The 71,302-nt window shown below is 43.1% G+C and overlaps 3 protein-coding genes across 6 annotated transcripts; 2 read left to right on the top strand and 1 right to left on the bottom strand.

Moving 5' to 3' along the window:
* Positions 1–35,783: 35,783 nt before the first annotated feature.
* On the bottom strand, positions 35,784–44,680 carry GNL1 (G protein nucleolar 1 (putative)). Its single transcript, XM_036875437.2, has 12 exons — positions 44,398–44,680; positions 43,809–43,974; positions 43,299–43,435; positions 42,989–43,140; positions 42,813–42,884; positions 41,687–41,894; positions 41,458–41,553; positions 40,841–41,035; positions 37,136–37,314; positions 36,895–37,057; positions 36,507–36,647; positions 35,784–36,133 (listed from the first exon to the last, which is right to left on the bottom strand). Exons 1-12 carry the CDS (start codon positions 44,468–44,470, stop codon positions 35,892–35,894), a joined length of 1,824 nt encoding a protein of 607 aa, XP_036731332.1. The 5' UTR covers positions 44,471–44,680; the 3' UTR covers positions 35,784–35,891.
* A 184-nt stretch (positions 44,681–44,864) lies between these two features.
* On the top strand, positions 44,865–50,153 carry PRR3 (proline rich 3). 2 transcript variants are annotated; one of them, XM_036875438.2, is made up of 4 exons: positions 44,865–45,680; positions 46,404–46,466; positions 48,855–49,142; positions 49,406–50,153. In XM_036875438.2, exons 1-4 carry the CDS (start codon positions 45,578–45,580, stop codon positions 49,510–49,512), a joined length of 561 nt encoding a protein of 186 aa, XP_036731333.2. In that variant the 5' UTR covers positions 44,865–45,577; the 3' UTR covers positions 49,513–50,153. The 2 variants fall into 2 exon arrangements, with proteins under 2 accessions (XP_036731333.2, XP_036731334.2); XM_036875439.2 differs by lacking the exon at positions 46,404–46,466.
* A 5,714-nt stretch (positions 50,154–55,867) lies between these two features.
* Positions 55,868–70,790, top strand: ABCF1 (ATP binding cassette subfamily F member 1). Of its 3 annotated transcripts, none has more exons than XM_057494175.1 (25): positions 55,868–56,018; positions 59,156–59,202; positions 59,417–59,506; positions 59,649–59,775; positions 59,921–59,958; positions 60,041–60,148; positions 63,572–63,640; positions 63,722–63,835; positions 64,676–64,771; positions 65,011–65,133; positions 65,561–65,661; positions 65,756–65,841; positions 66,159–66,298; positions 66,384–66,532; positions 66,808–66,891; positions 67,072–67,196; positions 67,397–67,509; positions 67,649–67,820; positions 67,945–68,019; positions 68,110–68,180; positions 69,163–69,195; positions 69,280–69,448; positions 69,647–69,711; positions 69,800–69,872; positions 70,015–70,790. In XM_057494175.1, exons 1-25 carry the CDS (start codon positions 55,946–55,948, stop codon positions 70,179–70,181), a joined length of 2,508 nt encoding a protein of 835 aa, XP_057350158.1. In that variant the 5' UTR covers positions 55,868–55,945; the 3' UTR covers positions 70,182–70,790. The 3 variants fall into 3 exon arrangements, with proteins under 3 accessions (XP_057350158.1, XP_057350157.1, XP_057350159.1); XM_057494174.1 differs by having other exon boundaries at positions 59,646–59,775; XM_057494176.1 differs by having other exon boundaries at positions 59,646–59,775; positions 59,921–59,959; positions 60,045–60,148.
* The last annotated feature ends 512 nt before the right edge of the window (positions 70,791–71,302 follow it).

Raw genomic sequence — 71,302 nt, 5'->3', positions numbered from 1 at the left:
TTGTCTGATTTCTCTAAGACTGTTCAGGTTCAGTTGGTCAATATCCACCATATCATAGATAAGTTTTCACAAATGCCTAAGGTGCCTAACTGGTTTTCTTGGTTTCACTGGAGATGGCTGGTAATTACAGATATGCTTTGGTTATGTAACTATACTCCCATTATGTTAATGTGTGTGTGCAATTTAAGTAGTAGCTTAAAACCTATACATGCTGAAGTTATTCTACAAGAAGATATGTCAAAGAAATAATCAATCTTCCCATGTTTTCTGCCGCCTGCTACTTCTATAGCTTTCCTTCTTCCTTCCTAATTACAACCCTTAAATAGAATTCATGCCTCATATCAAATTTACCGAGTATCATAATTCTTCCAAGTGGTAAAGATACCTCAAGACAAATGCTGGGCAAAGAAGCTACAGGGCATAATTATGCAAAGAAATAAAAAGCTAACCATTTCAAACAATAAGGCTTCTCTCTCACTTACCAACTTTACATCTCCCTGTATGGCCCCGGAAGATGACTGGTTAGCCAGAGACGGGTAAGATTCCTCAAGGGAGGAACAACCTAAGACAGGCACAGTCGCAGGGAGGTCATCAGGTGAGAAATTGGGGATCAACAGAGATGAGGCTTAGAACCTCACCCCCCCGTTCTGAGAGAAATCTTCTGCATACGTGGATGTTTTATTGCCCTTGTCTAGCTTGGATTAACACATAGTCTACAGGCACACACCTGATCATCTACATTTGCTCTCTTACAACACTAAACTATGTTTTCTACGTTTATCTTGTATCTACCTACCACTTCAGCATTTTATTAAAAATAATAATATTAAAGAGAGAAATGTGGTATCCACATATAAATCAAGTATAAAAACCAAATGAGTATTCATATTTGAACTGACTGTTTAGAGTTCATAATGCATGAGCAAAACCGAAGGTTTCTGTGATGACTGCCCTTTTACTGTTCACCATGTAACTTATTCACTATGTAAGAATTTGTTCTTCATGTAAGAACTTGTTTGTTATGCCTCAGAAGATTGGAGACTGACGAAAATTAGGCTTGGGGTGGATTAATGATTGTGCATTGAGCATTGACTCCCCTATACAGAATTTTATTGTCGTTAACAACCATTTGATCAATAAATATGAGAGATGCCCTCACAAAAAAAAAAAAAAAAAGGACAGACTTCCAATGGTAAAATAAATAAGTAACTGGGATGTAATGTATAGCATAAGGAATATAGTCAAGATATTGTAACAGCTTGGTAGGGTGATAGCTGGAACCTAGAATTATGTACATAAATGTTTTATCACTGTGTTGTACACCTGAAACTAATGTAATGTAATACTGTGCGTCAACTACCCTTCAATAAAAAATAATTATCTAAAAAAAAAAAAATGGGCAGAGAAAAAAAATGGGTAGAGGAGCTGAACAGATAGTTCTCCAAAGAAGAAATTCAGATGGCCAACAAACACATGAAAAGATGTATTGCTAGTCATCAGAGAAATGCAAATTAAAACCACAATGAGATATCACCTCACACCACTAAGGATCGCCACCATACAAAAGACAAACAACAACAAATGTTGGTGAGGTTGTGGAGAAAGGGCAACCCTCCTACACTGCTTGTGGGAATGTAAATTGCTCAACCATTGTGGAAAGCATTATGGAGGTTCCTCACAAAGCTCAAAATAGAAATACCATTTGACCCAGGAATTCCACTCCTAGGAATTTACCCTAATAATGCAGCAGCCCAGTTTCGAAAAGACAGATTCACCCCTATGTTTATCACAGCACTATTTACAATAGCCAAGAAATGAAAGCAACCCAAATGTCCATCAGTAGATGAATGGATAAAGAAGATGTGGTACATGTACAAAATGGAATATTATTCAGCCATAAGAAGAAAACAAATCCTACAATTTGCCACAACATGAATGGAACTAGAAGGTATTATGCTCTGTGAAATACGCCAGGTGGAGAAAGACAAGTACCAAATTATTTCACTCATATGTGGAGTATAAGAACAAAGAAAAAGTGAAGGAATGAAACAGCGGTGGACTCACAGAACCCAAGAATAGCCTAACAGTTACTAACGGGAAAGGGACTGGGGAGGATTGGTGGTAAAGGAGGGATAAGGGGGGGTGCGAAAAGGGGCATTACGATTAGCATGTAATGTGGGGGGAGCCACGGGGGGGCTGTGCAAAACAGAGAAGACAAGTAGTGATTCTACAGCATCTTACTACACTGATGGACAGTGACTGTAATGGGGGTTGTGGGGGGAACTTGGTGAAGTGGGGAACCTAGTAAACATAATGTTCCTCATGTAATTGTAGATTAATGATAGCAAAATAAAAGAAATTTTCCAAAAAAAAAGTGTTTCGATGGTGTGAATGACTGCTATCCTAGTAATTTAAGGAGCATTTGTTCTGTACTAAACAGTAGTTGGGTATAGTGGTAAAGGGGCTATAGTCTATCCTCAGGGAATTTATGTAGCTGGGGAGGGTGACAACCAAATAGACAATTTCAACTCCATGGGAAAAATTATGATTATATTTCTATATTCTAAAATATATATGTAGACACAGACATATGTACACAAAAGAATAAAAACAGGAACACACACAAAAAAAGAAACTAAAAAGCTTCACAGCAAAAGAAACCATCAACAAAATGAAAAGGCAACCTAATGAATGAGAGAGCATTTGCAAATCATTTACTGATAAGGGGTTAATATCCAGATTACATAAAGAATTCATACAACTCAACAACAAAAAACAAAAAATCCAATGAAAAAAGGACATAGGATCTGAATAAGTATTTTTCCTAAGAAGACATACAGATGGCCAACAGGAACATGAAAAGGTATTCAACATCACCAGTTATTGGGGAAATAAAAATCAAAACCACAATGAGATATCACCTCACACCTATTAGAAGGGCGTTATCAGAACACAAGAAATAACAAGTGTTGGCAAGGATGTGGAGAAAAGGGAACACTCTTGAACTGTTGGTGGGAATTTGAATTGGTTCAGCCACCGTGAAGGACAGTATGGAGGTAGCCTCAAAAAATTATAGGCATATCATATGATCCAGTAATGCCACTTCTAGGTATTTACCCAAAGAAAACAGAAACACTAACTTGAAAAGATATATGAACACCCCATGTTCACTGAAGCATTATTTACAATAGCTAAGATATGGGAACAAAGTACCCATTGATGGATGAATGGATAAAGAAAATATTTACATACCAAATTATTTCCCTCATTTGTGGAGTATAACAATGAAGTAAAACTGAAGGAACAAAACAGCAGCAGACTCACAGACTCCAAGAAGGGACTAGCGGTTACCAAAGGGGAGGAGTGAGGGAGTGTGGGTGGGGAGAGAGGGAGAAGGGGATTGAGGCGTATTATGATTAGTACGCATGGTGTGGAGAATCCTGGGAAAAACAGTGTAGCACAGAGAAGACAAGTAGTGACTCTGTGGCATCTTACTACACTGATGGACAGTGACTGCAATGGGGTATGGGGGTGACTCGATAATATGGGTGAATATAGTAACCACATTGTTTTTCATATGAAACCTTCATAAGAATGTATATCAGTGATACCTTGATTTAAAAAAAAGAAAATATTTACACACACACACACACACACACACACACACACACACACACAGGAATGTTATTTAGCCATAAAAAAGAAGGAAATCTTGCCATATGCAACAACATGGATGGACCTTGAAGGCATTATGCTAAATGAAATAACTCAGATGGAGAAAGACAAATACTATATAATTTCCCTTGTAAATGCAATTTTTAAAAGGCTCATAGATACACAAAACAAATTAGTGGTTGTCAAAGGCAGAATGTAGGAGTGGGAAAATAGGGTGAAGATGGCTAAATGCTACAAACTTTCAGTTATAAAACAAACACATCATGTAATGGGGATGTAATGTACAGCATGATGACTATAGTTAATAATACTGTAGTACATACTTAAAGTTATGGGAGTAGATCTTAGAAGTTCTTATCAGAAGAAAAAACTTATGTAACTCTATATGGTGATGGATGTTAACTAGACTTATTGTAGTGATCATTTTGCAATGTAAATAAATATTGAATCATTGTGTTGTACACTTGAAACTAATGTTATTTGTCAATTATATTTCAATCTTTCTCAAAAAGGAAGATAAAATATACATATATATGTATCTCCTATTCTGTTTCTTTGGAAAACAATGACTCATAGAGGTTAGGATACCATGAGTGGTCCTAGAGGAAGAGAATCTTAAGGATGAGTTTTCTGAACTGGTTCTGTGGTTTCTAGAATTGGCTGTCCATTCTGAGTAGATGTAAAGACACTAATCAGTATTTTTAGTAATAAAGGGAACACTGATAGTCCATGGCATGATGTGGCAACAGAGATACTCAGAATATCATCATTGGATACTCCTAATCAAACACTTGTAAGAAGCATGGATCTGGTGACCATGCATATGATACGATACCTTTGAAAATGTTTGTCAAACTAATGAGTATAGTGAGATTACCTGGTTGCACCTAATGTCCCTGGGCAAAGTGGGGAAAGAAAAGGATGAACTCGGGGATTTGAATTCATGGTTCAATTGCTGCATAAATGATCTGAAAGTTTCTGTGTCTGCCCTGAAAGAGACTGTAATAGCCTATAACCTTAATGGTGAGACTGCTGAAAATTAAATCCAGAATCCTATGCTGTGAGTGGCTGAATTACAATGCAAAATGAATTCCCAGCCTCACAGGTGTCTGGAGAACATTAATGGGGAAGACATGGGATCCTGAATGTTGGACTGTGGGTGTGTGGGAAGATTCTGAAGCTGGGAGCATGGAGTGCCTAAATTTGGATGAATTTTCTCTGCCTTCAGAAGCAGCCTCTCTGTGCCCATATGAGAAAATTAAACCTACATTGCCTGAGGAAACTTTACAGCATCCCCTGAGTTAGGTGCCCTGTAGGAGATGGCTGAATTTCCTCAGGACCCACCAGCATGGTCCTTCTTTAGTTCTAGACCTATAACTAGACTCAAGTCTCAGCAGACCCTGAAAGGCAAAGTGCAAAGTGTGACCCAAGAAGAGATACACCACAGTCCAAAAGAAGTACTTGGCTTTTCCAATTTATGCAGACAGAAATCCAGGGAATGAGAGTGTGGGATACTGGTGGAGGGAACATAAGGCTGGATCAAGCTACATTTATTAATATGGGTCCACTAAGCAGAGATTTTGCATTTAATGTTGCAGCTCAGAGAGTAAAAAAAGTCTCCAATAGTTTGGTTGGTTGGCTAAAACATGGAACAAAATATGACCCACTGTGAATTAACTTGAAATCCTAGACCTGACTTGATTTGCTATGGAGGAAAGAATTCAAAGATTTTAGGTAGATTGGAGTATCAGAGTAGGTTAGTCTTTGAAGACCTACCCATCTGCCCCAGAAAGGTCAAGACACACCTTTCATCATGACTATAAGAAATAAATATATGAGGGTGCTCTGGCATGCTTGAAGAGCTCTGTGATTGCTCTTCTCTGTAAACAAGACCTCACAGTGGGATGATCATTGTATCATGTTAGGTGAAAGTATCACCTTGTTATTGTCTTTATTTGGAGGTTAATATGGCTTAAGGGAATGTGGATGGGCACCAAGCTTACAAGAGGTGGACTAATTATGGTTAATTTTAAGTGTCAACTTCACTGAGCCACTGGGCCCAGAGAGTTGGTCAAACATTATTCTGGATGTTTCTGTAAGGGGTTTTTTGGATGAGATTTACATTACAATAGGTGGACTTTGAGTAAAGCTGAGTATGCCCTCCATAGTGTGGCTGGGCCTTCAATTGAAGGACTGAATACAACAAAAGACTTATCTCCCCTGAGTACAGGAAGTTTTGCCCAGCAACCATCCTTCAGATGTGAAGTGCAACATCAGCTCACCCCTGGATGCCAACCTGCCAGCCTACCCTGCAGATTTTGGACTTGCCATCCTCCATAATCACACAAGGCAATTCCTTAAAACACATACACACATACACACACTCCATGCCTCTCTGGAGAACCCTGATACACTTGCCAGAATCCTCCCTGTACTGTCCCAGCTAGTTTGCATCACCATGTCCTGAGTCAGTTTGGCCTGTGGTCCTCTCACGGGTGGAACCTAAGCCTCCTTCCTTGTCTAACTGCAAAGATGTTTAGGAAATATCTTCCTCTTTTAAGGAAGGAGGTAGTCTCTGTCTCCTACCAGGATTATTTAAATGTGGAATTACCCTAACATAGGAAGATAGTTCAGGTGCTTGGAGTCAGAGATAAGGGAGTGGAAAAAGAATGACAAATTTCAATTCCTGGAGAAATTATCTGAGATTACAGCTTTATATGGTATACTGTAGGCACTTGGGTTTGTTGGACGAAATGAATGACTAATAAGTGACATCTTTCAACTTATTTCCTTAATAGTGTGCTTTGGCATCCAGACTTTGTCTACTCCAATTTATACTCAAAAATATGTGGAGTGGCATTGTGGAATGGTGAGATGATTACTCAAATATCTTCACCCTGTTTTTGTCTTTTACTAGGATTGTGAAACCCAGGTCTACTATAAGAAACCCACTTTAGATCTAAAGACCCAAGTGAAAGCAAAAGAATAGATAAATATGTTCTGTGGAAATAATAATCAAAAGAGTTGGAGTAGCTATGTTAACATCAAAGAAGACTTCAAGTCAAAACTTTTATAAGACACAAAGAAGATCATTATATATTGTAAAAGGGACATTTCACCTAGAATATGTAACAGTTATAAAGGCATCAAACATCAGTGCACCAAATATATGAAGTAAACATTGACAGACTTGAAGAGAGAAACAGACAATTGTACAATAATTGTTAAAGATGTCAATATCTGCTTTCAATAATTATAGTACAACCAGAGAGACATAAGAAAATAGAGGACTTGGGGATTAAAGATGGTGGCATGAGAGGAGAGACAGAGGCTTCCTCCTAAAACTGGACACAATTAGAAATTTTAATTGGCGCAACTAATCCTGAGAGAGCAACAGGAAAGAAGACGGCATCAGACTGCACACATCTGGAGAAAAGAGCAGACCTCAGCGAATGGTGTAATGTACCAGAGCTGTGGCTCTGCAGGACTCGAGACTCTTGCCCACCCCAACTCACCTGTGGGAGGAAGAGAAATGGAGCAGGGAGGGAGTGGAAGGCTTGGGACTGCTGAATACCTAGCTCTGGAGATCTGCACTGGGAGCACAAATCTACATTTCATGAGACTCACATGACTACCAGTTTGGAAAGTTAATACAGGCAGAGTTCCTGGGGAGACTGGGATTCTGGCTGCTTGTGGAAAGCAGAGATCCATATCCAGCTGCTCTGGGACAAAAACATACCTGTGTGACTGGCCCTCTGGCTCAGGCAGTGGAGACAGGCACAGCAGCCGGGAGGCGGGGAACAGCTCTTTCCTCCCCCCAGTCACCAGTACCGCTCCCCTGAGATCCCCAACATTGCTTCAGGGGCTGAGCAGCTACAGAATAGAGCTTCTGGACACTAGAGGGCGCCATATACAAACATGAAACGCCAAAGGAACCTCGTCCAGAGTAAAATTATTAATACAACTCCTGAGAAAGATTTAAATGATATGGACCTCTAGACTCTTCCTGAAAGGGAGTTCAAAATAAAAATCATCAATATTCTAATGGAGGTACCGAGACATCCAAGAACTCAGGAATGAATTCAGGTCAGAGATCCAATCGTTGAAGAGCACAATGGAGGGTATTAAAAGCAGGTTGGATATGGTGGAGGAGATGATAAATGAAATAGAAACTAGAGAAGAGGAATACAAAGAAACTGAGGCACAGAGAAAAAATGATCTCTAAAAATGAAAGAATATTGAGAGAACTGTGTGACCAATCCAAGCGGAACAATATTCTCATTATAGGGGTACCAGAAGAAGAAAAGAGAGAGAGAAAGGGATAGAAAGTGTCTTTGAGGAGGTAGTTGCTGAAAACGTCCCCAATCTGGGGAAGGAGATAGTCTCTCAGGCCATGGAGATCCACAGATCTCCCAACACAAGGGACCCAAGGAAGACAACACCAAGACACATAGTAATTAAAATGAGAAAGATCAAGGATAAGGACAGACTGTTAAAAGCAGCCAGAGGCAGAAATAAGATCACATGCAAAGGAAAGCCCATCAGACTAACATCTGACTTCTCAGCAGAAACCTTACAGGCCAGAAGGGAGTGGCGTGATGTATTTAATGCCATGAAGCAGAAGGACCTGGAACCAAGATTACTTTATCTGGCAAGACTATCATTTAAATTTAAAGGAGGGATTAAACAATTTCCAGATAAGCAAAAGCTGAGAGAGCTTACCTCCCACAAACCATCTCTGCAGTCTATTTTGGAGAGACTGCTATAAATGGAAGTGTTCCTAGGGTTGAACAGCTGTCACCAGAGGTAGTAAAACCACAGTAGAGAGGGTGGAGCAGCTGATTGCGAAGCAAATGCAAAATTAAATTGACTCTCCCCAATGTCAATCAAGGGATAGACAAAAAAGTACAGAATTTGATACCGAATACATAAAGAATGAAGGAGGAGAAATAGAAAAGAACCTTTAGATTGTGTTTGTAACAGCATACTAAGTGAGATAAGTTAGACTCTTAGATAGTAAGGAAAGTAACCTGGAACCTTTCGTAACCACTAATCTAAAGCCTGAAATGGCAATAAGAACATACCTATCGATAATCACAATAAATGTAAATGGACTGAATGCACCAATCAAAAGACATAGAGTCACTGAACGGATAAAAAAGCAAGACCCATCTACGTGCTGCTTACAAGAGACTCACCTCAAACCCAAAGACATACACAGACTAAAAGTCAAGGGTTGGAAAAATATATTTCATGCAAACAATAGGGAGAAAAGAGCAGGTATTGCAGTACTAGTATCAGACAAAATAGACTTCAAAACAAAGAAAGTAACAAGAGATAAAGAAGGACATTACATAATGATAAAGGGCTCAGTCCAACAAGAAGATATAACCATTATAAATATAGATGCACCCAACATAGGAGCACCAGCATATGTGAAAAAAATACTAACAGAATTAAAGGAGGAAATAGAATGCAATGCATTCATTTTAGGAGACATCAACACACCATTCACTCCAAAGGACAGATCCACCAGACAGAAAATAAGTAAGGACACAGAGGCACTGAACAACACACTAGAACAGATGGACCTAATAGACATCTATAGAACTCTACACCGAAAAGCAACAGGATACACATTCTTCTCAAGTGCACATGGAACATTCTCCAGAATAGACCACATACTAGGCCACAAAAAGAGCCTCAGTAAATTCCAAAAGATTGAAATTCTACCAACCAACCTTTCAGACCACAAAGGTATAAAACTAGAAATAAATTGTACAAAGAAAGCAAAGAGGCTCACAAACACATGGAGGCTTAACAACACGCTCCTAAATAGTCAACGGATCAATGATCAAATTAAAATGGAGATCCAGCAATATATGGAAATAAATGACAACAACAACTCAAACCCCAAACTTCTGTGGGACGCAGCGAAAGCAGTTTAAGAGGAAAGTATATAGCAATCCAGGCATATTTAAAGAAGGAAGAACAAACCCAAATGAATAGTTTAATGCCACAATTATCAAAATTGGGAAAAGAAGAACAAATGAGGCCTAAAGTCAGCAGAAGAAGGGACATAATAAAGATCAGAGAAGAAATAAACAGAAGAATAAAACAATAGAAAAAAATCAATGAAACCAAGAGCTGGTTCTTTGAGAAAGTAAACTAAACAGATAAGCCTCTAGCCAGACTTATTAAGAGAAAAAGAGAATCTACACACATCAACAGAATCAGAAATGAGAATGGAAAAATCACGACACACTCCACAGAAATACAAAGAATTATTAGAGAATACTATGAAAACCTATATGCTAAGAAGCTGGAAAACCTAGAAGAAATGGACAACTTCCTAGAAAAATACAACTTTCCAAGACTGACCAAAGAAGAACACAAAATCTAATCAAACCAATTAGCAGCAAAGAAATTGAAGCGGTAATCAAAAAACTACCGAAGAAAAAAAAACCCAGGCCAGATGGATTTACCTCAGAATTTTATCAGACATACAGAGAAGATATAATACCCATTCTCCTTAGAGTTTTCCAAAAAATAGAAGAAAAGAGAATACTCCCAAACTCATTCTATGAAGCTAACATCACCCTAATACTAAAACCAGGCAAAGACCCCACCAAAAAAGAAAATTACAGGCCAATATCCCTGATGAACGTAGATGCAAAAATACTCAACAAAATATTAGCAAACCGAATTCAAAAATACATCAAAAGGATCATACACCACGACAAAGTGGGATTCATCTAAGGGATGCAAGGATGGTACAACATTCGAAAATCCATCAACATCATCCACCACATCAACAAAAAGAAAGACAAAAACCACATGATCATCTCTGTAGATGCTGAAAAAGCATTCGACAAAATTCAACAACCATTCATGATAAAAACTCTCAGCAAAATGGGAATAGAGGGCGAGTACCTCAACATAATAAAGGCCATCTATGATAAACCCACAGCCAACATCACACTGAACAGTGAGAAGCTGAAAGCATTTCCTCTGAGATCGAGAACAATACAGGGATGCCCACCCTCCCCACTGTTATTTAACATAGTACTGGAGGTCCTAGCCACAGCAATTAGACAAAACAAAGAAATGCAAGGAATCCAGATTGGTAAAGAAGAAGTTAAACTGTCACTATTTGCAGATGACATAATAATGTACATAAAAAACCCTAAAGACTCCACTCCAAAACTACTAGAACTGATATCAGAATACAGCAAAGTTGCAGGATACAAAAATTAACACACAGAAATCTGTGGCTTCTCTGTACACTAATAATGAACCAATAGAAAGAGAAATCAGAAAAACACTTCCATTCACAATTGCATCAAAAAGAACAAAATACCTAGGAATAAACCTAACCAAAGAAGTGAAAGACCTATACCCTGAAAACTACAAGACACTCTTAAGAGAAATTAAAGAGGACACTAACAAATGAAAACTCATCCCATGGTCTTGGCTAGGAAGAATTAATATAGTCAAAATGGCCATCCTGCCCAAAGCAATATACAGATTCAATGCAATCCCTATCAAATTACCAACAACATTCTTCAACGAACTGGAACAAATAGTTCAAAAATTCATATGGAAACACCAAAGACACCAAATAGCCAAAGCAATCCTGAGAAAGAAGAATAAAGTGGCGGGGATCTCACTCCCCAACTTCAAGCTCTACTACAAAGCCATAGTAATCAAGACAATTTGGTACTGGCACAAGAACAGAGCCACAGACCAGTGGAACAGATTAATGACTCCAGACATTAACCCAAACATATATGTTCAATTTATATTTGATAAAGGAACCATGGATATACAATGGGGAAATGACAGTCTCTTCAACAGATGGTGCTGGCAAAACTGGACAGATACATGTAAGAGAATGAAACTGGATCACTGTCTAATCCCATACACAAAAGTAAATTCGAAATGGATCAAAGACCTGAATGTAAGTCATGAAACCATAAAACTTAGAAAAAAACATAGGCAAAAATCTCTTGAACATAAACATTAGCAACTTCTTCATGAACATATCTCCCCAGGCAAGGAAAACAAAAGCAAAAATGAACAAGTGTGACTATATCAAGCTGAAAAGGACACAGCAAAGGACACCATCAATAGAACAAAAAGGTACCCTACAGTATGGGAGAATATATTCATAAATGACAGATCTGATAAAGGCTTGACATCCAAAATATATAAAGAGCTCACACACCTCAACAAACAAAAAACAAATTAGCCAATTAAAAAATGGGCAGAGGAGCTGAACAGACACTTCTCCAAAGAAGAAATTCAGGTGGCCAATGGATACATGAAAAGATGCTCCACATCACTAGTCATCAGAGAAATGCAAATTAAAACCAGAATGAGGTATCACCTCACACCAGTAAGGACGGCTACCATCCAAAAGACAAACAACAACAAATGTTGGCGAGGTTGTGGAGAAAGGGGAACCCTCCTACACTACTGATGGGAATGTAAATTAGTTTAACCATTGTGGAAAGCAGTATGGAGGTTCCTAAGAATGCTCAAAATAGAAATACCATTTGACCCAGGAATTCCACTTCTAGGAATTTAACCTAAGAATGCAGCACTCCAGTTTGAAAAAGACATATGCACCTCTATGTTTATCGCAGCACTATTTACAATAGCCAAGAAATGGAAGTAACCTAAGTGTCCATCAGTAGATGAATGGATAAAGATGTGGTACATATACACAATGGAATATTATTCAGCCATAAGAAGAAAACAAATCCTACAATTTGCAACAACATGGATGGAGCTAGAGGGTATTATGCTCAATGAAATAAGCCAAGCGGAGAAAGACAAATACCAAATGATTCCACTCACCTGTGGAGTATAAGAACAAAGGAAAAACTGAAGGAACAAAACAGCAGCAGAATCACAGAACCCAAGAATGGGCTAACAGTTACCAAAGGGAAAGAGACTGGGGAGGATGGGAGGGAAGGGAGGGATAAGGGCGGGGAAGAAGAAAGGGGGTATTATGGTTAGCATGTATAATGTGGGGGGTGGGGGAATGGAGGGCTGTGCAACACAGAGAAGACAAGTAGTGATTCTACAACATCTTACTATGCTGTTCGACAGTGACTGTAATGGGGTTTGTGAGGGGGACTTGGGGTAGGGGAGAGCCTAGTAAACATAATGTTCGTCATGTAATTGTAGATTAATGATAACAACAAAAAAATATATAGAAAACTTGAACATTATAAACCAATTGGACCTAACAGACACATACAGAATACTCTGTCCAACAACAGTAGAAACATTTTCTCAGGTGCACATGGAACATTCTGTTAGACCACAAAACAAATCTTAATAAACTTAAAAAGATTCAAATTATACAAAATATCCTTTCCCACCACAATGAAATGAAACCAGACATAAATAACAGGAGGAAACTGGAAAATTTACAAATATGTTTTACTTTCACAAATATGTGGAAATTAGAAACACTCAAAAATCCAATGGATCAAAGAAGAAATCACAAGAGAAGTTAGAATATATTTAGAAATGAATGATAATGAAAAGGCAGCACACTGAGACCTATGGGATGTGGCAAAAGTAGTGATGAGGGAGATTTAAATGATAACAGGGTTGTAAATGCTTGTATCAAAAAAGGAGAAAGATCTCAAATCAATAACCTAACTTTACATCTTAAGGTACTAGAAAAATGGGACAACTAAACCCAAAGCAAGCAGGAGGAAGCAAATAATAAATATTCAGCCATAGAAATGTAGAATAGAGAATAGGAAAACAATAGGAAAATCCATGAAACCAAAACTAATTTTTCACAAACATCAACAAAATTGAAAAACACTCATCTAGACTAAGAAAAGAGAGATACGACTTACATACCTAAAATCAGAATCATAAGTGGGAATATTACTACCAATTATACATATATAAAAAGGATATTCTTCTAGGAGTTTTATGGTTTCAGGTCTTACATTCAATTCTTTAATCCATTTTAGTTTACTTTTGTGTATGGTATAAGATTGCAGTCCAGTTTCATTCTTTTGCATGTTTTTTCCAACAATATTTATTGAAGAGATACTGTCCCTTTCCTAATGTATATTCTTGGTTTCTTTGTCATAAATCAATTGATCATATATGCATGTGTTTATTCTGAGGCTCTCTCATGTTCCTTTGAACTGTGTCTTTTTTATACCAATACCATACTGTTCTTTGTGATGTAATTTGAAATCAGCGGGCTTGATGCCTCTAGTTTTGTGCTTCTGTCTCAAGTTCACTTTGGCTGTTCAAGGTCTTTTATGACTCCATACAAATTTAGGATTGTTGTTCTTTTTCTGCGAAAAATCCATTGGCTTTGAAATTTTGATAGGAATTGTATTAAATCTGTAGATTGCTTTAGGAAGCATGAACATTTTCACAATGTTAATTCATTTGATCCATGAGCATGAAATCTCTTTCCATTTATTTGTGTGGTCTTCAATTTCTTTGATCAATGTCTTATAATTTTCAGAATATAGGTCTTTTACCTCCTTGGTTAAATTTATTCCTAGGTATTTTATTCTTTTTGGTATAATTATAAATGGGATTGTTTTCTTAATTTCTCTTTCTGATAGTCTGTTAGAAATTTTGTTACGTATATCTTACAAAATTTTAAATCAGTTAATTAACTTACTGGTTTCTTTCTTTTTTTCTTTAACTGAATTATCATTGATATGCAATCTTATGTTGGTTTCAAATATACAATAGTGGTTCAGCAGTTACCCATATTATTAAATCCTCATCCCCTTTAGTGCAGTTACTATCTATCAATCTAGAAAGATGTTACAAAATCATTGACTATATTCTCCAGGCTGTACTACCACCCCCGTGACCAACTTATATTGCAGTTGCAAATTATTTTGCCTCTTTATCCCTCTCACCACCAACTAGCCCTAAAACCTCCCTCTTGGTAACCACTAGTCACTTCTCAGTGTCTATGAGTCTACTGCTGTTTTGTTCATTCTGTTTTACTTTGTTTTCATATTCCATAAATAAGTGAGATCATATGGTATTTGTTTCTCCACCTAGCTTATTTCACTGAGCATAATACCTCCTAGATCCATCCATGTTGTTGCAAAAGGCAGGATTTCTTTTCTTTTTATGGCTAAATAATATTCCATATTGTACCACCTCTTCTTTATCCATTCATCAGTTGATGGACACTTTGGTTGTTTCCATATCTTGGCTGTTGCAAATAGTGTGGTGACAAACATTGAGGTGCAAATGTCTTTTCAAATTAGGGTTTTGTTTCTTTTGGGTAAATTCCTAGGAGTGGAATTACTGGATCAAATGGTATTTCTATTTTTATTAACTTATTAATTTCTTATATGCAAAGAAATGTTTAACTTAATTCTACAAATATTTACTGAGCTCCCATCAAATATCATATAATTTACTACAATCTAACCATTTTTCCTTTAAAATTGGTAGTGTTTTCTTTCTAGTGGTTTATCATATGTCTTCATCCCTTGAATATCTTCTACTTCTCATTCATAGTATTCTTTATTTAGTTTCAAATAAGTAACCCATGTAATTTCAATATAAGCTGTCTGTCAGCTTAAATAACTGAAAAACATGTATCTTATAGCAAAGAAAGTACTAATTTCTTGTTAGAATCTTATTTATTAAATTTAAATCTCTAAAGTTTCACTTTTCATAATTTCAATTAAAGTAAGTAATCAGTCATAATACAGCAGGAAATGGATGACACCCTCAAACAAGATAATTAAATACAATTTAATGAGGAGATCATTTTAATTGATATAGGTAGACCCAGTAACTCCACCTATAGGAATTTACCGAAAGAAAACAATGTCTCTGATTTGAAAAGATATATGCATCCCTATGTTTATTGCCACATTATTTGCAATAGCCAAGATATGGAAGCAACTAAAGTATCTATCACTAGATTAATGGATAAAGAAGATGTGGTACATATACACAATAGAATACTACTCAGCCATAAAAAGGAAAGACATTCTGCCGTTTATGACAATATAGATGGACCAAGAGGGTCTTATGCTTAATGAAATAAGCTAGGCAGAGAAATATAAATACCATATGATTTCACTTGCATGTAGAACCTAAAAACAAAACAAAACAAAATGAACAAAACAGCAGTAGACACAGAGACACTGAGAAGTGACTGGTGGTTACCATGGGGAAGGGTTGCGGTGGGTGGGTGAAATAGGTGAAGGGGATAAAGAGGCACAAAATCCCAATCTTAAGATAAATTAGTCATGGGAATGAAAGTACAGCACAGAGAATAGTCAATAGTTCTATAACGCCTTCTATGTTGACAGATAGTAAATACACTGGTTGGGGTGAGGATTTAATAATGTATATAACTGCTGGATCACTATATTGTATACTTGAAACCAATATAATATTGTATATCAACTGTATTTCAATAAAAAATCAAAAAAGGAAAAAAGTAAGTTGTAGAATCATATTACACTGAACTGTGATGTCATTTTTGTAAAAGTAAAAATAAAAAAACATATTTTGCTAAAAAAAATAGATGTGGGCATCTTTAAGGAAATCTATGAGGACATGAAGCAGTTTGGGTCTAGCAACAGTAGGAATACTAGGCCTGAAGGGCCCTTCAGGGGCAAAGGGAGCAGTTACTAGTTACTAGTCCTCTGAGAAAAAGAGCTGTAGCTGTAATATAGAGTACCCAACTAGAGCTGTAGACTTCAGTAGAGAAATGGGCTACTAAAAACCCACAGACAACCAAGAAGAATCCTAGGAAATAAATATCCCTACCTCAATCTTTTCTTGATCCTTAAACCAATTGTTTCCCATTGGGTGAAAACAACCAGAAGCCATAGGGCAAAAGAGCTCATTCATGCTGTTCAAAAAAGAGCCTGCTGGGGCACAGAGCAGAATGAGAAAGGCTGCTTTTAGTGGCAAATGTAGACTGTTCAGCATAAGCTACTCACCACTTTTTAAAAAAACTCATACACTACACTCTTTAATTTTAGGTTTACAGAAAAATTGAGCAGAAAGTAAGGAGTTCTCATATACTTCATCTTCACCCTTCACTGTTTCCCCCTATTATTAACATCTTGCATTAATGTAGTACATTTGCTACAATATTATGATACATTTTATTAACTAAAGTATGTATTTTACATTAGGGTTCTTCCTAGGTGCTATATATTTTACAGGTTTGACAAATACATAGTGACATATATCCACCTCACATACATCTAACAAATATATAATGACACATATCATCCCGCTCTCCTTCCCCCCAAACACCTGGCAACTACTATCTTTTACTATATCCATAATTTTGCCTTTTCCTGAATGAATGGCATAAATTGGAATTATACAGTATGTAGCTTTTTTCAGATTGGCTTCTTTCACTCAGTAATATGCATTTAAGTTTCCTCCATTTCTTTTCATGGCTCAATACCTCATTCATTTTCATCACTGAATAATATTCCACTGTCTGAATGTACCACAGTTTATTTCTCCATTCACTTATTGAGGGACATCTTGCTTGCTTCCAAGTTTTGGCAATTATGAACAAGGCTGTTCTAAATATTCATGTAGATTTTGAGTGGACAGAAGTTTCCCACTCACTTGAGTAAACTCCATGAAGCATGATTGCTGAATCATATGGTATGGTAACATTATGTGTGGTTTTACCAGAACTTGCCAATGTAGCTGTACCATCTTTCATTCCCACTAGCAATGAATGAAACTTCCTGTTCTTCACCAACATTTGGTGGTGTCAGTGTTTTGGATTTTAGCAATTCTAGTAGATGTGTAGTGGTATCTCTCATTGTCATTTTAATTTGCGATTACCTAAGGACATATAATGTGGAGCATATTTTCATATGTTTATTTGCTACTTGCATATTTTCTTGGTTATATGTCCAGATTTTTTGGCCATGTTTTAGTTGTGTTGTTTTCTCATGGTTGAGCTTTAAGAGCTTTTGTATATTTTAGATACCATACTATATCAGATATGTGTTTTGTAAACATTTTCTCCCAGGATGAGGCTTGGTTTTTCATTCTCTTAACAGTGTCTTTCACAAAGCAGAATTTCCCCCAAATTCAAGAGCTTAGCAAACATCAAGCAGAATGAAAACAAAGACAACCACACTTATGCACAGATCAGGTTAAATTGTTGAAAATAAGGGACAAAGAGAAAATCTCAAAAGTAACCAGAGAGGAATGCAAACTGCCTTCAACAAAGCAATGGTAAGACTGATGTCTGATTTTTCAACAGAAACTAGGGAAACCAGAGGACAATGTAATGAGTGAAGCTTTAAAGTGCTGAAAGATGAAAATCTCCAACTTAGAAATTCTATATTTGTCAAAAACATCCTTCAAGAAATGAAGGTAAAATAAAGATGTTTTCAGACAAACAAAAACTGAGGGAGTTCATCAACTGCACACCAGCACTACAAAAAATACTAAAGGAAGTTCTTCAAATTGGAGAAAAATTATACCAGCTAGACCCACAGAACTACAGGAAGAAATGAAGAGCACTGAAAAGGATTAATATATAGATAAATATGAAATTACCATTCTTGGGTAAAAATTTTAAAGTAATATTTTCTAAGATTTATAAGACATGTATAAGTAAAAATATATGAATATAACAAAATATCTAATGGCACTGTCTAAATATTTTTCATTTGCTTTACTAATAATTTTCAATAAAAATTTGGGAAATCTTTACTATTTAATGACTGAAACTATTTAATGATGCTAATTTCATATTTTCTTCATTGTTGTCTGCATGTTTTCCACATCTGGAACAAAACTTTAAGAGAACATGCATTCCATTCTGTTAACATTGCTTAGCATTCTTTACTTTTATCAAAGAGCTTTTGAGTACAATTTTTATCCAACATTATATCATTAGCAATAATGCCCACTGGTCTTTTTAGATGCTCAAATTGTTTTTCATTAAAAACACAAATTTGTCATACTTAGTACTACTTCTTGCATTATATCAAAAGACATTCCATTTGAATAGACTCAACATCATAAATGTATCAATTTGCCCAAGTTAGTTTATCATGTGTTCCCACTGTATTTTTCTGGAGTTATTAAACTTTACTATAAGCTCATATAGAGAAACAAAGAAGGAAGAATGTCTGAAAAGGAAGAACATGGAGGGAGTGGAGCATAACATGATCAGATATTTAAATAATATAAATTCTTCATAATTAAAACAGTCTGGTATTAGCAAATGAACAAACAGATTACTGGGGGAAAAATACAATGTTAAGAAATAGGATAGTAAATATGAAAATTTTATATGTGATAAAAAGGTACCTCAAATCCCTGAAGGAAAGATGAACTTTTTAATTTAGTATTGGAACAACTGGATAGCCTTCTGGGAAAAGATAATATTAGAGCCATACTTCATGCTACACACTAGAATACACCCCAAATAGATCAGGAATTTAAATATAAATAATGATACCACACAAGTACTGAAAAAATATGTTGGCTAATTCCTTTATAATCTGGGTGTTGAAAAGCCTTTCAAAAACACAGAAGTAATAAAAGATTAATAAACCTGACTATATAAAATTTTTGAATACTACTGTTACAAAAAAGTAAGCAAAATCAAATCATAGATGAATAGCTTATCTCTCTAATACAGTTCTTAAAAGTCCAGAAGACACACATATACCAAAAAAAGACAACTGAGCAAGAGACATCAGTGGAGAGCCATAGGAAAGGCAAAAGACCTTTATACGTATGAAAAGGTGTTCAATCACATTCATTGTAAAATAAAATTAAAACTACCCTGAAATACAATTTCTCATTGACCAGAATGACAAAAGTTCCAAAGTTTGTCAAAGCATCATGATAGTAAGACTGTGGAGAAACAGACTCACTATTACATTACTGATGGAAGAACGAAATGTTTAATAAAATCTCTGTGAAGTAAATTAAGCACCATCTTACAAAATTACATTTATATGTACCCTTTGACTCAGAAACCCCATTTCTAATAACTGCTTACAATACATATTTCCACAAATGTGAAACATATGCATGAGAGTATTCATTTTGCCATTGTCATGATAAAACAGTGGAAATGGCAGAATGTCCATCAATAGGAGACTGAACAATGGTATATCCAGACAAGGGAATGCTATGTGGCTATAAAAAGGAATGAAAAAGATCTATATGTACTAATATGGAGTAATCTTCAAGATATGTTGTTAAATGACAATAGCAAGATGCAAAGACATGTCTATATAATGCTACCCTTTGTATAAGAAAGGAAACTAACTAAAAATATTTACACATGCATGTTTGTTTTTGTAAAATGAGACTCTGATAGAATAAAACAGAAATTTTAAAAATGGCAATTTAAAGGGGGGAGGAAGAGATCAAGGGGGATAATAGGATAAATATACTTGTCTGAGTTCATCTTTTTTTTAATCTTAGTTTTACTTTTGAACATTGTAAATGTTTCACATATTAAAAGTGAAATTAATTTAAAAAGAAAAAATGAAAATCTAAAATTGAAAACTAAAGCAAATGAACCTATTTATTTAGTAAATTTTAAGGTAACCATCAGAGAAAGTAATTATCTCAGGTGATTTTTGAATATGATACGTTGTACCTCCTTCATGGTAAATATTTTAAAGACTAAAAGAACAACAAATAAATATTAAATTTCATTCAGTGATTTTATAAGCAATAGCACTAAATATTACAGTTTTAAAACTATTTTATGAATATTTTAGGATAAAGCAAATAGGTAAATATGTCAAGGTTACTAAGAGCCAAGATTTTCAATTATTCTGATAAAAGATATAAAACACTAGGAGGGGGTGGAAGATGGCGGCATGAGTAGAGCAGCGGAAATCTCCTCCCAAAACCACATTTGTCTATGAAAATATAACAAAGACAACCCTTCCTAAAATAAAGACCAGAGGACACAGGACAATATCCAGACCACATCCGCACCTGAGAGAACCCAGCACCTCACGAAGGGGGTAAGATACAAGCCCTGGCCGGGCGGGAGCCGAGCACCCATCCCCCCAACTCCCGGCGGGAGAAGAATAGGCAGAGCGGGAGGGAGACGGAGCCCAGGACTGCCGAACACCCAGCCCCAGCCAACTGGGCCAGAGTGCAGACACAGTACGTGCGCAGGGGGCCCTGGATACTAGGAAAACAGGGGAGCAAGAACAGTGAGCGGGCACCGGAGGCCGGGCGCTGGAGGACATAAGAAAAGCGAGCCACCACTTTTTTTTTTTTTTTTGCTGTTTTGTTTTGGCGAGCACTTTTTGGAAGGCTTAAAGGGATAGGACCCCAATACTAGGGAAACAGGGCAGCAAGACTGGAGAGCAGATGCCTGAGGCTGGCGCCGGAGAATAAAGAAAAACGAGCAGCCACCTTTTTTTCTTTTTTAATTAAAAAAATTTTTTTTTTTTTTTTTTTTTTTTTGGTGGTCGTTGTTTTGTTTTGGCGGGTGCTTTTTGGAAGTCTTAAAGGGGCAGGGAGGGACACTTAATCCAGAGGTAGGGAATCCGGAGATCTCTGCGCACCCTAATCCCCTGGGCTGCAGGGAGCACGGAGGCCCCTTACAGAGATAAATAGCCTCCCAGCCGTTCCCCCTCCACACGACTCCACCACTTTGGAGCAGCTGCCCGAGCCAGGCCACGCCCACAGCAACAGGGGAGATAAACTCCATAGCAGCCGGGCAGGAAGCAGAAACCCTGTCTGCGCGCAGCTGCCCAGCACAAGCCACTAGAGGTCGCTGTTCTCCCAGGAGAGGAGGGCCACAAACCAACAAGAAGGGAAGTTCTTCCAGCCGTCACTCGTCCCAGCTCTGCAAACTATTCCTATCACCATGAAAAGGCAAAGCTACAGGCCGACAAAGATCACAGAGACAACACCAGAGAAGGAGACAGACCTAATCAGTCTTCCTGAAAAAGAATTCAAAATAAGAATCATAAACATGCTGACAGAGATGCAGAGAAATACGCAAGAGAGATGGGATGAAGTCCGGAGGGAGATCACAGATGCCAGAAAGGAGATCACAGAAATGAAACAAACTCTGGAAGGGTTTATAAGCAGAATGGATAGGATGCAAGAGGCCATTGAAGGAATTGAAACCAGAGAACAGGAACACATAGAAGCTGACATAGAGAGAGACAAAAGGATCTCCAGGAATGAAAAAATATTAAGAGAACTGTGTGACCGATCCAAAGGAACAATATCCGTATTATAGGGTTTCCAGAAGAAGAAGAGAGAGGAAAAGAGATGGAATGTATCTTAGAAGAAATAAATGCTGAAACCTTCCCCAAACTGGGGGAGGAAATAATCGAACAGACCACGGAAATACACAGAACCCCCAATAGAAAGGACCCAAGGAGGACAACACCAAGATACATAATAATTAAAATGGCAAAGATCAAGGACAAGGAAAGAGTTTTAAAGGCAGCTAGAGAGAAAAAGGTCACCTATAAAGGAAAACCCATCAGGCTAACGTCAGACTTCTCAACAGAAACCCTACAGGCCAGAAGAGAATGGCATGATATATTTAATACAATGAAACAGAAGGGCCTTGAACCAAGGATACTGCATCCAGCACGACTATCATTCAAATATGATGGTGGGATTAAACAATTCCCAGACAAACAAAAGCTGAGGGAATTTGCTTCCCACAAACCACCTCTACAGAACATCTTACAGGGACTGCTCCAGATGGGAGCACTCCTAGAAAGAGCACAGCACAAAACAGCCAACATATGAAGAATGGAGGAGGATGAATAAGAAGGGAGAGAAGAAAAGAATCTCCAGACAGTGCACATAACAGCTCAATAAGCGAGCTAAGTTAGGCAGTAAGATACTAAAGAGGCTAACCTTGAACCTTTGGTAACCACGAATTTAAAGCCTGCAATGGCATTAAGTACATAACTTTCAATAGTCACCCTAAATGTTAATGGGCTGAATACACCAATCAAAAGACACACAGTAATAGAATGGATAAAAAAGCAAGACGCATCTATACGCTGCTTACAAGAAACTCACCTCAAACCCAAAGACATGTACAGACTAAAAGTCAAGGGATGGAAAAACATATTACAAGCAAACAACAGCGAGAAGAAAGCAGGGGTTGCAGTACTAATATCAGACAAAATAGACTTCAAAAGAAAGAGAGTAACAAGAGATAAAGAAGGACACTACATAATGATAAAGGGCTCAGTCCAACAAGAGGATATAACCATTCTAAATATATATGCACCCAACACAGGAGCACCAGCATATGTGAAACAAATACTAACAGAACTAAAGGGGGATATAGACTGCAATGCATTCATTCTAGGAGACTTCAACACACCACTCACCCCAAAGGATAGATCCACTGGGCAGAAAATAAGTAAGGACACGGAAGCACTGAACAACACAGTAGAGCAGATGGACCTAATAGACATCTATAGAACTCTACATCCAAAAGCAGCGGGATATACATTCTTCTCAAGTGCACATGGAACATTTTCCAGAATAGACCACATACTAGGCCACAAAAAGAGCCTCAGTAAATTCCAAAAGATTGAAATCCTACCAACCAACTTTTCAGACCACAAAGGCATAAAACTAGGAATAAACTGTACAAAGAAAGCAAAGAGGCTCACAAACACATGGAGGCTTAACAACACGCTCCTAAATAATCAATGGATCAATGACCAAATCAAAATGGAGATCCAGCAATATATGGAAACAAATGACAACAACAACACTAAGCCCCAACTTCTGTGGGACACAGCAAAAGCAGTCTTAAGAGGAAAGTATATAGCAATCCAAGCATATTTAAAAAAGGAAGAACAATCCCAAATGAATGGTCTAATGTCACAATTATCGAAATTGGAAAAAAAAGAACAGATGAGGCCTAAGGTCAGCAGAAGGAGGGACATAATAAAGATCAGAGAAGAAATAAATAAAATTGAGAAGAATAAAACAATAGCAAAAATCAATGAAACCAAGAGCTGGTTCTTTGAAAAAATAAACAAAATAGATAAGCCTCTAGCCAGACTTATTAAGAAGAAAAGACAGTCAACACAAATCAACAGTATCAGAAACGAGAAAGGAAAAATCACGACGGACCCCGTAGAAATACAAAGAATTATTAGAGAATACTACGAAAACCTATATGCTAACAAGCTGGGAAACCTAGGAGAAATGGACAACTTCCTAGAAAAATACAACCTTCCAAGATTGACCCAGAAAGAAACAGAAAATCTAAACAGACCAATTACCAGCAACGAAATTGAAGCGGTAATCAAAAAACTACCAAAGAACAAAACCCCTGGGGCAGATGGATTTACCTCAGAATTTTATCAGACAAATAGGGAAGACATAATACCCATTCTCCTTAAAGTTTTCCAAAAAATAGAGGAGGAGGGGATACTCCCAAACTCATTCTATGAAGCAAACATCACCCTAATACCAAAACCAGGCAAAGACCCCACCAAAAAAGAAAACTACAGACCAATATCCCTGATGAATGTAGATGCAAAAATACTCAACAAAATATTAGCAAACCGAATTCAAAAATACATCAAAAGGATCATACACCATGACCAAGTGGGATTCATCCCAGGGATGCAAAGATGGTACAACATTCGAAAGTCCATCAACATCATCCACCACATCAACAAAAAGAAAGACAAAAACCACATGATCATCTCTGTAGATGCTGAAAAAGCATTTGACAAAGTACAACATCCATTCATGATAAAAACTCTCAGCAAAATGGGAATAGAGGGCAAGTACCTCAACATAATAAAGGCCATCTATGATAAACCCACAGCCAACATTATATTGAACAGCGAGAAGCTGAAAGCGTTTCCTCTGAGATCGGGAACTAGACAGGGATGCCCACTCTCTCCACTGTTATTTAACATAGTACTGGAGGTCCTAGCCACGGCAATCAGACAAAACAAAAAAATACAAGGAATCCAGATTGGTAAAGAAGAAGTTAAACTGTCACTATTTGCAGATGACATGCTACTGTACATAAAAAACCCTAAAGACTCCACCCCAAAACTACTAGAACTGATATCGAAATACAGCAAAGTTGCAGGATACGAAATCAACACACAGTAATCTGTGGCTTTCCTATACACTAACAATGAACCAACAGAAAGAGAAATCAGGAAAACAACTCCATTCACAATTGCATCAAAAAAAATAAAATACCTAGGAATAAACCTAACCAAAGAAGTGAAAGACTTATACTCTGAAAACTACAAGTCACTCTTAAGAGAAATTAAAGGGGACACTAACAGATGGAAACTCATCCCATGCTCGTGGCTAGGAAGAATTAATATCGTCAAAATGGCCATCCTGCCCAAAGCAATATACAGATTTGATGCAATCCCTATGAAACTACCAGCAACATTCTTCAATGAACTGGAACAAATAATTCAAAAATTCATACGGAACCACCAAAGACCCCGAATAGCCAAAGCAATCCTGAGAAAGAAGAATAAAGTAGGGGGGATCTCACTCCCCAACTTCAAGCTCTACTATAAAGCCACAGTAATCAAGACAATTTGGTACTGGCACAAGAACAGAGCCACAGACCAGTGGAACAGAATAGAGAATCCAGACATTAACCCAGACATATATGGTCAATTAATATTTGATAAAGGAGCCATGGACATACAATGGTGAAATGACAGTCTCTTCAACAGATGGTGCTGGCAAAACTGGACAGCTACATGTAGGAGAATGAAACTGAACCATTGTCTAACCCCATATACAAAAGTAAACTCAAAATGGATCAAAGACCTGAATGTAAGTCATGAAACCATTAAACTCTTGGAAGAAAACGTAGGCAAAAACCTCTTAGACATAAACATGAGTGACCTCTTCTTGATCATATCTCCCCGGGCAAGGAAAACAACAGCAAAAGTGAGTAAGTGGGACTATATTAAGCTGAAAAGCTTCTGTACAGCAAAGGCACCATCAATAGAACAAAAAGGAACCATACAGTATGGGAGAATATGTTTGAAAATGACACATCCGATAAAGGCTTGACGTCCAGAATATATAAAGAGCTCACACGCCTCAACAAACAAAAAACAAATAACCCAATTAAAAAATGGGCAGAGGAACTGAACAGACCGTTCTCCAAGAAAGAAATACAGATGGCCAACAGACACATGAGAAGATGCTCCACATCGCTAATTATCAGAGAAATGCAAATTAAAACTACAATGAGGTATCACCTCACACCAGTAAGGATGGCTGCCATCCAAAAGACAAACAACAACAAATGTTGGCGAGGCTGTGGAGAAAGGGGAACCCTCTTACACTGCTGGTGGGAATGTAAGTTAGTTCAACAATTGTGGAAAGCAGTATGGAGGTACATCAAAGTGCTCAAAACAGACTTACCATTTGACCCAGGAATTGCACTCCTAGGAATTTACCCTAAGAATGCAGCAATCAAGTAAGAGAAAGATCAGTGCACCCCTATGTTTATCGCAGCATATTACAATAGCCAAGAATTGGAAGCAACCTAAATGTCCATCGATAGATGAATGGATAAAGAAGATGTGGTACATATACACAATGGAATACTACTCAGCCATAAGAAAAGGGCAAATCCAACCATTTGCAGCAACATGGATGGAGCTGGAGGGTATTATGCTCAGTGAAACAAGCCAAGCAGAGAAAGAGAAATACCAAATGATTTCACTTATCTGTGGAATATAAGAACAAAGGAAAAACTGAAAGAACAAAACAGCAGCAGAATCACAGAACTCAAGAATGGACTAACAGGTACCAAAGGGAAAGGGACTGGGGAGGATGGGTGGGTAGGGAGGGATAAGGGGTGGGAGAAGTATGGGGGTATTAAGGTTAGCATGCATGGGCGGGTAGGAGAAAAGGGAGGGCTGTACAACACAGAGAAGGCAAGTAGTGATTCTACAACATTTTGCTATGCTGATGGACAGTCACTGTAAAGGGGTTTATAGGGAGGACCTGGTATAGGGGAGAGCCTAGAAAACATAATATTCATCATGTAAGTGTAGATTAGTGACACCAAAAAAAAAAAAAGGCAGTTCCTGTGTGGTAACCTCCAATGAGTTCTACACAAGGGTATAAAGGGCATATAAAAGTGTAGTCAAAGGGTCTGTTTGTGTTTATACAGAGGATCAAAGCCTAACTGGGCTATCCCGAAAATGAACTAAGATACGATATGAAAAAGAACTTCCAACATCAGCACTCTCGGGAAGACTCATGCCAGAAGATGATCATCAAAAAACCCCAACAAAGATCCACGCACTGCTACAGCTGTAGATGCACTCATCCCACCAGTTCCTGGACTTGCCATGGGAATAAAGGAAATATCTAAGCTGGCCTGTGCATACAGTAAAACAACAAATTTGACTGGATCTATACTGTTGGAACTCAACCAAGAATTAGGAGAAGTGCAAATTGTAGCGCTCCAAAATCTTACAACTACAGACTATTTACTGTTAAAAGAACATAAGAGATGTGAACATTCCCCAGGAATGGGTTGTTTTAATTTGTCTGATTTCTCTCAGACTGTTCAAGTTCAGTTGGACAATATCCACCATATCATAGATAAATTTTCACAAATGCCTAAGGTGCCTAACTGGTTTTCTTGGTTTCACTGGAGATGGCTGGTAATTACAGATATGCTTTGGTTATGTAACTATACTCCTATTATGTTAATGTGTGTGTGCAATTTAAGTAGTAGCTTAAAACCTATACATGCTGAAGTTACTCTACAAGAAGATATGTCAAAGAAATAATCAATCTTCACATGTTTTCTGCCGCCTGCTACTTCTATAGCTTTTCTTCTTCCTTCCTAATTACAACCCTTAAATAGAATTCGTGCCTCATATCAAATTTACCGAGTATCATAATTCTTCCAAGTGGTAAAGATACCTCAAGACAAATGCTGGGCATGGAAGCTACAGGGCATAAATAAGCAAAGAAATAAAAAGCTAACCATTTCAAACAATAAGGCTTCTCTCTCACTTAACCAACTTTACATCTCCCTGTATGGCCCCAGAAGATGACTGGTTAGCCAGAGACAGGTAAGATTCCTCAAGGGAGGAACAACCTAAGACAGGCACAGTCGCAGGGGGGGTCATCAGGTGAGAAATTGGGGATCAACAGAGGTGAGGCTTAGAACCTCACCCCCCCTGTTCTGAGAGAAATCTTCTGCATACGTGGATGTTTTATTGCCCTTGTCTAGCTTGGATTAACACATAGTCTACAGGCACACACCTGATCATCTACATTTGCTCTCTTACAACACTAAACTATGTTTTCTACGTTTATCTTGTATCTACCTACCACTTCAGCATTTTATTAAAAATAATAATAATAAAGAGATAAATGTGGTATCCACATATAAATCAAGTATAAAAATCAAATGAGTATTCATATTTGAACTGACTGTTTATAGTTCATAATGCATGAGCACAACCGAAGGTTTCTGTGATGGCTGCCCTTGTACTGTTCACCATGTAAGAACTTATTCACTATGTAAGAATTTGTTCCCCATGTAAGAACTTGTTTGTTATGCCTCAGAAGACTGGAGACTGACGAAAATTAGGCTTGGGGTAGATTAATGATTGTGCATTGAGCATTGACTCCCCTATACAGAATTTTATTGTTGTTGACAACCATTTGATCAATAAATATGAGAGATGCCCTCACAAAAAAAAAGTACACACTTCCAATGGTAAAATAAGTAAGTAACCGGGATGTAATGTATAGCATAAGGAATGTAGTCAAGATATTGTAACAGCTTGGTATGGTGATAGCTGGTACCTAGAATTATCATGTATATAAATGTTGAATCACTATGTTATACACCTGAAACTAATGTAATGTAATACTGTGTGTCAACTACCCTTCAATAAAAAATAATTATCTACAAAAAAAAAAGATATAAAATACAAAATCAAAGGGAGAAAACCGTAATGTAAAATTTGAATTGGAAATGTCATGAATTCATGATTTTTCTAAACACTGGAAGTGTCTTAAAGCAGTGATACCTCTGTAGCAATGAACTCTCCCAACATCTAAACAGTGGTTTCTAAACACCATTCCTTACTGAAAGAACCAATGCTCCTTGGAGAAATGGCTGATTCCATGTCTGGAGCTTGGGAAAGTAATATTGAGCCAGGGACATCTTGTACCAAAAGTAAGAACGTGCTCACAAACAACCTTTGGGGTATGTCAGGACACAAGAGTCAGCTTAAAAGGACTCCCACTTGATATGGTTCAAGTCCACACAAAAAAATGACCATAAGTGATTATAAAATACTGAATAGAAAAAAACCTGAAACTATAGGGTTGTTGTTTTTTTTTTTTAAGGAAAAGACTAATTTTTTATCTTTTACTCTGAAAATTGGTAACTAAAGGGAAATAATTAAGCATTTCTCCTGCCTTTTTAAAAAGAACCCTAGTTTTCCAGTTGATGGGGGAAAGCTCCTCTCTGCATAACTAACCCCTTATAAATCAGGAGTGGGAGAAGTAGAAAAGCACCGTTTTGTAACCCTAATGAAATAACTCATTCAGGGAAGAATTACTAGAGATGCCAATTGTTAGGTGAAAGTGTGTTAGAATATTCACAGTATTTAAAGAATCAAGAAGATGACTTGCTAATTTAAAGGGTGAAACTTTCTGGCACAGATCTGATTACACTTAGCATCCCTAGTTGTGGGATGACCTTGTATATATATTTGATGCGAGACAGTGTGAACTGTCGGGAGCCGGTCCGAACTGCCAGCCTGATGACACAGTCCGGGCAGTCGGATGGAAGGGACTGCACAGCGGCCTTCCCAGAGGAGCAACCCCGATATCCCTCCTGCTCAAAATGTCCCTCATAATAAATTTGCTTATTTTGGTTTCAGTTCAAGCTGCCCCTTCAGGGAAGAGGCCATATCTAATTCTCCCTGAAAATTTTTGGTACTGGCCCTAAAGGAAATTGGAAAAAACCGCTACTGGCCTTGTGACTACCCCCAATGATGGGAAAGTGAGACCCCATGAGTATTGGACCCAAGTTTATGGGGAAAAAAGATATGGAAAATTTACCTGGGTTGAGGTTCCTTCCCCCGCCCCTACATGGCCTCCAAATAACATATTCAATGACTAATGGTGACAGGTGGGTACAGAGAACAAATGATATTCTTTGGCTAGCCTGCCAAAGAACAGCCTGGCAAACTATAAAACAAATGAGAACAGGGCATTACCTGACTCCAGATCAGAAAAATTGCCATTGTAAGTCTTACTGAAAATGGGTCCGAGGCACAATCCATAAAATTTCTCCCTGACAGCCATGTCCTTTAATGTCCTTTAGAGAGAGCCTCTTTCTTTCCTATCGTAGATGAAGAATGGGAGTATAGCTATGAATGAATGAGGGCCCTACATAAAAATAACAGAACAGTGAACGTTAGATAGTCATCTGTAAAGAAACCAAGAGTCTGGCACCTACCTAACCTTTGTAAGATTTTCTGACCACAATAACTAGGAACAAGGCCAAGTGATTTAATCCCATTTTCCAAACTCATGTAACCATGCTATGTGTCAAATAAATGATCAATGCCTGCACTTTACTTTATGTAATCAAAGAGTATAAAAACAAGCTGCTACTTTTCATTAAAGGCCGGGCTCAGCTTTTGCTCGGTTCACCGGTTAGTCGCCAATGCCGTCCATCCTTCAGGGACTCTTGGACTCGCTGGAGCTGGACTATATGGCACTTTTGAAAAATTAGTCCCCAAATTGGGTAACCAGAATTTAATTTTTTTAATTAAGAAAAAGTACAGAAGGATAAAGGAACAAATTAAATTATACCACAGAAACAGTTAAGACAAATCCACAGTGTAGCATTTTCTGTAAGAATCTGGCGTAATCTCTTCAGTCAATACTATGAAGAAAAAAGACTGGATTATTCTGGATTACAAAGAAAAGAGGAGAGGGGAGGACATACATTAACCAAAAAAAACGTGGAATTTGATTGGATCCTTTGTTTTTAATGCTATAAAAGATTTAAATTGGGAAAGTTTGAATATGAACAAATGTTAGATGATATTAGGAATTAATAACTCACTAAATGTGATAATTTTGTTGTTGTGTAAAATATATTCTGTAGATTTAGGGATGATGTCTGCAACTTGCTTTCAAATGGTTCAGAAAAAAGATAGGCAGACAGACAAATGGATAAGATAGAGACTAGTAAAGTAAATACGGCAAAATCCTTACATTGAGCGTTTGGGTGTTTATTTTCCTGTTTTCAGTTTTTCTGTGCTAGACAATTTTCAAACCAAGAAGTTGGAGAGAATTTCCATATTATTTTTACACAGTAACAGAGGACATTTCAGGCTGCCGCTTATTATTTCTTCTTTGCTCTCCTGAGGAATCAAAAGATTCTCATAAATGATATTTCAAAAGGCACATGAAAAAGCATCAAAACTTTATGGTCTCCTAATTCAAGTTTTAATATGTAATTGTTTTATTAAAAATTCTTTAATTTGCAAATATTAAAACACTGCAACTTATACTGACACAAGAATGACAATGCACTAGCAATAAAATCAAAGTCTAAGCTAAACTATTTAGAAGAAGTAGTAACTCGATAATTTTAAGGTAATTTAAAACAGGCAATTTTAAAGAGTGCTTCATAAGAAGGCGCAAAGCAGCCTCAGCCTGCAGTGATGCTACCACACCAGCAGATGGCGCTATAAAGCGTCTCAGGTGCAGCGGGAAGATTGGCGATCTTTTAATTAGCTTGAACGGATGAGTTCATATTAGAGTTAACATTATTAAATATATTTACTGCTTATTGCAGTTACTCTTATACTACTTACTAACTGGTACAGAAATTTAACAACTGGTTGAGCCGTACCAGTGCAAACCGGCTAAATGTCATCTGTTTCCTCCTATTCGACGGAAGCCTCCCAAGCTCCTGCCGGAGGGTAATCCCTACACCGGGACTGAGTACCACCTCCGCCTGCTCTCCAGGGCTTGTTGCATTCGTTTCCACTTTCCTGCATTTTCAGCCTTTACTCCTGCACTTGATCCTTCTTCCTCGCAGCATATTAAAACGCACATAACATTTTTAAAAAAAGCTCAATTGTATATACTGATCCATCTTTACTTTCCTTGCAAATAGACAAACTCCTTGAAAATTATGTCCTTTCCTCCACTGCCTCCATTTCCCCTTCAAATTATTCCTCCAGCCCCTGACATCTGGGGTTTCTGATCTCACTTGTCCAGTGCAACTTCTCCCACCAATATCATCAGGGCTTCTTGTTGCCAAATCCAGTGGACACTCTTCCTTCCTCATGCCACCACTCCTCAGCAGCATTCCACACGTCTGCCTTCCTTCTTCCCTATGATAGCACCACTCTTCCTTAGGTGTTACCCTATCTGCTGGCCCCTTTCCTGTCCCTCCGTTTTCTGTGTTCCCCATTTTCTTCCTCAGCCCTCTTCTCATGTTACACACTTTCTGTGGACGATCTCGCTCTCCTCCCACCTGCATATTATTGATGCCCAAGTCTCTGTAGCCATGAGCTCTCTCCCCACAAGATCCACTTGTATAAACCCTGCCTCAGGAAATGACCCTAAGACCCACCCAGCTGACCAAGTCAGAAACATGCACTCTTGGCTTGTCCTTTCCCTCCCCAATACAACAAAAACCCCAAGACCTGTCAACTCTACCTCCTAAGCACCACATAAAACTTCTCCTTTCAGTATAAGAACAAAGCAAAAACTGAAGGAGCAAAACAGCAGCAGACTCAAAGAACCCAAGAATGGACTAACAGTTACCAAAGAGAAAGGGACTGGGGAGGATGGGGGTGGTGAGAAAGAAAGGGGGCATTATGATTAGCATGTATAATAGGGGGGCATGGGGAGGGCTGTGTAACACAGAGAAAACAAGTAGTGACTCTATGGCATCTTACTACTCTGATGGACAGAGACTGTAATAGGGTATGTGGGGGGGACTTGGTGATGGGGGGAATAAACATAATGTTCCTCATGTAATCGTAGATTAATGATACCAAAAAAAAAAAAGAAGCTCAGTCCAGTCACTATGCAATAGGGCTTTGGAAGGAAAGAAAACAACATGGGGTGGTATGGCTCTTATCTTTCCATTAAAAAAATTATTTTGAAAAGATTTCAAACTTAAATGGAAAACTTGCATGTTAAATGCAAAGAACTGCAAGGATCCCCTCAGCTAGACTCCCCAGTTGTTGATATTTCATTGCATTGGCCCCATTTCTCCAAACTGTGATTTGGAAAAAGCAGAAAGTCCATTCTTCCCCACTTCTCCCTTGCACCCTGTCCCAGCCACGATGAACACATTAGTTTTCCAAAGTTGTCACATGCTTGTTCTCTGACCGTTACTGTCCCCTCTGGAATGCTCTTCCCCTCTCAATGCTTGGCTAACTCCTGCTGTCTTCAGGCCTTGGCTTGGACCTCTGCTCCTCTAGGCTTCCTCTGACACCATGACTTGCTTAGCTGCCTCAATTGGGTGTTCCCATAGCAATTCTTTACCACAAACTACTCACTTTTTCAGTCTTACAGAACTTGATACAGCCTCCAGCCCTGTCTGCCACTCTTTCCTGATCAGCATCCTAAAGACCCTCCTGCACAGACTTTAGTACCACCCTTTCACAGCACTTAGAGCCACACTTTTTTTCTAATTGTCTATTCAGTTGTTCCTGCTGTCCAGTAAATTGTGAGCTCCATAAAGGCCCATTTCTCTATCGCTACTCAGCAGCGACTGGCACCCAGTAATTGCTTGAGAAATACTCAGTGGGTCAATGAATCCTTGGAGTGATTCCAGTTGTGCACCTTAGTTACAACAGTCCAATGGATACATGTAATTATTTTATAACCTACATAGTACTATAGAATTACTGTATTATTATTTGTGTCTGGCTATTTTACTCTTTGAGGGTAGGGTCAATTTCTTTGTCTCAGAACTTAGTCTGGAGGAAGGGGAGCTAGGAAGTAGAATTCCAGTATGAATAAGAAAAGCACTGGTTCCTCTCATCGAGAGACTGGCCAGAAGCTATGTGAATTGTCAAGAGCCCCAGACCTCATGGTCAAGTATCCTTATGGTGGACCTGACCCAGGCAAAGGGGTGTGAGGATAGGGGTCCTGGGTATTTCAGCAGGAGGGGTGACTGGACTCTGGTTTCCTCTGCCCATCAGTTTCAACTTCTGCCTCAGGCCACAGTGTTGAGGTATTGTTTACTCCTCTCTTCCTGAGCCCGTTTGTTGCCAGTAGTTTTTTTCCCAGACTTACTTTCTAGAGAGCAAGCAAGTCACTAACGGGGCTTGGGAGGAATAATTTAGTCTAGCCCCATGGTGATGTTAGAGTTGCCTCCTTCCAGGTCTTCAGCACAAAACTCCCCCCTCCTCAGCTTCAGATCTCAACTTTCCACCCCCAACCACACTCTCCCAAATGCCCCTGGTTTAAATTCATGAGACCTCAAGTGAAGAGACACACCATAGAGGGGGCGCAAAAGGAATTTTCTTCCGTTTTCAACTTCTTGAGGTGATCCAATGTCCCCACCTCATCTCCAGCAGCACAGAAGTCCTCTAAGCTTCCTGGAACATCATGAACCCTCAGGGGAAGCCAAGCTTTACGCTGCCTTTCTTCCATTAGCTGAGCCTGGCCTAAGAGCCCAAGATGGGAAGTGGATTTTTCTCCCAACTGAGACTTTCTTAAAGAACATTTTGAGCAACCTTCAAGCACATTCACACACTGGCAGTATTTAAACTTCACACTGGGGTATAAATTCCAGGACTTATGTCTTCACTGAGACCAAGGGAGGGGTGAGCTTATGGAAATGTGTGGCCTAAATAACTCAGCCTCGCCTAAATACACTTGTTTCATTTGTTTCTGGGTTGACAGGGTCTCTGCTGACATTACAGAAACTGCCCTGTAACCCAGAACCTGAATGGGATGCTTTAGAGTGAAGAGAAGGAATCTGGTACTCCCAATTCTCCTCACCCCTACATGGCCAAACTCTCAAATTACACTTTTTGCTACTGCCCCACACAACACTGGCAGCCAATAAAACAAAGCCCTTAACAAGAGAAGTACAGCAAGGCTTAAGATGCTTTGACTCACAAGGGCTGATCACTGCTGAAATACACATGACTCCGTTAAGATCGCTCTGACCTCCTGCTGACTCCTGGCTCAGACCCTGCACTGATTCACTGTGGCTCCACACCCAAACCAGGATAAGAGGGATTCAGGAGGCTGGTTCTGTGTCCTCTCCTATGAATCTCATACACTCTTAGCGTGTACAGGCCTTTAAATAATCAAGCTTAACACTGTACTTCAAGGGCTGGTGTGGTCAAATCATAAAGTGTATACTAGTTGTCAGTAATTAAGACTACAGTCAACATTTTCACAAGCATTTAGTCTCAATTAAAAATCCCTATCAACAGGAAGACCTAGAATTATACTGTTATGAGCCCTGAGGATTTGGAGAACATTACACACCCTTCTTAATCCAAAACCTTGGCTGCCTGAGAACAGAGTCTTGATCTTGGCCAGGCTGAACATTTAGGTTAGGCCCTGTTTGTGCATCTTTATATGCTCAGCGCTTAGCTTAGGTCCAGATGCACAGGAGGCACTCATTAAGTATTTGCTGAATTCGAATAAATCTTGTAAAAATCTCAGAGACATCAGCTTGTGACACCTCTATTGCTTCTTCTCCCAGAAGGTCCTGGTATGACCCATGTCTGGCAACAGGGGGCGTACAAGGCTGCTGCTCAAATCCAAGAGGAAATGACACAACTCCAAAAGGGGATTTAGACCAGGCCTCAAAAGCCTGAAGCAACTTCCCCTCCCCATGTCGATAATGGGATTTCTAAAGTATGGACTGGGAGTAGGAACAGAGCCAGCAGGTTTCAGGGCCTTAGAACCCATTGAATTAACCCCTAAGAAAATTTTCCTTTGCAAAGAGAATGCACAAGAAAAGGGAGAAGAGGAGAGAGGCTTCCATAGCCGATGGCCTGGAACAGCTGCTCTCACCTCAGTCCATCTGGGGAAGGGGCTACAAAGCAGACAATCTTTATTCACAGTTGGGGCAGCAATGGGGTGATACCCCCAGGTCAGTCCAAAAGCAAAGATATTATGCAGAGAAGATGGTGCAAGGCAGGGACTCAGCACTCGTCCTCACCCAGCAGGGCATAAGGGTTTCGGGCGGCCAGGCTAGACCCTGGGGCTGAGGCTGGGGTGTCCTCATCCCCTTCCCCCTCCTCATCTGCATCCCGGTCCTCCTCTCCCTCCTCCTCACAGGAGCTGCTCAGCTCTTCCTCTTCCTCCTCCTCCTCGTCACCTGCTGGCCCCACCCTGCCCTGCAAAACCACCAGCTCCGTAGTCTCCGGATGGGACTCCCAAGTGCCTGGGGAACCAAAACAAAAAAAGAATGGAGGAAGGTTTTGAGCAAGGAACTAAAGCCAGAGAAAGACAGGAAGGAGGCAAAGACTAAGACTAACAGTACTTTCTATAGCTGCTGGATGCATTCATTCATTCAACCTTTCACATGCTAGGCTCTGAACAGAAGCGCTGCACACATGAACCCCACTCTTTGCCACCACCTTGCCAGGGGGCAACTGCCATCCTGCTTTTGAAGATTAGGGAACTGTCTCAGAGATGCTTAGTAACACAGACCTGGCCAACAGGTACAGAACCCAGATTTGACCCTCGCTCTGTGTGGCCACAGAGCACACAATGTGTTGCCTATGCTACCACACAGGAACTACTGGCTGTCTGACCTTTCTGTTCACTGTAGCCTGGGGGATGGAAACACAGGCTCAGGCGGCCGTCCAGCGCCAGCCGCAGGAGGCTATTGGCCGCTCTGTATACATCGTTCCGGGCTGCCTTGGCTGTCTTGTAACCCCGTTTTTCTGCCCAGGCTGGAGGGAGAAAAGAGTAATAGGCAAGGAAGATGTTAACCATGTCCATTCACCATCACCCTGATCCCTTAACACAATCTTTCCAGTTTTCCCCAGAACATTTCAGGCCAGAGATTTGCTGGCCCACAGATAGAAGTCAAGGAGTGAAGGGCCAGTCGTTTCACTAGCGACAGACCTCTGAGAAAAAGAGAGGAGACAGCGCAGAGTTAAGGGCGAGAGGAGGAGAAACCAGGCACACGGGGCCCACCTTCACAGATATCCCAGGCACACCAGGGGTGTTCTGCTGAGAGGTCCTCTGCCTCTGGGTGGCGCAGGTGGAGCAGGGCCTGCACAGGGATTCGGGAGGCCAGGTAGCCCACAGCGGTGTATGGCTCCTGGATTTGGGCGATGGGGTAGATCCCTGCCAGAACCTGAGGAGCAGAAAGAGCACTCAGCCCCTGACTTGAGCTCCTGCCCCCTCTCCCTCCCTGACCACTCTGCCCTCATACCTGCAACTGCCGTGGCAGAAGGGAAGGGAATATGAGGCCGGGGCAGTCACAGAGCTTCACAGACGGGGTGAGGAAGTAGGTCTGAAAGTATCGGGTATGGCCCGGAGTTCTGGAGACACTCACCACCTTCCGCCCCACCAGCCCGTTGATCAGTGAGGACTTCCCCACATTGGGGAAACCTGAGGAAGGCAAGGCAGATTACCATCTGACAGGTCCTTACTGTATACTGGGTAGGAAATGGGCCTATAGCTAGAGCAGAAAGGGGAAATGAGGCTCAGAATGAGGGAAGCAGTAAAACATTAGAAGTTGCACATCAGGCTCTGCACTGCCATGGTTCAAGTCCAGCCCCTCCACTTGCCAGCTTTGTGACCTAAGGCAATTTAATTTACTTCACTTTCTGAGCACTTGCTCCTCATTTTACAGTGCAGATAATTCCAAATTCAGGGTGGCAGGATTCAGTGAGAAACAAATACAATGGCATGGTTCAGTTACCTACAGCAAGCCAAGTGCCCAATATGAGCAAGACTCACATCTCATCATTATCACAATGTCTCCAAGGATAAGACCAGAAGCCCTTGGGACTCACTGCTGCTTTCATGACCACCCTTTCATGCTGGCCAACTTCAGTCCCTGCACAGACCTCCCATTCAGCACTCCAGCCTCTCAGTGCCAGGACCTCCCTTCTAAAGACTGCTGCCACCACCCCATCTCAGCCACCCACTCCCATCATATCCAGATGTTGTGCCTTCACACCTCCGAAATCTCAACTGCAAGCACCCCCTGCCCTGACATCCTACCTTCCCAGCTCACTTACTCTGGTTCATCCATTCCAACACATCTTTGCCTCTGCCTCTAGCACAGCAACACTTCAGTATGGGTCTGTGTTCTCACTTCCCTTTTCACCCAGCTTAGAGCAGGTGCTCCAGCTCTCTGGCTAGTGCGCTCCCTGGTCCCACCTCACCCCTCATCTTCCTCCCCTGGCAGAGCCACAGCTCTGCCCATCCAGCGCCTGTTGGGGGCGAGGCGGCTGACTGAGGCTGGTACCACCCCGCTGAGTGCGCACAGGCACTACTCACTGAATTACCTCTTTTTCAAAGGAGGGAAGGAGGGAGAAAATAACCCTCCTGTGACAACCTAAGCCCCATTCTCTGTCCACTTTATAGTAAAACTCCTTAAAAGACTTGCTGATTTTTTGTCAATAATTTTCTCATGCCATCCTCTTTGTCACTAGGAACTTTAACATACACAAAAAGTGTGGAAAATATAAATATGCCTGATGAACCTCATGTCACCCTTCCCAGACCCAGCATGACAAGTATCCTTGGAGACCCTACTTATCCCTTCTTGAGCATAATCCTCTCCCACTGCACATGAGCCTTCCCCTGAGGTGTAAGGGATTTCACTCCTCATGTTTCCCTTTAGTTTTATAGCCTGCCTATCCCTGAATGATGCAGTATGCTGCTGCCATGCCTGGCTCCTTCTTGCGTTGACATCACGTGCAGTTCCACCTTGCTGCTGGCCACCTCTCTCTCTGGCCTACCTCAGTCTGGCTTCCTCTCCCCAACTCCACTGAACCACCGATCTTCACGTTGCCAAGCCTGCTGAGCATGTCTAGCCTGACCTCATTAGACCTATCAGCAACATTTGAAACAGTGCAGCCCCACTTTCCTCTCCAAACACTTTCTGCATTTGACTTCTGGGACACTCCCTTGGTTTCCTCCTTTGCCCAACCTCTAAATGCTGGCTTGGCCCTCTTCTTCCTACCAATCCCATGGCCTTAAATACCATTTATATCCACCAGCAGCTCACCAGACTTAAACCTCTCCCAGATGCCAATCTCCAGTCCTCTAAGCTCTGGTCTCCCATACCCACTGACTATTCAACATCTCCACTTGGGGTATTCTAAAAGAACCTCAAATTTAATTTCTGATTCCCTCCCCTAACCCTCCAAAACTGCTTCTCCCCCAGGCTTCCTATCTCAGTATTCCCTGTCACTCAATACAAAACCCTGGATGTCCTTCTCTGTTCTTCACTTTCTCTTATGCCCCCAATGCAACCCATTACAATATCATTTAATTTACCTTCAAATATATCCTGTTTCTGATCCTATCTCCCCACCTCTGCCTTCGCAGTGCTACTGAGCAACTTTCACTTCTCCCCCAGATTCCTGGGAAGCTCCTGACCACTCTCTCTGCTTTCTTTCTTGCCCCCTGAACATAAATCTGAAGTTTAGCAGATAAACTTCTAAACAGAAAATCAACTCCTGTCACTCCCTTGCTTAAAGCCCACCACCAGATTCTCATCAGACTTGAAATAAAATCCAAAATGCCTTCTCACATCTGTGAGATCTCACATGATGTGGCCTGTGACTTTCTAACCTCACCCCGAATTCTCTTTCCCGGCCCCCATTCCCCAATCTACCTTGCACACCCCACAATCACCAAGCTCGCCCCCACCTCAAGACCCTGTCATTTCCTGACCCCTTGGCCTGGAAGGTCCTTCCCCACATCTCCAAACAGCCACTGCAAATCAGAATCCCAGGCTTTCTCTGAGGAACACTTCTCTCCCAGTCACTCTCCATCCCTTTCTTTGCCTCTAAATACTATGATTTCAGACCATGAATAGATTTACTGACAAGAAAACAAGCTCCATGAGGGCAGGGACTTTTCTGCCATTGTCACAGTGCCATATCCCTCCCTGGAATAGCACCTGGCACCTGCCGCTCAGTAAGTATTTGTTAACTGGACAAATGAATGAGAGCTGGGGAGAAATCCAAGCCCAGGGCTGCCCATGCCACAGATAACACTCTCCCTCTTACCCCAACCTGAACACAGACAAGTCAAGGCAGCAGCTGCTGAGAGAAGGGGGACAGCTGGGGTCAGAAGTCAGGGGAGGGGAAGCCAGAGTGAACAACTAGAAAGGAACCATCTGTCAGCAGTAAGGCAGGTTCTTCCCAGGACAAAATGAGGACTGACAGTTAAGTCAGGAACACTTCTAAGGAGCCCAACTCCCTACTCTGTTCTCACTAATTCCTCTGGGCTGGGCCTTTTTTGGCTCCAGTCTCACCTCCTCAGCTACCACAACTTCAGCAAAGTCACTTTTCACCTCTTCCACCCAAAACAAAAAGGGGCCCTGAGCCCTACTCATATATTTCTTTCTCCCCCACCAAAAGCAAAGACAAGGTTCTTATTTAAGGAAAGGCTCTCCTTGAGAACAGACTTAAAAGCATAAAACCCAGAAGGAAACTAACACTAGCTAAGCTCTTACTATGATTAGTCATCACTCTAATACGGACTATTTACTACGACTGGAAGAGTTACCACACATGTCACTTAGCACAGTGTCTGGCACATATAAGCACCAGGTACATGTAAAGTTTTGGCAGCTACTACCATTATTTGTCAGGCATTATTAGATTTTGTACTATTCCTTTTGATCCTCACATTCACTCTTTTAAATGGATATCAGTGTCCTCACTATAAAAACCAAACTCCCTAAGACTCTTAAGTTACTAAGACACCAAGAGTGGGTAAATAACTCACTCAAGATCAGTAACAGCTGAAGAGAGATGGCACTTATGCGTGCCATGATCCTTCCACTATAGCAGAGAGCCTGTGGCTTCCTCTGATCACCTTCCCTCTTTCCCAAATGTTAAAACTCGGTACCTCTTAGGAGGCCTCCATACATGGGCTGTCACTTCCTTACCCACACAGCCGATGGTCACCACCCCGTCCTTATAGTGCTCCCGGGTTGGGCCAGTTGGCTCCATCGCTGAGTCAGTCTGCTGCTCCACCAGGACTGCTGGCCCATCCTCCTCTTCCTCCTCTTCCCCGGAGCCATTACCCCAGGTTGCCCCAGCCACATCCCGGGCAATCTTCTCCCGCCAGCTGCTCAAATCCACTGCTCAGGGAGGGAAGAGATGAAAAAGGTTCTCCCTGGAGCCACAGTATATGATGGTGCAGACTATGCGCATCACAAGGGATGTGACCGGTGCCCTCTGGAGGTGGCTAGTGCCAACCTGCACAATATACAGGTTGTAGTACCAACTCTCCTAGCCTTCACCTGACCCCACCTGGAATCATGTGCATTCGTGTGCAATCATCTCTGAGTTTCTGAAAAGGACTTGGAAGACTGAAGGCAGCAAATCACTGGGGCTCCTGCCTACCTGCTGCCTCTCTTTTTCCTCAAAGTTGGTCAGTGGCTCCCTCCTCCTTCCCTCCCCGCCTCTCACCTGCATCCACAATAGAAAAGGCTGACTTCAGGAAGGGTGGGCAAATGACTCCAGGCTTGGCCTCCCACAGCTCTCCTTTATGGGCACATACCTTTCCCAGCAGTGATAGCTTCACAGGCTCTCAGCAATTGCTCAGGCCCCAGAGCCTGAGTCCATCCTCTCCCCCGCCTCCGACTCTTCTTCAAGACTGAGATCAGAGAACACAAAAATGTTAGCACACAGGTCTATACACCCCACCCAAGTACCTTTGTCAATAAGCCTCTCTGTATCTTGTCCCCTGCCACCCTACCTCTCCCATGTTGCCCTCACCGCCCACTTACCACTACTAGGGTCCTGTTGGGTGCGGGGATCCCGAGGAAAAGAGGTGAAAAGAACAATGTGGAGCTGGGGATAGTGTTGGTGAAAATAATGCTTCCAGGCAACCACGAGGGCAGGTGGGGCCAGATCCACCTTGTTCAGGACCAGCACCAGGGCCAGCCCAAGTTCTCCAGTCACGTACTCATAAAGTGCTGGTGGGAAATTCACAACCTGGGGCAGAGTTGGTGAGAGGAGGGAGTAGTGAGAGATAAATCCAGAGTTCTCCACCTCCAATTCACCACTCACTAGGCACAGCTCAGAGACAAGAACCTAGTGGTAGCAGATTCTGGGGCAAAAGGGCAAATCAGCCACCCCCAACTAGGAAGATAAGCTGGGGTGATACCTGTGCATTTGGAGGAAATGACAGGAATTTGATGAAGGGATAGAAATGAGTAGAACACAGGAAAAGGAAAAGCACACTACAGTAAAGGCTGGGATCAGCCACAGGGATGGGGGGCTGGAATAGAAATTAATCCCTATTTTCACTGCATGCAATCGTCTGTTTGTCTACCTGTGTACATATATACGCGTTATGTGTTTTTGTTGAGCATGTGTGGTTGTGCACATGAGCATGTATGAATGCACACACATTTGAATATGTGTTGGTGTGTATATACATGTCATAACAGGCCTCCAACTTACTAAATGTTCCCACAGACCTTTCTCCCAGTGAAGTGGCAGAGCCAGGTTCACACCAGGGCCACCCAGCAGCAGAGTCTAGAGCCTTAGCCACTGCACTACCACTTCAGGAGAGGCAGAATTCTGTAGAGACTGATGTGGAAGGGCAGGAGGAAGCCCCCAGCAGCTTGCAGAGAATCCCCTGACGCTCCACACTGAGCCTTCCTATTGCTCTAGCTCTGGTGGGCTAGGAAACAGGATATTCAGTTTTTCATCAAAGGAGTAAAAGAGGGAAAAAGAGGAGTAACGGGCTGTGACAGTGATAAAGAACTGAGTTCATGGCTACAGGCATCAGCAGAGTAGAGGAGGCTAGAAAAGAAGGATACCTCTGTCTCTCAACTCCTTTCTCTGCCCTTTACCCCATAAGATTCTCCTCCCTCCTCCCCTGCCATCCTCATCCCCAGTACTCACTGGATGTCGGATATCAGTGATAAGCAAGACAACATCAGACATCTCTAACACTCGCCACAGCTGCCTCCATGTCTGAAAAGACAAGAACAGGGAAGAGAACTTGAGCCAAGCGTCCCTCTCTGGCCTGACCCCAGATCAATCTGACTATAGGTCACTGTGCCCCACTCCTTTCTCACCTCTAGATTGTGCTCAAAGTAGCTGAGTTTCTCAGAGGTGTAAGCCCCATGAATCTTTCCAAGATACTCCTGGAAGCTCCGTTCCTCCTGGCTCATTAGTTGTTCCTTGGACATCTCATAGCTCCAAGGAGGACGTCGGGGAAAGTCCAGGACTGAGGAATGAAGAGAAAGTCCAAATAAGTCTGAGGAGGGTTTCAGGACTCAAGTGTATCCCAGACTCCTCCTTCCTGGAAGTCAGCTCTTACTCTTCTTAATTCCTTCCCTGGACCTTTGCCAGCCCCAAACATCCGGGTGGTGAGCTCTCACTCACCTGAGCCAGGCTGAAAGACCTCCCGGATGTCCAGCTCCAGCAGCTCAGCACTGACAGGCTGCAGCACTTGCTCCCGGGCTGCTCTCTTTCTCCTCTCCACCTCCTCCCGGCTGTCTCGCTCAAAATGCAGCCGGTATCTAAAGGGACAGAGACCTGGGCATCCACCGCAACCCTGTGGCCACAAACTCCCGTCTTAGGCAGGCAACTTCGCAAAGCTCTCTCTCTGGAGTTGTTCAAGTCTCCTGTCTTATTCGGCCCTTCCCCAAGTCCCCCTTTGGTGAAGTATTCGACCTTCCCCTGAGCTTCATTCTTCTAACAGCCAAACTCTCTTCAACCCCTCGGGAAGGGATGATTGTAGGTCTTCCCAGCGGTCCGCGGAGAACCGTGGCGTCCCAGCCCCACCACCGCAAGCTTCAAAACCTCCACCGGCAGTAGCCGGCTTTCCCCCGCAACGCTCTGACTTCCGGGTAGGCGGGGAAGCCCGGGCCAGAGACCCCCGCCCACTCTCACCGATTTGGGTCATAGCCTCGCGGGCCCAGCCCCTGGGAGGGCTGCTGGTTGAGCCTGCGGATGTGATGGGTCACAGACTCCCCATCCGAGGTGTCGGTCTGCTCCTCCCGCCGCTCCCGGCTCCCGCTGCGGCTGTTGGAACTGGATCGCAGCCCATCTTGAAGCCCTACGGGGAGGAGCCGGCGACACCAGGGCAGGCCAGCTCTCAGGGACCACAAGACACCCCCCCCCACGGTCGGCCTGGCTCCCCCTCACACCACCCCACTTCTCTTGAGACCCAGTCATCCCAGCCGCCCTTCCCAGGACCCTCCCGGATGTGTGTGGGAGAAAGTCACTCCTCCTCTAAGGATCTGCGGGGATAGCGCCCCGCTGGCGCTGGAGGGATTCCCCTCCCCCAGCTCTCCATCCTTCCCCACCCCTTCCAGATGTAGGGGGGCTGGGGTGAGGGAATCCCCTCCGCGGTCCCCTGCGCGCGCTGGCGCGCGGCCACCCCCCCCTCCCACACCCCCGAGAGGTGCGGCGGAGACACCTCTCCTTCCAGAGGTGCGGGAGCCCGAGCCCCGCCCCCTCCTCTCGTTCCCGCACTGACCTCGCTTCCGCTCGCGCTTGTCCTGCAACTGTTTCTTCTTCTGCTTCACGCTGAAGGGCTTCTTCCTCGGCATGGCCGGGACCAGTCACCTGGCCAGCGCTCCGCCGAGCTCCCGCCGCTCCAACTGACTGCCCCAGGCAGCCCCCGCGGGACGGGCCCGGGACCCGAGAGGGGGCGGGGCTGTGGGGTGACGTCAGCGGTCGGGCCGGGCCGATTCGCCCTGGTGGCCAGGGTAGAAGGCTGACTGAGGGAAATCCAGCTACTTCCCTCCGGGAGCGAGGCGAGAGGATGATGTGGGGTGGGCTACTCACACGTGAGAACCAGGGGCACTGCAGAGAGGCAGGAGGCGCGCGTGGGAGGACCGGCCTAACTTCGTCACGGACGCTTCCAACTCGCGTTCGAAGGGGGGGAGCGTGTGTCATCACTACCTTGCGCGCCGGAGAGAAGCTACCACTCACCTGGAGGGGGCGGTGGAGCGGAGGACGGGACCTACCATCTGCGGGAGACGGAGGCGTGGACACGCAGAAGAGGCTTTACCAGTCTTAGTGGAAAGCTGGGACTGCGCGTCCTGAGAATGGAGCCCAGTTGCTGAGTTACACTAGGGGAAGGGGCAGAGGTCTTGAATGGAGGGTGGAGGTCTGACGAGTCCTGGACGCCGCCCTACTTTGACGCAAATTCTTTGTGGGACCGATGAGAAGTAGCAGGCTTAGAGATCATAAGGGCAAGTGCGGGCGAGGAGGGACACCCAAGTGATACAGGAGGGAGGTCAGCGGGAACGAAGTTGTGCCTGCAGCTGTTACCATAGTAACTGGGGACCGGATGTGGCGACCTTAGGGTGCGACGATTATTCTCAAGCCCTCTGGCCCGACAGCCTGCGGACTCTATGGCACACTGTGAGGAGCCGATTGTAGGGTATTCGGCAAGAGGAAAGCAGGAATTTTTTAAAGAATTTCTAGAAACAGCAGTGGGAAGGTTTGCGATTGCTGCCATGCCTGGCAGAGGCCGAGGGGGGTGGTTTATGCGAGAATAAGCCGCACAAAGGCTCCCCACAGCCTTCCGGAAGTGAAATGGGGGGAGCCTCAGTCTCGTCCACCACCGTCTCCGGAAACGGAAATAGAATCCCAGCGTGCCCCTTCCTCACTGCCCTCCAAATCCCGCTGTAGCCATTGCCGCAACCACGATGCCGAAACGAAAGAAACAGAATCAGCAGCAGCTGCCGCAGCAGCAGCCCCCATTGCCAGAGCGGGAAGAGACTGGAGACGAGGAGGACGGGAGTCCCATCGGTGAGGAGCCCGGAAGGGGTGTGCACATGCCTGTCGGCCGGTGGAGACGAGAGGCCAGGGGCTGAAAGGGTGCGGGGGAGGGGGCTCTAGCGGAAGGAGGAAGGACGCATGCGCTGTGGCGGGGGGAGCGGGAGCTTGCCCGGAATGGAGTCCTGAACAGGTAGTCTCTTACTTGAACTCTCAACAGCAATCCAGCCCCTAAACCTTTATAAAGAAGGCAGAAGAGGAGAGATAAAGAATTCGTGTGCGCTGCCGCAGAACGGTAGAGAAGAGGGGCCCTAGAGAGGTTGATGGGATGACAGTTTGCGACCAGACTTGCTCAGGAATAGTAGAAATGCAGCTTTCTCTAAACTACTTTGGAAGGAGGGGGAGCAGCAGAGGAGGAGGGAAAGCTATCTGTCTGACTGGCCAGCAGTTAAAGAGAGATTGGATTACTTCTGTAATATTTTGGGATGTTTTGAATAGCAGCAGTGTAAGGGAAAGATAAAGTTGTAGGTATCCTTTCTGCATTATCCCCCTTGCCTAAGTCTCCATTTTTTGCAAACTCTGAAGAAGCTTTGCAAAGGAAAGGGCAGACAGGTGGGGTGAGAATTCGTAACACTGCCGAGAATATGTCTGGCTTTACTGGTTGGACTAAGAAATGAGTAACAGAAGTAAAACATAGAACAGGATCATCAGTCCTTTAGTCCATTCTGATGACCATATTTTCATGTCTGCTCTTAGGACCACCCAGCCTTCTGGGCCCTCCCCCCATGGCCAATGGAAAACCTGGTGACCCCAAGTCAGGTGAGGAGGAAGGGGCCCTGATCGTTTGATTAGGTCCTGGAGAAGGGTGCAATGGAGGGACTAAAAGCCAGGAAAGACTTTAAATCAAAAGATCAGGAATTTTATACCTGAATGAATGGAGAAATGTGTATTCAGTGTAAAGATAACAGTTCTTCCCAAATTGATTTGTACATTCAATGCATTCCCAGTTATAATCCCTGTAATCTTTTTTGAATATAAGCATTCTGCATTATTATGTGGAAATGCAGAATATCAGAGTAAAACATTGCAAAGATAGAGGGCTTACTCTGAATATCAAGACTTAAACTTTACAGCTACAGTAGTTAGGATGGTGTGGTACTGGCACAGTGATAGACATATGTCAATAGGACAGCCTGACGAGTGCAATAACAAGCCTGAACATATAGACACTTCATTTATGATGAGGCTGGAACTGAAATAGTACTCTTTAAAATAAATGATACTGGATTAATTGGATACTCGTGGGGGAAGATGAAGTTTGAGCTCTTATTCATATCAATACAAATATTAATTCCAAGTACACTGTAGATCTAAATGTAAAAGGTAAAGTAATTCTAGGAAATTTATTTTTTGGTCTTAGAGTAGATAAGTTCTTAAACAAGGAACACACATTAACCATAAAGGAAAAGATTGATAAACTGACCTGCCTTAGAAAATATAAACTATCAAATGGCACCATTAAAAAACTAAACTAATATGAAGCCTTAGAGTAGAAGATATTTACAACAAATATAACCGATAGAGGGCTCATAACTACAGTATATAAAGAACTCTTCTAGATAGCCTGCTAGAAAAATGGGCAAAAGACCAGACCAGCTATCTCATAAAAACCAAGAACTAAATGGCCAAAAATATGTGAACAAGAAAACATCATTAGTCATCAAAAGCAATACAAAAACACACCACTTTGAAATTGAAACCCTTGTGCACTATTGGTAGGATTGTAAAGTGGTGCAACCACTGTGGAAAACAGTATGAAGGTTTCTCAAAACATTAAAATAGAACTGTATGACCTACCAATCCCACTTCTAGGTGTACATCCAAAAGAATGGAAAACACTATCTTGAAGAGATATTTGTACCACACCCATGTTCACAGCAGCACTATTCACAGTAGCCAAGAGCTGGAAGCAACCCAAGTATCCACTGATGGATGAATGGATAAACAAAATGTAGATTCAAAAGAATACTATTCAGCCCCTAAAAGGAAGAAAATCCAATCAAATGCTACAGCATGGATGAATCTTGAGACCACCAGGCTAAATGAAACCAGTTACAAAAATACAAATACAAAAAAAAAAAGACAAACGCTGTACAATCCCACTTACATGAATTACCTAAAATAGTTAAATTCACAGAAACAAAATAGAATGGTAGTTGCCATGGGTGGATGGGGGAAAGGAGGGTCCTTTAGTAGCTGTAGAATTTCAGTTTTGCAAAACGAAGAAGTTCTGGAGATTTCAAACAATGTGAATTTACATAACTATTGAGATATACACTTAAAAATAGTTAAGATGGCAAATTTTATGTTACATGTATTACTACAGTTTAAAAACAAAACACTGCTTTTTCACAGTCACGAGAATGGTAAAAATAAAAAAGATTGACAATACCAAGTGTTGCCAAGGCTATGGAACAGCTGCTGGTGTGAGTGCAAATTGGTGCAAACACTTTGAAAAAGACAGCTTGACTTGATCTTTTAAACCTGAGCATACATATATTCTAGTACCCAACAATACCTCTACTATGTAATATACTTGATTAATGCATACATATATAACAAAGATATGTATAAAAATGTTTATAGTAACATTTTTGGTTACAGCCCCAAACAAATCCACCCACGTGTCCACCATCAGTAGAACAGATAAATAAGCTGTGTGTGCATGCAATGGGATACTATACTGCAATGAAAATGAACAAACTCCTGCTACAGGCAACCTGGATGAATCTCACAAACATGCTTGAGAAAAAGGAGTCAGGAAAGAATACAGACTGTATGATTCCATTTATGCAAAGTTCAAAAACACAGAAATTAACCTGTGGTGCTAGAAGTCAGGATAATGGTTATATTTGGCAGGGAGGGTAGATGAGTAGGGGAGGAAGGGTACAAGGGAAGGGACTTATGAAGTGCTAATAAGGCTCTATCCCCTCCCCTGGGTGGTAGAAACACAGGAGTATTTACTCGGTGATAATTGAGTTGTGCACTTAAAACTGGCATGTTTTCTGTATGTGTATTGTATTTCAATAAAAACTAGTTTAAAAAAATCAGGGCTTTATCAGTATTAAGCTAGCCACTGATCACCTCTCCATGTTGTTCCCTCTTTGTCTCTCTTCCCCTCCTCTCTCTCTTTCCCTTTTTTTTTAGCTCTTCACAGAGGTGCTCCAGGATCAAGGGTACCAGTGATTCCACCACTGCTGAGTCTCCCACCTCCTCCCCGAGGCAGAGGCCCAATCCGAGGAGGCCCAGGCCCCAGGTCTGGCCCATATGGTCGTGGTTGGTGGGGGGCCAATGCTGAACCTTTTCCTGGACCAGGCCATGGGGGTCCCTGCAGGGGAGGCTTTCACAAAGAGCAGAGAAACCCTCGAAGACTCAAAAGCTGGTCTCTTATCAAGAATACCTGCCCGCCCAAGGATGTACCCCAAGTTATGGAAGGTGAGGTTCATTTTTTTATGCCTGTACAGCTGTAATACCCATCACTCCCAGAGTGACCTAGTTCCCAGAATGTCCATGACGCTCTTCTTTTGGGCTGTCCTTTGTCCTTTTAAAGTAAGAGTATAGCCTTGAATGTATTTTCTCCCAGGAGAAAGACTGTTATTCCAAAATATCTGGAAACGGTAGGGAGTAGGAAATCTAACTGCTCTATCCCTGCTTTTTGTTACATTACATTAAACTGCCCAATTTTCACTTGTTCACAGACAAATCCAGCCGCCCTGTCTGCCGACATTTTGCCAAAAAGGGTCACTGTCGATACGAGGACCTCTGTGCCTTCTACCACCCAGGCGTCAATGGACCTCCTCTGTGAGACTGTGCCTTCCCCTCCAGGCTAGAAGGAGCCCTCTGTGACTAGTGGCCGTATGTTTCCCTGTGGCCCTGTGATGGCTACTGTGAGGCTGTTCACCTGCCACCCTCAGTCAGTGACACCCACCCCTTCCACCACCTCCCCGCCTTGGGGTGCGGAATTGTGTTTCATCACTTGTGCACAGAGTGCACTCTTTCTTCTGATCCAGCCTCCAGAGACTCACCTTCAGGACCCCATCTTTGCTCCATTCAACTGCCTCCTGGATCCTCTTCCCCATCACCAACTGACTGCTGAACAGGAAACCTCTTTGGTGCTGTTTCTTGTGCATCTATCCATCCAGCCCCCAGTATCACCCTTAATTCCTGAGAGCCCTGGAGCAGCTTCCTACCATTCCCTTCTTCTAGCTGCTTGTTTTCAGGACTCTTTATGTGACATACCCAACCCCCAGTGTTGTCAGCTGCTCTGTGAAACTCACCAGGTTGTCTGACCTGGGGTCAAGTTTGGAAGACTGGTACCGAGTTACTGCCTGAAAGGCCACTCTCCCTGCTTTTGGATTTCGTAGTTTCTGCATCAGTAGCATGATCCCAACCGCTCTGGTCTGTGGTCACTGTGCTTTGTGAAACCATGTGTCCTTTTGTAGCCTTTCTCAGTGTCTGTGGCATTTTTGTGACTTCCCAACAGTAGAGTTAAGTTTTTCTGCCAAAATGAGTAAGGCTTTTGGTGCCCTCTAAACCCTTCCCACCTTCCAATGTGGGAGAATTGTGAAACTTTACACAAGACTGCCTCCTTGGTCGTCCTGTTCCTCTGGTGTCAGTTTTTCTGGGTTTGAAACAAGCCTGTGAGATGTCCTCTAAAGCCTCTGATGGGCCTACCCACTCCTCTCCAGCCCACTTTAGTTAGACTACATCATTGTGAGGCCACCAGCCCTTTCATTTGAATTCTGTGAATCTCCACCCTCCTGCCTCTGGGTGGAACCTGGACAGTACTGTTGCCCTCTTCCAACCTTCTTCCCCTACATCCCTGGCACTCGTTGTTTTCTGTGAAAACAGCAGTGAACAGGTTCAGTTGTGAACTGGTCCTGAGGAAATGGGTCAGGAGTTGTGTGGGCAGGAGGGAGGGATGAGAGCCATTGGAGAACTGAAAATGAATTTTTTTTCTTTTTAACCTTTTTTTATATTAGTAATAAACACAGTGGAAACAAGCATTTTCTTTAATACCTGTGTTCCAGTCATCTCTGGAGGTGCAGGTGAGGCTGTTCTTGAAGTCAGTTTACTCTTTAGGTCACACAGTGATGGAGACAGGCAAAGTCTGAGGGACTTTCAGTCTGAGAAAACCGATGGGGTCCCATTAACGTCTGGGTGCCAGCCAGAACAGGCTGCGTTCTGTCCAGTGGCAGTCTTGTATGAGAAAGGAAAGGCCATGAAGTAGTTTTTAAACATTTTACCCCGTTTGAATGTTTATGGTTATGGACTGGAAATGACAAAGCAGTCTTTTCAACAAGCACTTGTAGATGCCTGTGGGCCAGGCAATATACTAGGCACTATACTAGAGATAACTAGTGTAACTAGTGTATACTAGCAATAAAAGCTGAAACCAATTAATTTTAAATCTGTAGGAGAGCCACTCAAGAAATGAAAAATATGTGTTGGAAGTGACATGAGGAAGTGAGACGCGATGATAGGGGAGTATGTGATAAAGGGAGTCTGGGAGGATGGCAACTGAGATAAGCTCAGGACAAGCAGGAGGTGGGGCAGGAAAGTGAAGTCCAGGCAAGGTTGTTGCTTAAAGTTGGGAAGGGTGGGAGGCAAGGCAGAAGAAAGAAAAGCTAGACTGCTAAGGGCCATGCAGGTCGTAAGGATTTGGGTCTTAAGACCAGAGCCTTTCAAGAGTTTCAGGCAGTATAAGGGATTAGATTGGTTTTCCAAAAATACCAACTTCAATGTATGGAGCTGGCCAGTCTTGGCAGTGGCAGTTAAAAGGTTACTTTAGCAGTGTGGGTGAGTTGTGCTCGTGATACAGACTTGGGTAGTAGTGTAGGAATAAAGAGGACATTTGGAAACAAATAAAAATGAAAGTATTATAGACTTGGGGTAGTTGTGGCTTGCATAACTAAGTGCCATTTGAAAGGGTATTGGAAGAAAACTGGCAGAATGCCACTAACTTGCTTTTGGAATGTTGAGTCTGAGCTCCCCTTAAGATAGCCAAGGAGATAGAGAAAGTAGGTAGTTGGATATACAGGTTTGATACTGAAATTAAAACTAGAGACATAAATCAGTTACAGGTGGTGGTTGAAGCCATGAACATAGATCCATTCATTCACTCTAAATATTAAATACCTACTATAACCCAGCTTATCAGCTTTAAGTTGTAACAGAAACCAAAATTAGTCTTAAAACAAGATAGAAGTTTATTTCTCTCACAAATCAAGAGGTAGACTGTCCAAAGCATATGTGACAATCATGCCACCACAGGGTCCTCAGGTGTTCTGAATTCCTCCCCCCAGCTTTCAGCTCCACTATTCAGATCCTTTTATTCACTGTTGGAAGTGAAGCTCTAGCTTGCTTATCCATGCTCTAAGCCTTGGAATGGAGGAAGGGCAAAGGACACCAGCTGTCTTGGAGAACATTTTCCAAAAGATGATACAGCTCTTCAACTTACATGCCACTGGCTGTAACTCAGTCCTGTGGCCAATACTTGGCTGCCATCAAGGCTTAGAATGGTATCCTATTCAGGCAGCCACGTGCTAAGCAAAGTACTGGACTTGAAGCAGATGAAAATGGTAGGATGAACATACTCTGCCAGCAACTCCTTGCTAGAATTTAGGGGTGCAATAGAGAATAAGGTAGTAAAAGTGTCAATGCCCTCCAACGAAAGACTACCAGGAGCACACATACAGCCAAGCTGGGTCTATTAGCTCCACAGAGGTTGTCTCTGAGAAAGGGTTAGAAATGGCAGGATTAGGGTTTGGGGAGAAGGTTCAAGGAAATGGGGAATTGTTCTCATTGGGTGCTGTCAGGAAGTGGGGGCAATTCTGTGACTGCACATCTTAATCTCATCTAGAAGGAGGGTGAAATAAAATATGGCTAAAGATGTAACCATTTTTTTTTAAGCCATCATTGGTTTTAGCAAAGAAGGGGCTGTTTAGTGGTTTGCATGGTTGCCTTGTTTTTGTCTATGCTTAGACAAGATTGAACTTCATCTTGACTTCATTAGTCACAGAGTGACCTTGCCTGCTGTTGGCATTCTGTGAGGTATGTTCAGCATGCAAGTACCCTAGCCTAAATTTGAATGCCAGGCCAGCTCTTAGCAACACCAAGGCCTAGCGGTTAGTGTCAGGCCAGTTCCCAGATGTCAGGAGCTGTCTTTCTCAAATGTAAACAAATAATTACAGGTTGTGATTAATGCTATAAGGGAAACAAATGGGATACTGTGCAGAAAATAGTGTTTGAGAGCTACTCAAGATGTGGCTGTGATAGACCTCTCTGAGGAATCTAGCTTAGTCATCTGGAAGGACAATGTCAAGTGGGAAGAAAAGAGTCCAGGCTTAGCCTTGAGGAAAGGTAGATGTAGTGACCAAGTGAAGAAGGACAAGGATGAGCCTGGCAAGGAGACCAAGAAGGGATGGCTAGACAGATGGGGAGAATTACCAGAGTGTGGTGTCTTCTGGTTGCTTTATGCCAGGCACCATAGTAAGTTCTTTATATGCATTACTTATTTAAACTTTACACTGATTCAGTGAATACTTTGGTGCCTGCTCTGGGCCCAGCACTGTTCTAGGGGATGGGGATGTATCAGTGGAAAAAAAATCCCTACCCATATGGTGCTCAACAATAAGTACACGTGTAACATAATCATAAGTAATAAAGTGAAGGAAGAGACTGGAGAGTAACAGATGTCGAGAGAACAGGACAATACTACAAGAGTTAAGGCTTCTTTGAGGAGGTAACAGAAAAGAGTTGAGATTAAATGAGAAAGCAACCATATGAATATCTGGGGGATATGCATTCCAGGCATAGGGAACAGCAACGGCAAAGGTCCTGAGGCAGGAATGAGTTTGAGGGGTTTGAAGTAAAAGTAGACCAGTGTGGCTAGAATGTGGATTGGAAGATGAGATCAGGAAGTATAATGGGCCAGGTTATACAAAGCCCTGTAAGCCGTGGCAAAACATTTGGATTATATTCTGAGCATTTTGAGCAAATGATTACATTGTAAAACTACCACTGATTATAGGCGTAAATAGACTAGAGAATGAGAATGACAAGAATACCTGTAAGGAGGCCACTTTGGCACTCCAGGGGAAATAGGTGATGGTTTGGCCTGAGGTAGAGATGGAAAGAAGTGGGTCGATTTGAGATGTGTTTTAAAGTCTCAGTTGATAATGCCATCTTTCTAGTTGCTCAGTCCAAAAACTTTGGAGTCATCCTTAATATATATATATTTTTTTTGGTCACACGTGACATCCAATTCATTAACAAGACCTGCTGGTTCTTATTAAAAATAAAATGAGAAGCCCTTTTTTTGCCACCTCCACTACTGTCACCCTAGTCTGAGTCACCAACAACTAACAGGTCTCCCTGCTTCTGCCACTCCTCCCCACCCCATGTCTCTTAGTCTATTCTCAGCCCTAGTCATCCTTTCAAAATGAAAGTCAGGTCATGTCTGCTTTGCCCAGAACCTTGTAATTTCTTCTATACTAGTCAAGAACAGAAGCCTACAAGACCCTTCTGATCCAGACCCTGCTTTATTTCTCTCCTCATCTCTACAACAACCCCTTGCTCACACCACTCCAGCCACAGTCTTGTTTCCTTGCTGTTTGTTCCTTATATATGCCAAGTACTCCTCTGTTGTAGGGCATTGCTCTAGCTGTTCCTTCTGCCAAGAAGGCTCTTCTGGAAATGTGTGGCCAAAACTCTCACCTTCAAGGATTTGCTTGAATTTCATCTCACTGAGGCCTCATGAACTGTCTATTTTAGTACTACAATCTGCCCTCCTGATACTATTTACCTTGATCTGTATTTTTCTTTTTCTAGTATTATCTCCCCTGCCAGAAATGTAAGGAGAGATCTTTACTTTATTCAGAGATATCCCAAGAGCCTTGGAAGAGTGCGTGGCACATACCAGGCACTCAATAGCTACGTTTTTGAATGAATGAAGTAGACATGGCTTGTGGTTGGGGAGGCAGAACAGAGAAAGAAGGACCTTTCAATCGGCCCAAGATGTAACTGGATGAAAGGTGGTGTGATTTCCTGATGTGGGGAAACCTGGAAAAGACACAGGCTTGAGGAATAAAAAACAAGAACTTGGTTTTGTATATACTAATTTGAGATATTTATTAGAGATCTCAGAGGATGTGCAATAAGCAGTTGGATTTGTGAACCTGGAGCTTAGGGCAGATGTTGAAGCCAACAGGAGACATTTGGGGATCTTTATCAGTTACGGATGGTATTTAAAGTTATGAGATATAGGTAATAAGTCTAGATAAAGAAGAGTCAAAGAATGAGCACCAAGCACTCCAACATTTAGACTGCAGAAAGAGAAGCCGGAGATGGAAAGGAAACCTGGACAGAGCAGTGTCCCTGAAGAAAACAAAGGAAGGAGGGAGTAACCATCTGTATCAAATGCTGCTGGGAGAGTGAGTAGGATGGACCCAAGCTGTTGACCTAGGACAGAGTGGAGTTAGGCAATGGTGGGGACAAAAGCATTGATGTAGTGGTTTCAGGAGCGTATGGAGCTGACAGGGCTTATGGGAGCACCTTGCTCGCAGCATATTGTGGTAGAGTTAGAAGTGAGCCTAAATCTTGATTGTAGTAGTGGTTTAAGGGTGCATATATGTCAAAACTTATCAAATGTACACTTTGCAGTTTATTCACTGTCAAATTATTGTATGTGCAGTTTATTGTACATTACACCTCAGTAAAGGTATTACAAAAAAAAGTAAAGCCAAGTTCCCCATAGATGATTTCTGTTAGGCTAGAGTTCCTCGTTCACAATTCCACACTTCCCCATAGATGATTTCTGTTAGGCTAGAGTTCCTCGTTCACAATTCCACACTTCAGGATTTTGTGACACGTCTCAACACTAGACCGAGTCGATGGCGCCTTTCTGCCCCTAACCAAATGCTAAGGGGCTGGTAGCAGGTAGCATCCACTTTTTTAAAAAGCCTCTACTCCTTGGTACTTGTTGGAAATTATTACATTTAGTCCTTAGTGGTACTCCTTTGAACGCTGTGCTTACGCAATGGGAGCAGGCAGCCGCCGGCCCCGCCCAGTCATTAAGGCCCCGCTCCGACCGGGCCGCAGGCATGCCCCCGAGATGACGTCTCGGCGTGCACGTGAGCCGCCCGGGGAGGGTTGGCCGCGCCGGAGTGGAGGGCCCCTCGCTGCCGGAAGCGGAAATAGCTCCCGGTGCCGCCTCTGTAACCTTAACTGCCACCGCCATGCCGAAAGGGCCTAAGCTGCAGCCGCCGGAGCCCGAGTGGATCGGGGACGGAGAGAGCACGAGCCCCTCAGGTGAGACTGGTAGGCGGAGAGGGAGAGAGAGAGAGAGAGAGAGAGAAAAGGGAAGAGAGTGCGTGGCTTAGAAGAGGGTCACGCGGAACGAGACTGACCGGGCCATGAGGGGGCTACTGCGCACGCGTGTAATTGCGCCGGGAGGCGTTTCCTCTGGCAGAAGTGGGTTTGTGGTGAGGGCAAAAGAAAAGGTTCCGTGGTGTCCCGCACGAACTTCAGTGGGACTGGGCAAGAGAAGACGAAGAACATAAGTAACCAAGGGAGAGATGGGTTAAATAAGAAAGCCCTTCCCTTTGGACGATTTCCCTACCTTGCTGTGTTCCACCCCCGCGCGCGCAGGCGTGCACACACACCCCTACACCCCCCGCGCCCGTGACCCCACCCTCTAGAGAGGATGACTCTTTCATGGGCCCTGTAATAAGACATATCTGACTCACCTGGAGCAAGAGTGTAAGGTGCTGGGTGTTGGATTTAAGGTTTACTTAAAAGCAGTGAATGTTGAGCACTTGTTTTTAATTAAGCACTGTATATACCGTGCTTTGGGGAGGGGAGAAACTACGAAGTCATCCTTACAGGTTTTAAGGCACTTGAAGAGGGAGATAAAGTGAACACAAATAATTAGGCACACAGTGACTAATATTGCAAGCATTTATTAGATGTGTACTTTATATTAGTGCTGTGCAGAGGACCTGGGAATGTAGAGATAAAAGGTAAGCTTTGCTCTTAAGGGGCAACCATTCTAGTGGAGGGGACAGCATTAATCAGACAGTGGAAGCATCTACTCAGAAAGGTATGGTGGGAGTGTCAGCAAAGCCTCTCAAGAATATGTGATAGCTGAGTTCATTCCGGAAGGATTAGTATGAGTTAGCAAGGGGAAGAGCATTCCAAACAGAGGAAGAAGTTTGTGCAGAGGTAGAGACAGAGGTGAGCCTGGCTGGTTTCCAATATTGAGTGACTAGAAAGGATTGGAAAGATGTATAGGAGACAGGTAATGAAAGGCTTTATTCACTATTCCAAAGAGTTTAAAGACATTAGAGGAGGACCCATTGAAGTGCATAAGAAATGATATCAACTCAACACTGAGAGCTGAGCAGAAGAAAATGGCTTGAACGGTCAGTATTGGAGGCAGGAAGACCAATTTAAGAGTCTCTGGCAATGATCCAGGTGAGAAGTGTTAAGAGAATAAGCCAAAGCAGTGAATACTAGAGTTACTAAGGAGATGGTATTGACCAGAACTGGGAACTGAATGAAGGGAGAATTGAGGGTGACACCCACTTAAGTAACTCAACAGCAGTGGACTGGTAGTAAAGCAGACATGAGCTATAGAGTGGGGAGTGGTAAGAGAGATTAGCTTTTGAATACTGAGCTGGAGATTTATGAGGAACTTCTGGAGGAGATGGCAAGGAGAATGTTTGTTTAGTAGTTTTGAAGAAAGATCTAGATTAGAAGTAAAGACACAAGCCAATGTCATTGAAGTGTTAGATATGGAGGAGTCTCCTAGAGTGTATGGATTAAAGGGAAAAGAGGGCAGAAGATGGGAACCCAGAAAAACCTCACCCATTAAGGGAAGTGACATGGGAAGGAGCTGAGGAGATGAGACTGGGAAAGGCAAGCAGCCACGGAAATAAGGACTAAGAAAATAACTTTCAGGGTTGAGCAACAAAGGAAAGAGTGTCAACTTTGGAAAAGTTGTCATCAAGAGGTAATACCCTAGTCAGATTGAAGTTTGTTCAGTGGAGAAGTGGAGCTGGTGTGGACTATGCTTTTGAGAGTGAAGACAAGAAAGGAAAAAAGTGATTAGAGAAGGAGATGGTCAGGTTAAGGAAAATATTTTATTTGACTCTGAAGCTAGGAGCAGCTTATCTGATGTACTAAAGGAGAGGGGCCATTAGAGGAGGAGATGGAAGATAAGCGTAGCTTTAGCCACACTTGGTCTTTTACTATTCCTTAGTGGTCAGCTTTCTCAAGCGTCAATGAACCTGTGCACAGGATTTTCCTCTCTCCATGGTCAAAAGGATCAGAATGATGTTAAAGAGATTTAAAGAAGGAGAGACAATGTGTTTATATTAGTTCTTGGAGAGAGAACCTGGGATGAGACAAACAAGCATGCCTGGGACTCAGTCAAGGAGCACGAAGAAGCCAGTGTCCAGAACATAGGTGTGGATAGAGAAACAGATAGAATAGGGACGATTGGGTTAAGTCCTTTTAGTCTGTGAAGCCTCAAATTACAGGGATTGTCCTGTTATCTCCAGTCTTTGGCATAGTAGATGCTCAGTAAAACTTTCCTGAACAGATGATTACTACAGAGTATTTGGGATTCTCATCAAAAAAAAAATGTGGTTAAGAATTGGCTAGCAGTGGGTGGATGGGATGGTTTGCAGGGGAATGTGGTACTGGATAGGCTTGGACAGGAAAGGGAATGATGAGGCTGCTGGTGCCTCCCAGTCTGATAGGGGGAGGGAGTGAGGGATTTAGACACAATCTCCTGCCTTCAGGGAAGTAGGGGTGGACAGAAGGGAGGAGCTAGAACTGTTCGGTCAGTAAACTTACTGAATTTTCACTTTGCTCCTGGGGAACACAAGCTAAATAGTCTCTCAGGAAAGCTGCTGTCTAGGATGAAAGACTGATGACCAGACAGTTAAATATAACCCAGTATGAGTTGTGCTAGAATGTTGTGTGAGCAGAGCAGGTGGGGCATAGATCCAAATGTTCATTTACTTACCAGACAGCTCTGTTTACATGGCTTGCAGCTTTCACAAACCACATATCCCAGACTGAATTCATATCACCCCTGATACCCATGGTGGGGAGAGGGGACCTTCTGTTGCAGTATATCCAGAGTTAATGAGTGGTACCACTAGCCTAACTAATTCTGCTAGCTAAAAAATATAGGAGTCATCTCTGAATACTTGTTCTTACTTGCCATTTCTCCCTTTACCCTAGGAATTTTACTTCTCTTCCTCCCACTGCCACCCTACATCAAGCCACCATTGTCATTTATGAGAAGTGCAAATGTGTCTAGGGTTTGATAGTTGAGCTAGAGAAAGACTAAAATAGAGAGGAGAGAGCTTTGCAGGGGAATCACGCTGTTTTGGAACTTGCAGATAAGCAGTCACAATGTCCACTTACCCTTCTAGACAAAGTCGTGAAGAAAGGGAAGAAGGACAAGAAGACCAAAAAGACGGTGAGGAAAGAAGGGTTGAGGATGAGAAATTATTAAATTACTGGGTGTTTCCAAGCAAAATATGGCCAGGTGAAGGGGGTGGGGAGCCCAGGGGAGGAGAAGAGATCTTGTCGAGAGGAAGTAAGGTGAGGGTGGCCTGGAGGTCAGGTGGCCTGCATGCAGCAGAGGGCTCAGTCGTCTCTGAGCCATGTTTGTATCTTAACTCCTTTCACAGTTCTTCGAAGAGCTGGCAGTAGAAGATAAGCAGGTTGAGGAGGAAGAGAAAGTGCCCAAGGAGAAGGAGCAGCAACAGCAGCAGCAGCAGGTCCAAGCATGGGGCCGCCAGTGCCTTTGCAGCCCCTTCCCAGCCCTGTTGGCTCTCAGCTGGTGGGGCCTCTCCTGGGGCCTGGCGCCAGGATGCAGTGGTGGCCTGGGCTTTATCTCTCCCTCTACTTTGCTTTCAGCAGCCAAAAAAGAAACGAGACACCCGAAAAGGCCGACGGAAGAAGGATGTGGATGATGATGGAGAGGAGAAGGAGCTCCTGGAGCGATTTAAGAAGCTTTCAGTGCCAGCCAGTGATGAGGAGGATGAAGGTAAATGACTGAGGGAAGTAGGTGCCAGGAATCCCTGAGTCGTGAATCATGAAGTGCCTCATTCCTTCATCTGTGACTTGGATTAGGTTGAGGAGCCAAATATATATAATTATGTTTTCTACCTCATGTCCCCTTGTCATTTCAGTTCCTGTCCCGGTACCCCGAGGAGGGAAGAAAACCAAGGTAAGCCATCTGTGTGGTAAACAGACCCCAGTGGTGTAGCATTGATCATTGCACTGACTTCTCTGACCCTTTCATTCTCCAGGGTGGTAATGTTTTTGCAGCCCTGATTCAGGATCAGAGTGAGGAAGAGAAGGAGGAAGACAAACATCCTCCTAAGCCTGCCAAGCCAGAGAAGAATCGGATCAATAAGGTGAAAGTGGTGGCTCTGCAGGTCGCTCTCATCCCATGTAACACCTTCTGGCCGTGGTGTAGTAATTCCCTGGCTTATTTTCCTGCTTTTTAAACTAGCTCTTTGAGGTCTGTCTTTGCTTATACTGTCAAACTCAGTTTTTTAAAAGACTCATTTCATCATTTGGGAATACACAGTGATTCTATTTCCTTTAAACTCAAAATCTAGAGCAAAGGTCCTCAAGTCTTTGCTCTTCCGCTTGGATCCCTCTGAAGAATTACTTGGGACTCTTCTGTGTCTACCTTTCAGATCAACCTGATCACATGTTGGCATCCAGTTTGACTCTCTGTGTGAAGCCTTTGTTCTTTCTTTCTTTCTTTAATTGACTAATTTTGATATTTTTGTTTTGGTATTAATGTACAATTACATGAGCAACATTATGGTTACTAGACTCCCCCTATTATCAAGTCCCCACCACATACCCCATTACAGTCACTGTCCATCAGCATTGTGAGATGTTATAGAATCACTGCTTGTCTCCTCTGAGCTATACTGCCTTCCCTGTGGCCCCCCACTACATTATGTGTGCTAATCATAATGCCCCTTTTTTCCCTTTATACCTCCCTTCCCACCCATCCTCCCCAGTCCCTTTCCCTTTGGTAACTGTTAGTCCATTCTTGTGTTCTGTGAGTCTGCTGCTGTTTTGTTCCTTCAGTTTTTTCTTTGTTCTTACATGCCACAGATGAGTGAAATCATTTGATACTTGTCTTTCTCCACCTGGCTTATTTCACTGAGCATAATACCCTCTAGCTCCATCCATGTTGTTGCAAGTTTTAGGATTTGTTTTCTTATGGCTGAATAATATTCCATTGTGTATATGTACCACATCTTCTTTATCCGTTCATCTACTGATGGACACTTAGGTTGCTATCATTTGTTGGCTATTGTAAATAGTACTGTGATAAACATAGGAGTGCATATGTCTTTTTCAAACTGGGCATTCTTAGGGTAAATTCCTAGGAGTGGAATTCCTGGGTCAAATGGTATTTCTATTTTTAGTTTTTTTAAGGAACCTCCATGCTGCTTTCCACAATGGTTGAACTAATTTACATTCCCACCAGCAGTGTAGGAGGGTTCCCCCTTCTCCACATCATCGCCAACATTTGTTGTTGTTGTTTGTCTTTTGGATCTTGGCCATCCTAACTGGTGTGAGGTGATATCTCATTGTGGTTTTAATTTGCATTTCTCTGATGACTAGCGATGTGGAGCATCTTTTCATGTGTCTGTTGGCCATCTGAATTTCTTCTTTGGAAAACTGTTCAGCTCCTCTGCCCATTTTTTAATTGACTGATTTGCTTTTTGTTTGTTGAGGTGTGTGAGCTCTTTATATATTTTGGATGTCATCCCCTTATCAGTTATGTCATTTATGAATATATTCTCCCATACTGTAGGATGCCTTTTTGTTCTATTGGGAGTGTCCTTTGCTGTACAGTAGCTTTTTAGTTTGATATAGTCCCACTTGTTCTTTTTTGCTTGTTTCCCTTGCCCAGGGAGATATGTTCGTGAAGAAGTTGCTCATGCTTATAATCAAGAGATTTTTACCTATGTTTTTTTCTAAGAGTTTTATGGTTTCATGACCTACATTCAGGTCTTTGATCCATTTTGAGTTTACTTTCATGTATGGGGTTAGACAATAATCCAGTTTCATTCTCTTACATGTAGCTGTCCAGTTTTGCCAACACCAGCTGTTGAAGGGGCTGTCATTTCCCCATTGTATGTCCATGGCTCCTTTATCGTATATTAATTGACCATATATGCTTGGGTTTATATCTGGGCTCTCTATAGTCTGTTCCAATTGTCTATGGGTCTGTTCTTGTGCCAGTACCAAATTGTCTTTATTACTATGGCTTTGTAGTAGAGTTTGAAGTCAGGGAGCATAATCCCCCCAGCTTTATTCTTCCTTCTCAGGATTGCTTTGGCTATTCGAGGTCTTTTGTGGTTCCATACGAATTTTAGAACTATTTGCTCTAGTTCATTGAAAAATGCTGTTGGTATTTTCATAGGGATTACATTGAATCTGTAGATTGCTTTAGGCAGGATGGCCATTTTGACAATATTAATTCTTCCTATCCATGAGCATGGGCTGTGTTTCCATTTATTGGTATCTTTAATTTCTTTCATGAGTGTCTTGTAGTTTTCAGAGTAAAGGTCTTTCACTTCCTTGGTTAGGTTTATTCCTAGGTATTTTATTCTTTTTGATGCAATTGTGAATGGAATTGTTTCCCTGATTTCTCTTTCTGCTATTTCATCATTAGTGTATAGGAATGCCACAGATTTCTGAGTATTAATTTTATATCCTGCACTGCTGCTAAATTCAGATATTAGATCTAGTAGTTTGGAGAGGATTCTTTAGGGATTTTTATGTACAATATCATGTCATCTGCAAACAGGGATAATTTGACTTCTTCCTTGCCAATCTGGATGCCTTTTATTTCTTTGTATTGTCGGATTGCCGTAGCTAGGACCTCCAGAACTGTGTTGAGTAAAAGAGGGGAGAGTGGGCATCCTTGTCTTATTCCTAGTCTTAAAGGAAAAGCTTTCAGTTTCTTGCTGTTAAGTATCATGTTGGCTCTGGGTTTATCATATATGGCCTTTCTTATGTTGAGGTACTTGCCCTTTATACCCATTTTGTTGAGAGTTTTTAATCATGAATGGATGTTGAATTTTGTCAAATGCTTTGTCAGCGTCTATGGATGTGATCATTTGGTTTTTGTCCTTTTTGTTGATGTGGATGATGTTGATGGATTTTTGAATGTTGTACCATCCTTGCATCGCTGGGATGAATCCCACTTAATCATAAGGGTGATCTTTTTGATGTATTTTTTGAATTCGGTTTGCTAATATTTTGTTGAGTACTTTTGCATCTATGTTCATCAGGGATATTGTTCTGTAATTTTCTTTTTTTGTGGTGTGTTTGCCTGGTTTTGATATTATTAGAGTGATGTTGCCTTCGTAGAATGAGTTTGGGAGTATTCCCTCCTCTTCTACTTTTTGGAGAAGCTTTTGTTCTTTATACCACGTCTTCCCTCTTTCCTTGGATGCTTTCTCCAAGCCCACTTCCATTACCTCCTCAAGATTTGCCCTCTCGAGGAAGCCCTCATGTGCTGGTGTCATCCCCATCCATTTTGCTCACTTGCCTCGCTCACAGTTCCTTAGCTTTGCTAGTATTCTCTAGTTATCTCTTTACTATTTACTCTCTGCTGGAGACTAGGTAATGTTTTTTGCAGCCTTTGCATAGCATTGTCTTAGCAGCACTCAGTATAGTTAGTTAACTCTTAGTCTTTGACTTCCTAGAAATGCTAGATAAGGAACAAGGTAGCAGATTAATTTGTGTGTGTGTGTGTGTCTGACTCTCTCTCTGTCTCCCTCCCTCCCTCCCTCTAGGCTGTGTCTGAGGACCAGCAGCCCAAGGGCAAAAAGGGAAAGGAAGAGAAGTCAAAGGGGAACGCCAAGGTAAGAGAGTATTGGCAGGAGGAGGTATTGGGTCTCAGGAATTAGAGCATTTCATCAGACCCACTATCTTTTCACTGTTAGCCTCAAAATAAATTTGCTGCTCTGGACAATGAAGAGGAGGAGGAAGAAGAGGAAATAATAAAAGAAAAGGAGCCACCCAAACAAGGGAAGGAGAAGGCCAAGAAAGCAGAGAAGGTGTGTATTTTGGTGTCAGGGGAAGGTGGGTTGAGGGACTAGGGCTCTGTGGCTTTTGGGAGTTGGGCATGATCTGGTGGTATTGTTAATTTCCAGGCCAGGCATTGCCAAACTTTTATAAGCATCCACATATAATCTGTGGTGCATGTGCTTCCTTTTTTTTTTTTTTTGAACAACTCTGAAAGTGTAAAAACCATTCTTAGCCCATTGGCCATATAAAAACAGGTATCAGTTCTGATGTGTCCCATGGGCCATAGTTTGCAAGTCCTGATTCACAGAGAAAAGGGCCCTAGCATTAACCTCAGAACCCATCTGGATTCTGACTCTGCCACTGTCCTGCTGCATCCTTGAGTCCATCTTTCCAGTGCCTTGGATCACAGTTATCTCATCTCTATGATCTAGTGATCTTCAGTGTCCCATATATCTCTAGCACCTTCTAATCTGTGATTCTTCAGGATTCCTCAGTGGCTATACATTAGGGCTTCCGGACCTTTTCTTTGCATGTTAATATGTAAACTGCAAAAACTCATCCGATATATGTGGAAAAGAACGTGTTCCATTTATTTTCCCTCAGTTGCATTGGTAGTTAACGTTTAGAGGCACATACACAGTGGTATACTTCATACATACATAGTCACACTTGATATCCCATACTGTTACTGGGGGCCGAAGCGCATAAGGGATTGCACGGCCAGGGGTGGAGAACTGGGAGAGACCCTGCTTAGTATGTCAGGACTCCAGGTGGAGAAGGAACAAACTGACTCTGGGACTGGGTGGATGACACGGAATCTGAGTTCTAGAAGGGGTTCCTCATTTATTACCATCCCCTGGTTCTCTCAGGGTTCAGAGGAGGAAGGAGAAGAAGAAGGGGAGTCTAAGGCTAATGATCCCTATGCTCACCTTAGCAAAAAGGAGAAGAAGAAGCTAAAGAAACAAGTAAGTCCTTGGGTTCTTGATGGTTACAGACAGGTAGGACATGATATTCTTTTTAATACTTCAACAAGGGAACATGTGAATTGGACAAAATGGAGAGCTTTGGAGGCTACAACAAGTAAAACAGCTGGAATAAGGATTGTTTTGTGAGCCTGTCTGGGTGTCTGATGATGACATGGGGCTATGTCGTGGTGATGGGAAACTGGCAGGTGATGGCCTCGTCTGTGTTTTTTCCTTTTCAGATGGAGTATGAGCGCCAGGTAGCTTCGTTAAAAGCAGCCAATGCTGCTGAAAATGATTTCTCTGTGTCTCAAGCGGAGGTTTCCTCCCGCCAAGCCATGTTAGAAAATGCATCTGACATCAAGGTAAGGTCTGAGAGGACACCTGCCAACCTGCTTGCTCAGGGAAGTGCCAGTTATCCTTTCCTTTGGTGGCCGTGGTAGCCAAGGAAGTGAGTGCAAGTGGCTTGGTCCACCAAGAAGAAAGTTTGGAGCTGTTTTCCATACCTTGAGTTCTGCCAGCTTGAGTGAGAGACAGAAAAACCAACAGCAGTGGAAGTAGAGTGGTCCACCCTTGGAGGGAAGTCAGGCGGGGTGGGCGAGACTGGCTTAGGATCTGGGAGACTCTAGGGAAGTCTGGACAGGGAGGGGGACCAGCGTGGTGAGAGGAGGGACTATGCTGAAGCTCGGTCTGTCAGAGGCATCCCTGCAGGGAGAAAACTGCAGCTTCTGTCTAAAAAGAGCTCCCGTGTGCTGCTTCCTTCCTCTGCCATTCCTTCCCTGATGACTGCAGCTGGAGAAGTTCAGCATCTCAGCCCATGGCAAGGAGTTATTTGTCAACGCAGACCTGTACATTGTAGCCAGCCGCCGCTACGGGCTAGTGGGACCCAACGGGTGAGAAGGGGGTTGGAGGTGTGAGGGAGTGGGCAGGAAGGAGAAGAAGAGATCTCTCCATGGCGGCCTGGTCCCAGCAGCTCTCATTCCTCAGCAAGGGCAAGACCACTCTCCTCAAGCATATCGCCAACCGAGCCTTGAGCATCCCTCCCAACATCGACGTTCTGCTGTGTGAGCAGGGTGAGGCCAGTGCTGTGACGGGGTCCTGGTGGGGAGGTGAAACAAGGGACCGGAGTGGTGGGCAGCTGGGGTAGAAGAGCCAAGCCAAAATAGGAGGAGGTGTGGTCATGGAGTTGGAAAGGTGACGGGGGTACTAAGGACTGGGAGGTGGTCACTAAAGAAATAGGGAAGAGGAAAGGCAGGGATGGAGAACGTTTTATGTGGAACAAGTACAAATTACTGGGCTGGGGCAGGCAAATGAGAAACGGACCTGCGGGAAAGAGAATGAGGACCTGGGCCCTGGGGGAAACCTGACTGACGTTCTCCCTCACGTCCAGAGGTCGTGGCGGATGAGACGCCAGCTGTGCAGGCTGTTCTCCGAGCCGACACCAAGAGACTGAAGCTGCTGGAAGAGGAGCGACGGCTTCAGGGCCTGCTGGAGCAGGGAGATGACACTGCTGCTGAGAGGCTGGAGAAGGTAGAGGAGATGGCGCAGGGGACATGGGCTAAGGCTTGGAGGTCCTGGGACCTTAGGACACGTGTCCTCTTCTCCCTCCTCCCAGGTGTATGAGGAGTTGCGGGCTACTGGGGCAGCAGCTGCAGAGGCCAAAGCCAGACGGATCCTGGCTGGTCTGGGCTTTGATCCTGAAATGCAGAACCGGCCAACACAGAAGTTCTCAGGGGGCTGGCGCATGCGTGTCTCCCTGGCCAGGTGGGCCGCCACCCTTCCACCCTCAGTCCACCAGGCCCCTTCCCTTCCTTCCAAGGCCAGTAGAAAGAGTCGAGGCTGACTTCTCCCTCCCTTACTGTCAGAATTGTCAGACTCCGGGTCTTCTCTCCCCATCTGGTGGTACATTCTCAGCGATGTCCCTGCACAGAAGCTACTCCACGGAGAGATTGGGAAGGGAGTGTTCATGGTGTCAGGCTTCTCTGGGGTTCTCTGAGTAAGGATCTCCCTGACCCTGTGCTCTGCTGCCCATCCTCTAGGGCACTGTTCATGGAGCCCACGCTGCTGATGTTGGATGAGCCCACTAATCATCTGGACCTCAATGCTGTCATCTGGCTCAATAAGTGAGTTGCCGTTGATTACATCATTGGTTCCCATTCTGCCCAGTTTGCTCTACGTGTACTCCACTCTGCCCTTGACAGCTCCCAGTCCACCTCCCCACCTTCCTTCCCTGACCCCATCGCTTCCTGACTTAACCCTAATGTGACCATTATGACATTTCCACACTCTTCTCTAAAACTCAGCTACCTCCAGGGCTGGCGGAAGACGTTACTCATCGTCTCTCATGACCAGGGCTTCCTGGATGATGTGTGCACTGATATAATCCATCTTGATGCCCAGCGACTCCATTACTATAGGGGCAATTATAGTAAGTAGGATCATTTGTGGGTAGAGGAAAGCAACAGGGCCTCAAGGAGAGGTCTGGGAGGGAGGGCCTGTAGGCACGTGATGATGAGCTATACCTTCCCAGAATCTAGACTGTAACGCTTGTCCCTATCCTCACCAGTCCTGGTTATCCCTCTGCTGCGGAGAGGGGCAACATTAATTCCTACCCCACTTCTGCCCCAGTGACCTTCAAGAAGATGTACCAGCAAAAGCAGAAGGAACTGCTGAAGCAGTATGAAAAGCAGGAGAAAAAGCTAAAGGAGCTAAAGGCAGGCGGCAAATCCACCAAGCAAGCGGTGAGCAGCTGGAGGTCTTCAGGGGGCTGGGGCATGGTTTCTTTTAGGAGAAAGGAGAAAGGGGACTGTGGGACACCAGCCTGCATTTCAAGGGTGGCTCTGAAGGATGTGGATTTCTCCCTTTCCCCTTCCTGTCCAGGAGAAGCAAACAAAGGAAGCCCTGACTCGAAAGCAGCAGAAATGCCGACGGAAAAACCAGGATGAGGAATCTCAGGAGGCCCCCGAGCTTCTGAAGCGCCCCAAGGAGTACACTGTGCGCTTCACTTTTCCCAACCCCCCACCACTCAGCCCTCCGGTGCTGGGTCTGCATGGTGAGGGACTGGGGCACACAGGACATATGCACCCCAAATCCACCATGCAGTGTGGGCCATTCCTTTCTCCAAGACCAGGACATTCGGGGACTCTGAAAATAATTGCTGATTTCCTGGCTCCCAGGTGTTACATTTGGCTATGAGGGCCAGAAGCCACTCTTTAAGAATCTGGATTTTGGCATCGACATGGACTCAAGAAGTGAGTGGGTGTCAGGTGGCTTGGGGATGTGGGGCAGGAGCACAGGGGAAGTTCCTGGGGGACCTCTTTGACTACCTGTTCTCCTTACAGTCTGCATCGTTGGCCCTAATGGTGTAGGGAAGAGCACCCTGCTTCTGCTGCTGACCGGCAAGCTGACACCGGTGAGTAAGAGCTGCGACTGGAGAGGATGAGAAAGGGGGAAACACGGCTGGTCACCAGAGCCTAGAATCAGGGAGCCCCCTCTGTGGTGGAGGGTTGAATACAGAACTCAGCATAGATGATTTCTTTCCCTAAGAGGTGCTTAGAGAACACTTGAGATCAGCTCAGGGAAAAAGACCCAGGAGAACTGGAGTTGCCTGGGGGGCACCCACCTCCATGTGTGTATTGGTTATACAGGAAATACTTGTATAGGCCAGAGATGAGTGAAGACATAACCGGTATTCTGAATGGTCTCTTTCACTTTTTTTTTCGTTTGCAAATGTAATAATTCATTTTTCAACAAAAAGGAGCTATTATGAATTTTGTAGTAATATGCATCATTTTCCTGGGTAATATATGTCAAGCTTTTTTCCATGCCACTAATTATCTGTGTACATTCTTATGGATCTACTGTAATTTATTCCTGATTTTTCACTGAAGGACAATGTTGGAGTAAGTATTTACATATTGGTGAATTCTTCCTTAGGATAAATTCCCTAGAACTGTTTTTAGGATTTGCAGTATGTTGCCATACAGTGCTTTTGATCATTGTGGCCATCTGTACTCCCTCTAGGAGAGTCTAGGGCCCCTTTCCTCACACAAAGAGAAGATGTGTAGAATAGCATTTTTAGACCCTCCCACACACCACCTCTTACCCCATCTGAGGAAGGACCCTGAAAATGTACTGCCCGTGAGTCTCATGGGGGTGGGGTGCTCATGGTTGCGGTCAGTACCCCCAGTCATGACTGCGGCCTGTCTGCCTCCTTCCTTCTCTGGCCCCCTGTGCTCTGTGCTGACTTCCTGAGTGTGCCTGTGTGTTCCCACTCGCACACTGACTTGTTTGCAGCCCACATTTGGTATTTGTCTCCTTGTCAGCAAAGCGGGGAATGGAGCTGCAGTGCCTCTTCCCTTTCCCTGATCTTCTCACTGGCTTTTTCCTTGCAGACTTGTGGGGAAATGAGAAAGAACCACCGGTTGGTAAGTTGGTTTTGGACTTAGGGAACAAGAGTATGGTAAAGGAAGTAGGACTTTCCCTGACCGCTTCGCTCTTTTCTTGGGCAGAAAATTGGCTTCTTCAACCAGCAGTATGCAGAGCAGCTGCGCATGGAGGAGACGCCCACTGAGTACCTGCAGCGGGGCTTCAACTTGCCCTACCAGGATGCCCGGAAGTGCTTGGGCCGCTTTGGCCTTGAGAGTCACGCCCACACCATCCAGATCTGCAAGCTTTCTGGTACCACTGGGCTGGGTTGCTGGGGAGGTGGCTGCCGCCTCAGTAGTCCTATTTCCAGGCTGAACCTAGCGACAAAAGGAAGAGGAATGGGGACTTGGAAGACCTCAGCACACACAGAGATATACCTTCACTCCGAAGGTTTACCTTCAGAAATGGAAGGCAGCAAAGTGCGATGGACCTCCTTTTCTTTCGGTACAGGTGGGCAGAAAGCCCGAGTTGTGTTTGCAGAGCTGGCCTGTCGGGAGCCTGATGTCCTCATCTTGGTGAGTGGACAGGACTGTGGGAGAGGGATGAGGTGGCGGAAATGGAAGGAGCGTGGCACTGAGTGATGGAATGCCTCCACCTCTGTAGGACGAGCCCACCAATAACTTGGACATCGAGTCAATCGATGCTCTGGGGGAGGCCATCAATGAATACAAGGGTGGTAAGTTAGCTTGGGCATGCCCTCCTCCCTAGGGACCAGCCTTTGGTGTCCTTTGGCTAGGGCTCCTCCTTTCAGGTTCTGATTCCCCTCTTCTCCCGGTCCCTCCTTCCTCCGCCCTCCATTCTCATGTCTTTCTTCAAAGCTGTCATCGTCGTCAGCCACGATGCCCGACTCATCACAGAAACCAACTGCCAGCTGTGGGTGGTGGAGGAGCAGAGTGTTAGCCAGATCGACGGTGACTTTGAGGACTACAAGCGGGAGGTGTTGGAGGCCCTGGGTGAAGTCATGGTCAGCCGATCCCGAGAGTGAGCTGTCCCTCCTGGAAGCCCTGGAATATAAGCTTGTGTGGCCTGGAAGTCCCCTGTTGTCTCCCTCTCTCCACTTGGAAGCCTGCCTCTCATCTGCAGCCAACCCAGCAACCACTCAGACACATGAAGGCAGAGCATGGTCTTGATGTGACCAGGATGCCACTTCAATTTCTTCCTTTTCTCTGGAAAACTTGTCTCTTCTGCTTTCTTTAGACAACCGAGCTGGCCTTATCCTTGACATCCCTCTCTTCAAACAGAGGTGTTTCTTGGGGGGTTCCAGCAGTCAAGCTTACATGGCCAGTTGTCTCAAGACTCTCATCATTCAGAATCCTGCCTCTGGTCCACCTTAAATCTTCAGGCCCAGCGGCCTGCCCTGGCCTTTGAGTGGTTCTGCTCTTTCATGATGGATTTTATGCAGACCTCCTGATACAAACAGCTGTTGCAAACTGGGCCTGGAGAGTTCTGAGGCCTGCACTGTTAAACCATCCCAGAGTTTGGTGTCTGCAGTCTCTTGCCTGGTTGGGAGCAGCTTGGGGGCAGGAAAGGAATGCTGCTCAACTTGAATCGCCCTTTACAAGGGCAAGAAATTTAAAAAGTTGCTGCCACCCTGTCACTGTTTGGAGATTCTTAAGAGCTGGAACGGGTCTCTGTCTTAATTTGCTCTCCTGGGTTTGCCTGCAGCATTCACTGCCACCTCTTGCCCACTAGTACACATGGGTCTCACTGGAAGTCTTACCGTGCGATAGTCATGCTGTTTTGAGGAACAGCCTTCCCTTCCCCAACCCTTCAGACAAGAAGGAAAAGTGGTCTGGGATGATTGGGTCTCTCACTGTCTAGGCTCTCACCTGTGGTCAGGGATCAGAGTACCCATACTTCCAAGAGTTACTGAAACTACCAGCACATACAGTCCTGCGGGGTGTACAAAAAGGGCAGAGACAAGGTCTGCCTCCTTAACAGTCCAGATACAGAAGAGCACACGGGGTCTTGGTTAATTGTCAGATGTGTGGAACCCTAGATTCTCAGTTGCCACATGTTCAGAGACGGGAAAGATGATCCAGAACTTGGATATTTCACAGGATCACTTGAGGGTGGGCCTTGAAAAAAAATAATGAGGAAACAGAG

Source organism: Manis pentadactyla, chromosome 16 (assembly GCF_030020395.1).
Source record: "Manis pentadactyla isolate mManPen7 chromosome 16, mManPen7.hap1, whole genome shotgun sequence".
In the NCBI taxonomy this organism is placed as follows: Eukaryota; Metazoa; Chordata; class Mammalia; order Pholidota; family Manidae; genus Manis; species Manis pentadactyla.
This window is presented reverse-complemented; position numbering and strand designations above follow the sequence as displayed.

Excerpts from the sequence above, each read along its gene's own strand:
- GNL1 (XM_036875437.2), bottom strand. The coding sequence starts at position 44,470 with ATGCCGAGGAAGAAGCCCTTCAGCGTGAAGCAGAAGAAGAAACAGTTG. Across the intron at positions 42,885-42,988 it reads ACTTTGAGCACAATCTAGAG|ACATGGAGGCAGCTGTGGCG; the intron begins GTGAGAAAGGAG and ends TTGTCTTTTCAG. Across the intron at positions 36,648-36,894 it reads TGCCTGGGATATCTGTGAAG|CCTGGGCAGAAAAACGGGGT; the intron begins GTGGGCCCCGTG and ends TTCTCCCTCCAG.
- PRR3 (XM_036875438.2), top strand. The coding sequence starts at position 45,578 with ATGCCGAAACGAAAGAAACAGAATCAGCAGCAGCTGCCGCAGCAGCAG. Across the intron at positions 45,681-46,403 it reads GGAGGACGGGAGTCCCATCG|GACCACCCAGCCTTCTGGGC; the intron begins GTGAGGAGCCCG and ends GTCTGCTCTTAG. Across the intron at positions 46,467-48,854 it reads ACCTGGTGACCCCAAGTCAG|CTCTTCACAGAGGTGCTCCA; the intron begins GTGAGGAGGAAG and ends CTTTTTTTTTAG.
- ABCF1 (XM_057494174.1), top strand. The coding sequence starts at position 55,946 with ATGCCGAAAGGGCCTAAGCTGCAGCCGCCGGAGCCCGAGTGGATCGGG. Across the intron at positions 59,776-59,920 it reads CAGTGATGAGGAGGATGAAG|TTCCTGTCCCGGTACCCCGA; the intron begins GTAAATGACTGA and ends TTGTCATTTCAG. Across the intron at positions 66,892-67,071 it reads GCTGTCATCTGGCTCAATAA|CTACCTCCAGGGCTGGCGGA; the intron begins GTGAGTTGCCGT and ends TCTAAAACTCAG.